The sequence below is a fragment of the Felis catus genome, chromosome X, assembly GCF_018350175.1.
Source record: "Felis catus isolate Fca126 chromosome X, F.catus_Fca126_mat1.0, whole genome shotgun sequence".
Lineage (NCBI taxonomy): Eukaryota > Metazoa > Chordata > Mammalia > Carnivora > Felidae > Felis > Felis catus.
In genome coordinates this window covers 45304888-45376976 of record NC_058386.1, presented here as the reverse complement: position 1 = coordinate 45376976, position 72089 = coordinate 45304888, and the positions used below count along the sequence as shown (strand labels likewise).

The following is a 72089-nucleotide window of genomic DNA, read 5'->3' as shown; positions in this document are numbered from 1 at the left end:
TGCTGCTATAAACATTGGGGTACAAGTGCCCCTATGCATCAGTACTCCTGTATTCCTTGGGTAAATTCCTAGCAGTGCTATTGCTGGGTCATAGGGTAGGTCTATTTTTAATTTTCTGAGGAACCTCCACACTGCTTTCCAGAGCGGCTGCACCAATTTGCATTCCCACCAACAGTGCAAGAGGGTTCCCGTTTCTCCACATCCTCGCCAGCATCTACAGTCTCCTGATTTGTTCATTTTGGCCACTCTGACTGGCGTGAGGTGATACCTGAGTGTGGTTTTGATTTGTATTTCCCTGATAAGGAGCGACGTTGAACATCTTTTCATGTACCTGTTGGCCATCCAGATGTCTTCTTTAGAGAAGTGTCTATTCATGTTTTCTGCCCATTTCTTCACTGGGTTATTTGTTTTTCGGGTGTGGATTTTGGTGACCTCTTTATAGATTTTGGATACTAGCCCTTTGTCCGATATGTCATTTGCAAATATCTTTTCCCATTCCGTTGGTTGCCTTTTAGTTTTCTTGGTTGCTTCCTTTGCTGTGCAGAAACTGTTTATCTTCATAAGGTCCCAGTAATTCATTTTTGCTTTTACTTCCCTTGCCTTTGGGGATGTGTCGAGTAAGAGATTGCTGCGGCTGAGGTCAGAGAGGTCTTTTCCTGCTTTCTCCTCTAGGGTTTTGATGGTTTCCTGTCTCACATTCAGGTCCTTTATCCATTTTGAGTTTATTTTTGTGAATGGTGTGAGAAAGTGGTCTAGTTTCAACCTTCTGCATGTTGCTGTCCAGTTCTCCCAGCACCATTTGTTAAAGAGACTGTCTTTTTTCCATTGGATGTTCTTTCCTGCTTCGTCTGAGTTGGCCATACGTTTGTGGGTGTGGTTCTGGGGTTTCTATTCTATTCCATTGTTCTATGTGTCTGTTTTTGTGCCAATCCCATGCTGTCTTGAGGATTACAGCTTTGTAGTAGACGCTAAATTCTGGGATTGTGATGCCTCCTGCTTTGGTTTTCTTATTCAAAATTCCTTTGGCTATTCGGGGCCTTTTGTGGTTCCATATGAATTTTAGGATTGCTTGTTCTAGTTTCGAGAAGAATGCTGGTGCAATTTTGATTGGGATTGCATTGAATGTGTAGATATCTTTGGGTAGTATTGACATTTTGACAATATTTATTCTTCCAATCCATGAGCAGGGAATGTCTTTCCATTTCTTTATATCTTCTTCAATTACCTTCATAAGCTTTCTATAGTTTTCAGCATACAGATCTTTTACATCTTTGGTTAGATTTATTCCTCGGTATTTTATGCTTCTTGGTGCAATTGTGAATGGGATCAATTTCTTTATCTTTCTGTTGCTTCATTGTTAGTGTATAAGAATGCAACTGATTTCTGTACATTGATTTTGTATCCTGCAACTTTGCTGAATTCATGTATCAGTTCTAGCAGGCTTTTGGTGGAGTCTTTCGGAGTTTCCATGTATAATATCATGTCATCTGCAAAAAGCGAAAGCTTGACTTCATCTTTGCCAATTTTGATGCCTTTCATTTCCTTTTGTTGTCTGATTGCTGATGCTAGACTTCCAACACTTTGTTAAACAACTGCGGTGAGAGTGGGCATCCCTGTCGTGTTCCTGATCTCAGGGAAAAAGCTCTCAGTTTTTCCCCATTGAGGATGATGTTAGCTGTGGGCTTTTCATAAATGGCTTTTATGATCTTTAAGTATGTTCCTTCTATCCCGACTTTCTCAAGGGTTTTTATTAAGAAAGGATGCTGAATTTTGTCAAAGGCCTTTTCTGCATCGATTGACAGGATCATATGGTTCTTCTCTTTTTTTTTATTAATGTGGTGTATCACGTTGTTTGATTTGCGAATGTTGAACCAGCCCCGCATCCCAGGAATGAATCCCACTTGATCATGGTGAATAATTCTTTTTATATGCTGTTGAATTCGAGTTGCTAGTATCTTATTGAGAATTTTTGCATCCATATTCATCAGGGATATTGGCCTGTAGTATGTTGAATAATTCTTTTTATATGCTGTTGAATTCAATTTGCTAGTATCTTATTGAGAATTTTTGCATCCATATTCATCATGGATATTGGCCTGTAGTACTCCTTTTTCGCTGGGTCTCTGTCTGGTTTAGGAATCAAAGTAATATTGGCTTCATAAAATGAGTCTGGAAGTTTTCCTTCCCTTTCTGTTTCTTGGAATAGCTTGAGAAGGATAGGTATTATCTCTGCTTTAAACGTCTGGTAGAACTCCCCTGGGAAGCCATCTGGTCCTGGACTCTTATTTCTTGGGAGATTTTTGATAACCGATTCAATTTCTTTGCTGGTTATGGTCTGTTCAAGCTTTCTATTTCCTCCTGATTGAGTTTTGGAAGAGTGTGGGTGTTCAGAAATTTGTCCATTTCTTCCAGGTTGTCCAATTTGTTGGCATATAATTTTTCATAGTAGTCCCTGATAATTGTTTGTATCTCTGAGGGATTGGTTGTAATAATTCCATTTTCATTCATGATTTTATCTATTTGGGCCATCTCCCTTTTCTTTTTGAGAAGCCTGGCTAGAGGTTTGTCAATTTCGTTTATTTTTTCAAAAAACCAACTCTTGGTTTCGTTGATCTGCTCTACAGTTTTTTTAGATTCTATATTGTTTATTTCTGCTCTGATCTTTATTATTTCTCTTCTTCTGCTGGGTTTAGGCTGCCTTTGCTGTTCTGCTTCTAGTTCCTTTAGGTGTGCTGTTAGATTTTGTATTTGGGATTTTTCTTGTTTCTTGAGATCGGCCTGGATTGCGATGTGTTTTCCTCTCAGGACTGCCTTCGCTGCGTCCCAAAGCGTTTGGATTGTTGTCTTTTCATTTTCGTTTGTTTCTATATATTTTTTAATTTCTTCTCTAATTGCCTGGTTGATCCACTCATTCTTTAGTAGGCTGTTCTTTAACCTCCATGCTTTTGGAAGTTTTCCAGACTTTTTCCTGTGGTTGATTTCAAGCTTCATCGCATTGTGGTCTGAAAGTATGCATGGTATGATCCCAATTCTTTTACACTTACGAAGGGCTGTTTTGTGATTCAGTATGTGATCTATCTTGGAGAATGTTCCATGTGCACTCGAGAAGAAAGTATATTCTGTTGCTTTGGGATGCAGAGTTCTAAATATATCTGTCAAGTCCATCTGATCCAATGTCTCATTCAGGGCCCTTGTTTCTTTATTGACCGTGTGTCTCGATGATCTATCCATTTCTGTAAGTGGAGTGTTAAAGTCCCCTGCAATGACCACATTCTTATCAATAAGGTTGCTTATGTTTATGAGTAATTGTTTTATATATTTGGGGGCTCCGGTATTTGGCGCATATACATTTATAATTGTTAGCTCTTCCTGATGGATAGACCCTGTAATTATTATATAATGCCCTTCTTCATCTCTTGTTACAGCCTTTAATTGAAAGTCTAGTTTGTCTGATATAAGTATGGCTACTCTAGCTTTCTTTTGGCTTCCAGTAGCATGATAAATAGTTCTCCATCCCCTCTCTCTCAATCTAAAGGTGTCCTCAGGTCTAAAATGAGTCTCTTGTAGACAGCAAATAGATGGGTTTTTTAATCCCTAATCCATTGTTTTTTAATCCATTCTGATACCCTATGTCTTTTGGTTGGCGCATTTAATCCATATACATTCAATGTTATTATAGAAAGATATGGGTTTAGATTCATTGTGATGTCTGTATGTTTTGTGCTTGTAGCGATGTCTCTGGTACTTTGTCTCACAGGTTCCCCCTTAGGATCTCTTGTAGGGCTGGTTTAGTGGTGACAAATTCCTTCAGTTTTTGTTTGTTTGGGAAGACCTTTATCTCTCCTTCTATTCTAAAGAACAGACTTGCTGGATAAAGGATTCTCGGCTGCATATTTTTTCTGTTTAGCACACTGAAGATGTCGTGCCAATTCTTTCTGGCCTGCCAAGTTTCAAAAGAGAGATTAGTCATGAGTCTTATAGGTCTCCCTTTATATGTGAGGGCACGCTTACCCCTTGCTGCTTTCAGAATTTTCTCTTTATCCTTGTATTTTGACAGTTTCACTATGATATGTCGTGCCGAAGATCGATTCAAGTTACGTCTGAAGGGAGTTCTCTGTGCCTCTTGGATTTCAATGCCTTTTTCCTTCCCCAGTTCAGGGAAGTTCTCAGCTATGATTTCTTAAAGTACCCCTTCAGCACCTTTCCCTCTCTCTTCCTCCTCTGGGATACCAATTATGCGTATATTATTTCTTTTTAGTGTATCGCTTAGTTCTCTAATTTTCCCCTCATACTCCTGGATTTTTTTATCTCTCTTTTTCTCAGCTTCCTCTTTTTCCATAACTTTATCTACTAGTTCACCTATTCTTTCCTCTGCCTCTTCAATCCGAGCCGTCGTGGTTTCCATTTTGTTTTGCATTTCGTTTAAAGCGTTTTTCAGCTCCTCGTGACTGTTCCTTAGTCCCTTGATCTCTGTAGCAAGAGATTCTCTGCTGTCCTCTATACTGTTTTCAAGCCCAGCGGTTAATTTTATGACTATTATTCTAAATTCACTTTCTGTTATATTATTTAAATCCTTTTTGATCAGTTCATTAGCTGTTGTTATTTCCTGGAGATTCTTCTGAGGGGAATTCTTCCACTTGGTCATTTTGGATAGTCCCTGGAGTGGTGAGGACCTGCAGGGCACTTCCCCTGCGCTGTGGTGTATAACTGGAGTTGGTGGGCGGGGCCACAGTCCGACCTGATGTCTGACCCCAGCCCACCGCTGGGGCCACAGCCAGACTAGTGTGTGCCTTCTCTTCCCCTCTCCTAGGGGTGGGATTCACTGTGGGGTGGCATGGCCTGTCTGGGCTACTTGCACACTGCCAGGCTTGTGGTGCTGGGGATCTGGTGTATTAGCTGGGGTGGGTAGGCAAGGTGCACAGGGGCAGGAGGGGCAGGCTTAGCTCGCTTCTCCTTAGGTGATCCACTTCAGGAGGGGCCCTGTGGCAGCAGGAGGGAGTCAGATCCGCTGCCAGAGGTTTGGCTCCGCAGAAGCACAGAGTTGGGTGTTTGCCCGAAGGGAGCAAGTTCCCTGGCAGGAACTGGTTCCCTTTGGGATTTTGGCTGGGGGATGGGCGAGGGAAATGGCGCTGGCAAGCGCCTTTTTCCCCCACCAAACTGAGCTCTGTCGTCAGGGGGCTCAGCAACTTTCCCTCCCTTTGTCCTCCAGCCTTCCTGCTTTCTGACCAGAGCTGTTAACTTATGACCTCCCAGATGCTAAGTCACGCTTGCTGTCGGAACACACTCTGTCCGGCCCCTCTGCTTTTGCCAGCCAGACTCGGGGGCTCTGCTTGGCCAGCAGGCTGCCCCTCCTCCCCGGCTCCTTCCCGCCAGTCCGTGGAGCGAGCACCGCCTCGCCGCCCTTTCTACCCTCTTCCGTGGGCCTCTCGTCTGCGCTTGGCTCTGGAGACTCCATTCTGCTAATCCTCTGGCGGTTTTCTGGGTTATTTAGGCAGGTGTAGGTGGAATCTAAGCGATCAGCAGGACGCGCAGTGAGTCCAGCGTCCTCCTACGCCGCCATCTTTCCTCTTTTCTTAACTAACTGAAATTTAAATAAAAACTTTAAAAAATGTAGGAGTTTTCTTAGAGCAAAAAAATCTGGTTCTTTGAAAAGAATAAAAACAATAAGCTTCTTGCCAAACTAAGAAAAAGGAGAGAAGACACAATTGCTTATATGTGAAATGAAAGCAGGAACATCACTACAGATCCCACGGAAATTAGAAGAATAATCAAGGAATATTATGAACAATTGTATGCCCACAAATTTGATAACCTAGAAAAAATTGACCAATTCCTTGAAAGATACAATATGCCAATATTCACACAAGTAGTAATAGATGATCTGAATAGGTCTATATCTATTTTAAAAATTGAATCAATTATTAATAACCATCAAAAACAGAAAGCCCCTGGCCCAGATGGGTTCACTGATATTGTGTTAAGCATTTGGAATTATACCAAACATTTAAATAAAAAATTATGTCAACTCTATATAATTACTTTCAGAAGATAGAAACAGAAGGGATATTTTCCTAATTCATTCTATTGTGTTTTAATAAACAATGTCCCTTATTATCACTGCTTTGCAGAAAGCAGTACTGAATGTCATAGCTAATGCAATAAAACAGGAAAGGTGGGGGCACCTGGGTGGCTCAGTCAGCTGAACGTCAGCTCAGGTCATGATCTTATGGTTGGTGAGTTTGAGCCCTGCGTTGGGCTCTGTGCTGAAGACTGGGAGCCTGGACCCTGCTTAGGATTCTCTGTCTCCCTCTCTCTCTGCCCCTCCCCTGTTCATGCTCTGTCTCTCTCAAAAATAAATAAACATTATTTTTTTTAAACAAGGAAGGTAAATAAAGGTATACAGACTGGGAGGGAAGAAATAAAACTGTTTTTGTTTATAGATCACATGATTGATCATCAATCCAGAATGTCTGAAAGAATCAGCAAAAAACTTTCTTGAACTAATAATAATTATAGCAAGATTGTTGGACACAGGGTTAATAATAAAAGCCAATCACTATTCTGTATGCCAGTAATGAAAAAGTGGTATTTGAAATTAAAAACACAATATCATTTACAAACCCCAAAATGAAATACTTAGATATGTCTATATCTATAAGAGGAAGTAAATAAATGGAAAGATATTTCATGTTCATTAATAGAAAGACTTGATATTGTAAAGATGTCAGTTCTTCCCAACTTGTTCTATAGATTCATTGCAATCACAGTCACAATCATAGCAAGTTATTTTGTGAATACTGACAAACTGATGTACAGTTTATATGGAGATGCAAGAAATATAGAACAGTCAACAGAATATTGAGGGACAAGAAGAAAGCTAGATGATTGACTTCAAAGCTGCCTACCTGATTTCAAGACTTACTATAAAGCTACAGTAATCAAGACAGTGTGGTATTGGTGAAAGAATTAACAAATAAATCAGTGAAACAGAGTAGAGAGTTCAAGATATGACCTATAAAATACAGCCAACTGATCATTGACAAAAGAATAAAGACAATACAATAAAGCAAAGCTAGTCTTTTGAACAAATGGTGCTGGAACAACTGGAAAAAATCTAGACACAAACCCTACACCCTTAACAAAAATTAACTCAAAGTGAATCGCAGATTAAATATAAAATGCAAAACTATAAAACTCCCAGAAGATAACATAGAAGAAAATCCTAGATTACCTTGGATTTAGCTATGAGTTTTTAGATGACACCAAAGGCACAATCCATGAAAGCAAGAACTGATAAGCTGGACTTCATTAAATTAAAATTTTCTGCTCTGCAAAAGACATTGTCAAGAAAATGAAAAGATATGTCACAGAATGGGAGAAAATATTTGCAAATGACATATCTGATAAAGGACTGCTATCTAAAATATACAAAGAACTCTTAAAGCTCCACAATAAGGAAAAAAAAGCCCAATTTAAAAATCGGCCAAAGACCCAGCCTCACTTCTGAGGATGGGGGAAGTAGAGAAAAGGGGCCAGAGTCACAGGCAATGGGGATGTCACTTGGTCATTGCTCAGTAATTTGCGGTTAGCTCCCCCTTTGTTCATGGGCTCACTGACTGACTGCAATTAATTTCTTATATCTTGAAGGAAAGTTTGCTCTTCTGTTATGGAGACCTGGGTGCTTGGAACACTTGTTTGGGGATGGTAGTTACCTTGCTCTCTCCCTCCATCCCAAGTATGTTTGAGCTCCCTGCATTCTGTGATGGTATTTGTTCATGCATACTCAAATCACTAGTAGCTCATAATGTGACTCTATTTGTAGGCTGGACATTTAAAAAGGTAATTATTATAAAATGAGGCCCTTAGTGTGGTCCCTAATTCAAACTGACTTCTGTCCTTATAACAGGAGTTGATTAGGACATACAGTCTAAGAGACTTCCAGGGGCACATATTCACAGTGGGATGGTGCTGTGAAGAAGTAGCAAGAGGGTGGTCATCTGCAAGCCAAGAAGATAAGCTTTAGGAGAAACCAACCCCCATGGTACCTTGATCTTGGACTTTCAGCCTCAATAACTGTGAGAAATAAACGTATAGGACTTAAGCCAAGAAGAGAAAGAAGAAGAAAAAGAAAAATGGGGCATAGAATTTAAAAGATACATCACCCAAGAAGATACATAGTTGGCAAGTAAACACATGAAAAAATGTTCAAACATATCTTCAGGGAAATGCCAATGAAAACATCAATGAGATGCCACTGCACAACTATTAGAATCATCAAAATCCATACCAGTAATAACACCAAATCCTGGTGAAGAAGTGGAGCAACAAAAACTCTCATTCATTGCTGGCGAGAATGCACAATGGTACAGTTTGGAAGACAGTTTGGAAGTTTCTTACAAAACTAAATCTACTCTGACCATATGATCCAACAATCATGCTCTTTGGTATTTACCTGAAAGAGTTGAAAACTTATGTCTACACAAAAATCTACACATGGATATTTATAGTAGCTTTATTTATATTTGCCAAAACTCAGAAGCAAATGTCTTTTAGTAGGTGAATTGATAAAATTGGTACATCCAGATAATGGAATGTTATTCAAAGAGTTTTAAAAAGAAATGAGCTATCAAACAATGAAAAGATATAAATAAAACTTAAATGTGGGTGCCTGGGTGGTTCAGTTGGTTGAGCTCCAACTTTGGCTGAGGTCATGATCTCACGGTTCATGGGTTTGAGCCCTGCAAAGGGCTCTGTGCAGGCTCTGTGCCTGGCCCTGCTTCAGATTCTTCCTCTCTCTCTGACCCTCCTCTGCTCACATTCTATCTCTCTCTCAAAAATAAACCTTAAAAAAAATAAAAACAAAAACTTAAATGCATCTTACTAACTGAAAAAAGCCAATCTGAAAAGGCTATATGTTGTATGATTCCAATTGTATGACATTCTGGCAAAGGCAATACTATGGAGAAGATTAAAATATCACTATTTGTCAAGGATTAGGAATGAGGGAAGGACGAACTGGCAGAGCACAGAGGGCTTTTAGGGCAGTAAAGCTACTCTGTATGATGCTATAATGGTGGGTACATGTCATTATACATTTGTCAAAACCTATAGAATGTACGTTACTAAAAGTGAACCCTAATGTGTGAATGTACATACATGGAGTGTAAAAAATGTATCACTCTGGTGTGGGATGTTGATACTGGTGGAGGCTGTGCACATGTGGGGGCAGGGGATTTGGGGGAAATATCTGGACTTTTCATTCAATTTTGCTATTAAACTGCAACTTCTCTGAAATATAAGGTCTATTTTAAAAATCCATATGCGGGGCGCCTGGGTGGCGCAGTCGGTTAAGCGTCCGACTTCAACCAGGTCACGATCTCGCGGTCCGGGAGTTCGAGCCCCGCGTCGGGCTCTGGGCTGATGGCTTGGAGCCTGGAGCCTGTCTCCGATTCTGTGTCTCCCTCTCTCTCTGCCCCTCCCCCGTTCATGCTCTGTCTCTCTCTGTCCCAAAAATAAAATAAACGTTGAAAAAAAATTAAAAAAAAATAAAATAAAAATCCATATGCTAAGGAGTTTTAACTTCATCATGTAGTTGATGATTAAAGGATTTTGATAGAAGTATGTTTTTAGAAAACTACTAATTGAAGCACTATAAGGAACAGACATTTATGAAGGCTTTCCATCTCATGTAGTGAATAGTATAAACTGTTACATTTCTCATTGCTAAAAAGTTTTTCTTAGGAATTATTTAAATATTTCATGATGAAGTTTCTATGTCCCTTTCTGAGACACTGGGATGTTATCCTATCCTCTCTCTTAGCAAAATTACTCAGGCTGGTATTTTTAATTTGTTAGATAAAAACAAACCTACTAAATAGGAAACTTACATTTAGGAGCAATGAAAATGTTACTCCCCTGGCACAAATAAATGCTGTCAACTATATCCATTAAAATTCAAGGTGAGTATTAAAAAATAAGCTGCAAATTATGTTAATGTTTTTAAAGTTGAATGTTGTGTTATAATTTACTATGATCCAGTATTGTTAACATTGTCTATTGCTGAGTCTTTTAGCCAAGATATTCAGTATTTAGATGAACTGATATAAAAGTGTCTCTCAACCAGAAACCACGTTACTGCATTTATTTTAACTTTGTCATGACAACATTCATTTCCATTTCCTGAGCATGTATTAGAGGGAACTTTATGTATGAACATTTTCACTATGGTTCAATTTGAGTGATGGCACCATGTGATATGGGTGTGATCTCAGTAGTGGATTTATTTTGGGATGGTAGAGGAATGTGAGCATGACCAGAGTGTATGGGAACAGAGAATTGATTTTCCAGTGTTAAAGAAACTGTTGTGGAACATACAGATTAGATGGATTATAGAGGCTACAGAGCAGACTCCACCTGCTCATGTGGAGGCATATTTGGAAGCTGATCACTGAGGAGAAATTTCTCTCATCCCATTTTGGCTCTATTCATAGTTGACATGGACATTTAATTGCAAAATTTCTGTGCAATGAAAAAATATACATACTGGTAAGTGGTAGTGGTACTGCTATACATCTGGGGATCCTCTAAGAAAGAAAAGCCTTTCAAAAGAAAAACCTTTTAAGAAAGAGCAATAGTGATATGCATTGCATATTTCAAAGTAATTGTAAAACATGAGTTATATAAAATAACATTGTGAGAAAAGAAAGACAATAATCAGTTACAGACATGGGATTAGTTACTGAAGATGACCTGAGATTCCAATTCCAACTGAGAAATATCAGAAGCTAGTAAGTCAACCATGGGATGTGTTGTCAGTCTGGACAGTCTTAATGTCAAAGACAAAGTGCTGAGAGATAAATGAGGACACCTTGCCTACCTGGGACTAGTTTAAGAATGAGAACACTGGCGTCATGGTACCTGACATTAGTGCATGAGCCCCTGATGGAAAAGCAGATGTGAGGGAACAACTGAAATTCAGAGGGCCTTAACCAGTCCTCCTACCAACAGACATCTTCTCATGAATTGAGTCCACAAACCATGCCTGCAAACACCAAGTGCGAGTCTCTGGATGAGATCATGGCAACATGAGGGCATGTGTATTTGAATGAACATATGTGATGTTTCAATGTGGGTTATGACATTTGGGAACGTGTGTCTACCATTTGCAGTAGGGGGAGAGGCATGTGAGCATGTGGCAGGAATCTGACGGCATGGGACTAGTGTTTGTCCACAGGACAAATAACATCTTCCCCTTACCCTACACTGCCACTCTGCCCTCTCCTGGGAGCTATCTATAAATGAGGCACAGACACGAGGGTGTCGAACATTGTTCACTGGGCTAGTTCCCAACACCCCTCAATTTAGAGCCTTCTGGTGGAGCTGGGTTGAAGCACAGGCTTGGACTCAAGAATGAAGCAGAATCTTTTTGACTACTTCTGCATCTTACCACCACTGACCCTTAATGTGCAAGGATGATGACTCAGCCCCAAATCTCCAGTGAGAAGAAAGAGAGAGTGATGTGGCAGCACCCCAGCCTTCACAGGTTGGCACTGGCTCAGTTTACTGCTTAATATTGCAAGAGAGAGAGAGAACATGCACATGTCCTACTGCATGGGTGCCACCTCACAGCGTGCAGTGGTACTGCACTCAGTGAGTGCTCTGGAATCTGGCCCGTGTAAAGGAGTGGGGAAAGGGCCTGGGAGTGGGGGCTTTCCCTTGCCTGGGGAGACGAAAGAGAAGCGTGACCCTAGTAGATTCCCTGCTAGTTAGAACCACGGATAGGAACTGATCCGATCCTAGGAAAAGGAGGTCATGTGTAAAATCTCAAAGGATTTTGCTGTTAAAATTTCAAATGTACCAGTTCTGGAAAGTGTTAAAATGTGGATCTGTTGAGAAAAACAAATGTGAATTCACAAAAGTGTATTTTCATTAGAAAATGAAGAAGCAATAAAGTCTAGCATGCAATTGATGATGATTTAACCTTTATTTTATTTCATTTTTAGTTTCAAGTGTAGAATTTAGTGGTTCATCGTTTACCTACAACACCCGGTGTTCCTCACAAGTGATGTCCTTAATACACATCACCTATATAATCCATCCACCTGCCCACCTCTTCTATGGTAACCCTCAGTTTGTTCTCTAGTTAGACTTTTTTTTTTCTGGTTTGTGTCTCTCTTTTCTTTTTTCCCCCTTATGTTCATCTGTTTTTTTCCCCTCAAATTCCATATAGGAGTGAAATCATATGGTGTTTGTCTTTCTCTGACTGACCTATTTCACTTAGCATAATACTCTCTAGCTCCACCCATGTCATTGCAAATGGCAAGACGGCATTTTTTATGGCTGAGTAATATTCCATTGTGTATACATACCACACCTTCTTTATCCATTCATCAGTCAATGGACATTTGGGGTCTTCCCATAATTTGGCTATTGTTGCTAATACTGCTATAACATTGGGGTACATGTATCCCTTTGAATCAGCATTTTTGTATCCTTCTGGTAAATATCTAGTAGTGAAATGGCAGGGCCATAGGTGTTTCTATTTTTAACTTTTTGAGGAAGCTTCATACTGTTTTCCAGAGTGGCTGAACCAGTCTGCATTCCTAAAATCAGTCAAAGAAGGTTCCCCTTTCCCCACATCCTCACTAACACCTGTTTTTTTCCTGTGTTGTGAATATAGCCATTCTGACTGATATAAGGTGATATCTGACTGTAGTTTGGATTTTTATTTCCATGATGATGAGTGATGCTCAGCATCTTTTTCATGTGTCTGTTAGCCATCTGTCAGTCTTCTTTGGAAAAATGTCTATTCATGTCTTCTGCTAATTTTTTAACTTGGTTATTTGTTTTTTGGGTGTTGAGTTTTGTAAGTTTTTATATATTTTGGATACTAACACTGTATCAAGCACATCATTTGCAAATTTCTTCTCCAATTGTATAGGTTGCCTTTGTTTTGTTGATTGTTTCCTTTATTGTGCAGAAAATTTTAATTTTGATATACTCCCAATAATTTATTTTTGCTTTGTTTCCTTTATATGTCCTTCTTATATATGTCTCTGGAGACATATATAGAAAAAAAGTTGCTTTAGCCAATGTCAAAGAAGTTATTGCCTGTGTTCTCTTCTAGCATATTTATGGTTTCAGGACTCAGATTTAGGTTTTCAATCCATTTTGAATTTATTGTGTGTATGGTGTAAGAACGTGGTCCAGTTTTGTTGTTTTACATGTTGCTGTCCAGTTTTCCCAACACCATTTTTTGAAGAGACTGTTTTTTTCCCACTAGATATTCTTTCCTACTTTGTTGAAGACTAATTGACCATATAGTTGTGGGTTTATTTCTGGGTTTTCAGTTTTATTCTTCTATGTGTCTATTTTTGTGCAAGTATCATACCATTTTGATTATTACAGCTTTGCAATATAACTTGAAGTCTGGAATTGTGATACCTGCAATTTTGCATTGTTTTTCAAAGTTTGCTTTGGCTATTCAGGGACTTTTGTGGTTTCACAGAAATTTTGGAATTTCTTGTTCTAGTTCTGTGAATAATGCTGTTGGTAAGTTGATTGGGATATATTAAATATGTATATTGATTTGGGTTGTGTAGACATTTTTAAGAACGTTTGGTTTTCCAATCTGAGCACGGAATGTATTTGTGTACCCTTCAATTTCTTTCATCAGTATTTTATAGTTTTTAGAGTACAGGTCTTTCACTTCTTTGGTTAAGTTTATTCTGAGGTACTTTATCATTTTAGGTGCAATTGAAAATGGGATTTTTCTTAAGTGGTCTTTCTGCTGTTTCATTATTAGTGTATAAAAGTGTAACAGATATCTGTACAATGATTTTATGTCCTGCAACTTTACTGAATTCATTTATCAGTTCTAGTATGTATGCCTTAAATTTATACAATAATGTATGTTATGTATTTATTAACAAAATTGAAAAGATTTTAAGTTATTACATAGAAGCCTCTTTCTTTTCTCTTATGAAATAAATAGAGTAGAAAGGGGAACAGCAGGAAAGAGAGATAACTTTAAGGAAATTATTCTACAACAACGACATTTATACCATACATACCTATTCAGATACAAAAGCATTAGTTTTCATTTTCTTAGACAATGATAAAAAAAAGGGAAAGTAAACAAAGAGGTGACTAACAATTTCTGTAACTGAAGAGGTATTAGTTCTTGGGAGATATATTCATCATTTTGGAAAAAGAATTTCCAAACCATACAGATTTAGATTGAAAATTGTTTTTAATGACGAGTTTAAATTTTGGCAGAGTCAAAAATTCCCTGGTCTGGAAGATCACATTTCAGAAGGTTGGTTCTGTTGTTCTTCATGATATACCCTCCATCATGTCCCAATTTTTTTTACATATACATATTTATTTATTATACACATATGAAAAAGACAGAAGTCATAAGTGTACTGTTCTATGAAATTTAACCAAGTTAACATATCTATATAATCCCTACTCTGATCCAAATGGTTGTATTTTATAATCATAGCTCCCTACAAGGCCCTCTTGTGCCACTTCCCAGTCATCCTTATACCTCTTTCCTAAAAGTAACCACAATCCTCACCTCCAGCAGCATGGTCTAGTTTTGTCTGATTTTAAATTTATGTAAATGGAATCATATATCATAGAGTCTTTTTTGTTTAGTTTCTTTTACTTAACATAATTTTCTTGTGTTTTATCCATGCTCTTGGGTCTGGTAGTTATTCACCATTGTGTTTCTGAATTGTATTCCATCATATGGATAGAGCATATTTACTCTATGAACATTTGTGTAGCTTTTCATCTGGTATATTACATATTGTGCTGTGTGAACAACCCTGTACACATTTTTTGGTGATAATTATACTCATGTATGTGGATTTCCCTTAGTATTTACTTAGCAGGGAACTGCTAGGTCACAGGACATTGTTTAGATACAGCTTTATTACATGCTACCAAGGAGATTCCCAAAAGGTCATATCACCTTACACTCTCATCAGTTGTGTAGTATGGTTCATATTTCCTCACATTCTCATCAAAATTTTGCATTTATTTTTTCTTTTGAGCCATCCAAGTTGGCACAGAGGATGTTTCATAAGCATGTCATTATAGGTTTAAGTTCATAAAAAGGATGAAGTTGTGCCATTTGAGACAACATGGATGGATCTAGAGGGTATTATGCTAAGTGAAACAAGTCAGACTGAGAGGGCCAAATACCATATGATTTCCTTCATAAGTGGAATCTAAAAAAATTAATAAACAAACAAATAGGAGAATCTGATCTATGAATACAGAGAACAAAATGATGGTTGCCAGAGGGGAGCAGGATGAAGGGTAGGTCAAGATGGGTGAATGGAAGATACAGGCTTCTATGTATGGAATAAATAAGGCATGGGAGTAAAAAGGCACAGAATAAGGAATATACCCAATGATATTGTAATAGCAATTTATGGGGACATGTGGTAGGTATGTTGCAGTGACCATAGCATAATGTATAAAATTGTTGAATCACTATTATTGTACACCTGAAACCAGGGTAACTTCGTGTGTCAACTACTTTTAATTACTATAGTTTTCTACTAAGTTGTATTATCTGATAATGTGAGTCTTCCAGCTTTGTTATTCTTCAAAATTGTCTTGGTTCTTCTTCCTTTGTATTTCTTTTTTTTTTTATTTAAAAAAATTTTTTTAACATTTATTTATTTTTGAGACAGAGAGAGACAGAGCATGAACGGGGGAGGGTCAGAGGGAGGGAGACACAGAATCTGAAACAGGCTCCAGGCTCTGAGCTGTCAGCACAGAGCCCGACGCGGGGCTCGAACTCACAGACCGAGAGATCATGACCTGAGCTGAAGTCGGCCGCTTAACCGACTGAGCCACCCAGGCGCCCCGTCCTTTGTATTTCTATGTACATTTTAGAATTGTGTTGCCCATTTCCATCAAAATAAACCTGCTATAATTATTGTCAGAATTGTGTAAAATTTGTAGAGAGAATTTGGAGAAATATTTACATATTTACAGTATTGATTTTTCTAATAGGGGAACATGGCATTTATTTGGAATTTTTTTAAGTTTTAATTTAAATTCCAGTTGGTTAAGATAGTAATATTCGTTTCAGGTGTACAATACAGTGATTCAAGAATTCCATACAACACCTAGTGCTCAACAGAAGAGGTGCACTCTTTAATCCCCATCAACTATTTCAGCCATCTCCCCTATGCATTTCCCCTCTGGAAACCATCAGTTTGTTTTCTATAGTTAAGAGTATGTTTCTTGGATTGCCTCTCTCTCTCTCTTTTCCCCCTTTGCTCATTTATTTTGTGTCTTAAATTCCACATATGAGTGAAATCATATGGTGTTTGAATTCTTAAGTTTCTTTGAATAGTATTTTGTGGCTTACAATGCAGAGATGTTCCACTTCTTTCATTTTATTGATTTCTTTGTATTTTATCTTTTTAATGCTATTGTGTATGCTGTGGTTTCAATTTTTTGAAAACATTTGTTGTTTGTTAATATATAGAAAATGATTGGTGTTCATATATTGACTGTATACATTGTGGCCTTGCTAAACTCATATATTCTAAGAGTGTGTAGTTTCTTTTGAATTGTATATATATATATAACTATGTCACCGCCGAATAAAGGCATTTTAATTCCTTCCTTTTCAATTTTATCCATTTATTTATGTATTTATGTATTTATTTTGCTGTATGTCAGTAGCCAGAATTACCAGTATATTTTTGAACAAAAGTGGGGATAATGGCCATCCTTGAATCATTTCCACAATTTCAAGTCTCAGGAAGAGCACTCTCAGTAATATATCATTAATTTAAAAATTTGGTGCAGATTTTTTGGATGTAATCCTTATCAGAACAAATAATTTTCTTCTATTCCTTTGTTTTAAGGGAATTTTTCAAATTAAATCATGAATGGCCGTTGAGTTTGTGAAATTGTTTTTCTCCACTTATTGTGATTATCATATGATTTTTCTGCTTTTCTGAATGCTTTTCTGAATGTAGATTTTCTAATATTAAACCACAATTGCCTTCTGGGAAGTGACTCTCTATTGGCCATTATGTATTATTCCTTTTATCTATTGCTGGATACTATTTTCTAACATGTATTTTTGCATCCATTTTAATGATAGAAATTGAACTGTAATTTTTATTTCTTGCAATGTTCTCATGACTTAAACCTTGTTTGGGAAACATAAATTATGAAGAAACTGAATGCCATGACAGGCCATTGTGACCATTATACCAAGTAAGTTAAAAACTTGATAAAATTAAAAAACATAAAACATTTTTAAAAGACACAAAATATCTATTTAAAAATAAATTAAAAGGAACTAAATTTCATAGCAGAAAATGAGCAAGGGCTTGGTGATCAGAGATTAGCAGACACTAAAGTTCTATGCTGAGTCTGTCTGGACAAAGGATCAGATAAACAACATGCAGAAGGAATCTGCTGAAGTAAGAAAAAGCTAGTAAACTTTCTAAGAATGCATAAGGTGGCTTGACAGATTGGTGTCTTCAGGAAGCCCAAACAATGAACAGTGATAAGTAAGGATGTATATGAAGTTTAATAGCCATCAAGTATCAAACTACCTTTCTTTTTTTAAAAAAAAAATTAATGTTTTTTTTTTTAATTTTGAGAGAGAGAGAGAGAGAGAGAGAGAGAGAGAGAGAGAGAGAGAGAGAGAATGGTCAGGGGAGGGGCAGAGAGAAAGGGAGACACAGAATCTGAAGCAGTCTCCATGCTCTGAGCTGTCAGCACAGAGCTTGATGAGGGGCTCAAACTCGGAAATGGTGAGATCATGACCTGAGCTGAAGTCAGATGCTTAACCAATTGAGCCACTCAGGCGCCCTCAAATTACCTTTCAAATGGATACTCAACTGATCCGGATCCATCTGTTAAAAAGACTTTCCCGAGTACTTCTGGTTTGATCTCAGAGATGCCCAGAACTGGAAGGAGCATCATTCCTGTTCACAAAACAAGAAGAGATGGGAAAACTGCAAATTAATGACTTATTTTGGAACCCCTCAATGAACTGAAGTCTAATGGAAAATATAAATTTTAGTGAAAGACAAGGGTTTGCAGGTAGAAAGAAGACCTGAGCATTTATTTACCTGGGACAGACACTGCCCGAATGCCATGTAAGACATTAAGAACATTAAGAACTAGAAATTTTTGAGAAACTTGTAAAGGTCATGTGTGGGCTACCAGAAGAGTATGAAATCCCTAGAGAAGTTTCACACCATCTTGTGAGCTTTTCTTCAAGGAGCCCCACTTGATGTCCACAAGAAAGATCTGAGAGGATCCTTAGAAAGATCTCTCTTGGTGCTTGCTGGGAAAGAAAAACAATAGTCTCTGCCAAAATCCTAGCAGATACATCTTCCCTATTTCCATTATGGTACAAGAGAAAGGGCATCTATGTTCTCTGTATATCTTTGCAACTTTTCTGCAAATTTAAAATAATTCACCCTGAAAGATTATTTATATATTAAAAAAGGTTTTCCTTGAGAAAGATAAAAAAGGTGGTCCCTAACATCCAGAAGCTGGCCTGGCACTCACAGCTAGGCCGTGTCCTTCTTCTACAAGCATACACATTTTTACTGAATGCAAGTCTCAGACAAGTTTATTCTGAAACCATGATAAAGTGAAACAAAGCATAGCTGCTCCATAATTGTGTCCAAGCACAGGCAAAAGCAAAGTCCCTGTGCCACACATAAAATACCATACCCCCACTCGCTTGGACAAAATGAATGACTGCTGCTTCTTTGCCAATTATAAATTTATGCCCCTTATCGTCTCTCCTCCCTATGGATAAGGTGTCTTGAGATAACTTATGAAAAAATGGCCCAAGCCTTCTGAAAGCTTTCAAACTAGTTTGGATCCTCCCTTTGTTAGTCCCTCCCTAAATCATTCAACCAAAGCTCAAATCCTGTAGTAGATTCTCTAACATCCTCTTACTGACACTCCATGGTGTGTGTTCTCTCTCATTCTAACCTGTTTAATTAATGTTCCTGGAGGTCTTTGGCCCGAGGACATTGAAACCTTAACCTACCAAATTTGCTTGATGCTTTGGATGAAAATCAGTTGACTGAATATGTCGGTCTCTTTCTGGAGTTGATTATCACCCATTTATCTATTTGTCTACTCTTATAGTCTTGATTCCTGTATATTGACATGATTACTGTGGCTCTATAGCAAGTCCTGAAAAGGGATAGTATAGCTGGTCTTTTTAAAGGATGTTTTGAGTATTCCTGATATTTTGTTTTTCTGCATAAGTTTTTAATCAATTTGTAAATTACCTTAAAAAGACTGCTGCTGGGGCACTTGGGTGGCTCAGTCAGTTAAGTGTCTGACTCTTGATTTTGGCTCAGGTTATGATCTCTCAGTTCCATGAGTTGGAGCCCCACGTTGGGCTCTGTGCTGACAGTGCACAGCCAGCTTGGGATTCTGTCTCCCTCTCTAACCCCATGCTGGTCTCTCTCTCTCTCTCTCTCTCTCTGTCCCTGTCTCTCTCTCTCTCTCTCTCTCTCTCTCTCTCTCTCTCAAAAAATACATAAACTTAAAAAAAATCTTATTCAAAAATTTAATCAAAATTAAAAGACTGCTGCAGATTTCATAGGGGTCAAAATGAATCTATAGATCGATTTGGGGAGAAATAACATAAAAATTGAGTTTTTAAAAAAAGAAACCAAAAAACAGACTCTTAACCATAGACAACAGAGGACTACCAGAGGGTAAATGGGTGGGGGTGGGTTAAATAGGGAAGAGGATTAAGAGCACACTTACCTTGATGAGCACTGAGTAATATATGGAACCACTGAATCACTATATTGTACACCTGAAACTCATATAGCACTGGATGTTAACTACACTGGGATTAACCCTTTTTGTTTTTAGTTTTTCTGCATTTAGTTAGGCCTTTTAAAATCTTTCTTTGTGATATTTTGTAGGTTTTGGTGTAGGAATTGTGTACACTTTTGCTAGATTTATTCTTAGATATTTGGGGTTAGTTGATATTATTTTAAACTGCATTATTTTTTACACTGCATTTCCAATTGGTTATTATTAGTGTACAGAGACAGCTGCTGTTTTTTTATTGACCTTCTATTCTGAAGTCTTATTAAACATGCTTGTTATTTGGAGCTAATTTTTATAGATTCAACATGCTTTTCTGTGAACAAAATCATGCATTCTGTAAATAATCACATATTCAATTCTTCCTTGACAATATGTATAAATTTTATTTCATTTCCTTGTTTTATTGCACTGATGAGTACTTCCAATACAGCATTAAATAAGAGAGGCATTCCCGATCCTATGAGGTAAACATTTAGCCTTTTATGATTGAGATTGAGTATAATGTTACACATAGGTTTTTCATTGACATCCTTTATCAGGTTGAGGAAGATTCCTTCTCTTCCTAATTTCCTGAGAGTATTTTTTTTGTCATATATGTGTACTGAATTATGTCAAAACCTTCCTTTTTATCTGTTGAGAACACCATATTATTTTTGTTTTTATTCTATTGAGATACATTTCATTACTTGATTTGTAAATGTTTAAGCAAGTTAACATTTTATCCAGCTCATACCGTCCTCATAAAATGACTTGGGACATTTGCACTTTTAATCAATTTTCTGGAAGAATGTGTGTAGAATTGGCATTCTTTCCTCCCTAAATGTTTAAGAGAATACACTGGTGAAACTGACTGGGGTGGAGTTTGCTATTTGGAAAGTTTTAATTATGAGTTATATACGGGACCATTTACATATTCTATTTTCCCATATGTCAGTTTGGTAAGTTGTGGTTTTTAAAGGAGTTTTGCCCTTTCCATCTAACTGTTCCAAATTGTTGTTGTCTAGACTTTGTGATATATTTTACTTTCTCTTGAATTTCTATAGAGCTTATAGTGATTTCTACTCTTGCATTTCTTGTTATTTTGAGCCTTTCTCTCTTTTTCTTGATCTGTATATATCATGTTATATTATCTTCATTAATATTTTAAAGAATGGCTTCTTTGTTGACTTTCTACAGCTTTTTGTTTTTCTTTGGATGATCTCCACTCTTATTTTAAGCATTTTATTCTCTATTTACTTTGGGTTTAATTTTCTGTTTTTTTTTTTTGTTGTTGTTGTTGTTGTTGTTTCTTAAGGCAGAAGATGATTGCTTTAAGAAGTGCCCCCACAAATTTAACTTTGATTCAGTTAAAGATATTTTACAAATTCCTGTGTGATTTCTTCTCGGGGAGATTTGTTTTTGATTGAACAAACCTGAGCCTTTTTCTTTTTTTTAAGTTTTTAAATTTATTTTGAGAGAGAAAGAGCAAACGAGCGGCAGAGAGGTAGAAGAGAGGGAGAGAGGGGAACCCAAGCAGGCTCCATGTTGTCAGTGCAGAGCCCGATGCGGGGTTTGAACCCACAAGCCATGAGACCAAGACCTGAGCCTAAGAGTCTGATGCTCAACCAACTGAACCACCCATGCACCCTTGAGACTTTTTCTATTATTGTAACCACACACCGATTCGTACAGAGGTTGGCACATGTAAGTGTTATTTACAGTTATAAAGGGAGAATAAAATATTTTATTTTATTTTTATACCCACATTATTGATGTGTGACTGACATACAAATAGCTGTACATATTTAAGGTATAAATTGATTAAAAATTTCTTAGAAAATGTACAAAAGGAAGAAAAGAGAAGCAGCAACCTAGAGCATGTCAACCTGTAAAGATGTTTAGAGGAAGAGGACCCCATAAATAAGTCAAAGGATAGCATCCATGCAGGAAGGGAGAAAACCAGAAGAGAGTGGTTTCATGAAATTCAAAAGATAACAAGGAAGAGGGAGTAGGCAGTATGTCTAATGCTACTAAGAAGTTAAACAGAAGCATAGGAATGATACTATGATTTCACATCATGCTGGTTATTGAAGAGCATGAAAAAAAAAACAAATTTAGAGGGCAGAAGGGGGTGCAAGACTTGTTGGAGGGAGAGGGGAAGAAGTGGAGACAGCCCGTTTAGACAACTTATCATAAAGGCTTTGCTGTAAAAGGGCAGCAGATAAATGGAACAATAATTGGTAGGGAAGTGTAATCAATGTATTTGTTTAAAATGGAGTATAGTGGAGCATGATTGTATGCTGATGGGAATAAGAGTGGTTATCAGCAGGGGCTAAATCTTTTAAATTTTTTTAATGTTTATTTATTTTTGACAGAGAGAGAGAGAGAGAGAGAGAGAGAGAGAGCATGAGCAGGGGAGGGGCAGAGAGAGAGGGAGACACAGAATCTGAAGCAGGCTCCAGGTTCTGAGCTGTCAGCACAGAGCCCAACGCGGGGCTCGAACCCACAGACTGCGAGATCATGACCTGAGCCGAAGTCAGACGCTCAACCGACTGAGCCACCCAGGCGCCCCAGGGCCTAAATCTTTCAAAGGGTCAGAAGAAAGATTTGATCTGCTGGAGATACTGACTTTGTTAAAATTATGACCCACCTGCCCCAGGCTTCATACTCTTGCTTAAGGACATGATGATACTTACATCCTTGTGTAAAGCCAAATTGAGAATGAGGGATTAGCAAACCAGTAATGGCCAGTGGATGAGGGAAAGAGGTTGGAAGCCCATGAGATTCATACTGAGTACTGGAGGTTAATCTGGACTGACAAATTTAAGTGTTGAGAAATGTATTGGTTAGGGATTATTGTGTGCCACTGCTAGTCCTGGGGCATGTGTGTGAGTGTCTTTATGCGCTTGTATGTTCAGAGTTGGGGGGCTGGAGATGTGGAAAGATCCTACTGTTAAGAGAAAAAGAAATCTCTGCAATAGAGGGGAGAATGGAAGGGACTTTCTCTTCCTCAGGAGGAGAAAAGGGCAGTCCTCAAGACAGAGAAGACAAACTAGAAACAGGGATCCACTCAGGGTAGAATCTCCCTAGATGGCCTACCGTTTTTTGGGGGAAGTAGGAGATGGGTGATTTTCCTTGGGCTTTAAGGATGTTGACCTTTAGCCATCGTGTCCTAATAGTTTTCTTCCATATTACAATTGTGTCTAGCTCCTCAAGTTACCTTTCACCTGTCATTAAAATCTGCGCATGCATAAAGTCAAGAGTGGCGTTTGGGGAGATTTCAGGGGAAGGGCTTCAAGCAAAGCATTGTCTTCCTGCATTATGGTTCCACTTTGGTCCTACTCCAAAGGAATCTCCTCCTGGGTATCAAGACAGAGACCGCCACCCAAGCAGATCGGGATCCCCTAAGAGGGGTGTGAGATATAGAGAAGTGGCAGGTAGGTGGAGTTCTGGCAAACTCCTTTAACAAACATAAACTGGATGTCTCAAAAAGACCCCAAGATCAGGAGAATGGGCAAGGCTTTGAGTTCTGTCCAGTGTGGTTTATTCAATAGAAATGGAGATGAGATTCCTTAGATTTTTTCAGACTGAGGGATTCCAAGTGGGCATGGGATATGGTGGGCAGCCAGGACCCATGAAAAGAGAGTGAGGCTGACCAAATGGACTTCCAGAGATAGCTACAATACTGGGAGAGAAGGGAGGGGTAGATGGGACATACCCTCAAGGTTTGTGCTGTCTATCCCCACAAATTTGCCCCAGGAAGTCTCCTGTCCTGCCTGGCACTGTGCTTGCCCAGTCTCCAAAACAAGAGAAAATGTAAAGAAGGAAGCTGGCTACTCTGGATAAGGGGAAAGGGAAAAGGCGCTGTTTTCCAAAATCCAGAGACTGGCAGAGACCTCCCCCCTCTGACTCTCCAAGGCCCTGGTAGAACTGGGGTGGTGGGGCAGGAAGTAGGAGGCTAACTGGTCTTGTGGTCTGGGTAGAGGTTTCCCAGGCCAAAGAGGAGAGGAGGAAGTTGTCCTGAGTGACTACCCTACTGCAGATCATGGATCTTTTCTGGAAGCAGTACTTCTGAAATTGGGCTGGAACTGAGGTTTGTGTCAGAAAATGAGGCTACTGGACACCCAGTCCCCATAATGTGATAGAGGGTACATGGTAGGATGAGGAGAAGTAGGTTGGGGGGCATGAATCCTGGATTTCATGTGTATGGTTCGCAAGTAAAACAAATTGTTGGTAAGAAGCCGGCTAGGGGGCCAGGAAGCCTAGGTCTCCCAACTACGTAGGTGTGTTACGGAGAGGTAGAAATTCTAGGTTTGTATTGAGCGTCTCTCTACAATTTCTGTCCTCCTCCACGCAGCATGGGCTCAGGGCAAGATGGAACTAAATAGATTGTGCCTTTTAATCCCTGAATAGGGGCTTGTGTACCTCAGAGGAACATTCATTTCTCTGCCTTTCTCTGTCTCATTTTTAGTCCTTAGTCATGACAGGAAACAGATACTTTGGTTACCATGGAAACTGAAGCTGAGTGATGCATTGGACTGTAGGAGGAAAGCAGAGGTGGTCCTGACATAAAAGCCCTGGGAGGAAGAGATTTGAGCAAAGCACTCATATTAAATGAATCCAGAAATTTCCACAGGCATTTTGGTCCCTGCAATTACTATCACACAGAAAACACACGGGTGCAAGCGCGCGCGCACACACACACACACACACACACACACACACGCACACACGCACACACACACACACACACACACAAAACAAACACGCCATTCTCTGCATCATGCTGCAGGCCCACAGGATTCTTGTGGGTGAGGCTGTGCTATGACCACTTCAATATACATCATCACTCTCTTTTCTTTCCCCTCTCACTCCTCCCTCTCTCCTACCTGCATTGTCTTTGAGTGTCTCCTCCTTCTGTCTTCCTCTATCCCTGCCTCTTCTCTCCCTCCTTAGTTTTTCATTTTGTTCCTGCGTTGTTTTCCCTCTTTTCCCTTTTTCCTTCCTCCTTATCTCTATACTTTGCTCTTCCTCACACCCTCCCTCCCCTGCCCCTACCCAGCTACTTATGGAGTGACTAAGAATTAAGTCATTCGATTATGAGCGACCTAACATGGGCCATGCATATTGAGCTTCAGCCTGGTAGATCAGTGCGTCATAAAATGAATCACAGGCAAAATTGTTAACATCGCCAATTATAGTGAGTGATGTGGAATTAAATGAACAGTAGGGGAACTAATTTTTGTGGTGGGCTCAGTGCAGGGAATGCCATTAGCATTTGTCCTTCTGCCATCCAGCGTTCTCTTATTGCATCTTTAGGTAACTGTCTTCCCCTTAATGTTGGGGTCAACTACCTCTTCCATCGTTTGCGGCATGATGGGACTCTTATGATGGGACCTAGGTATCCTGTCCTCTGCTACCCAAGGTGTGAACCTGAAGTCCAACTGGATGCCCACTCTTTGGGATCTAACATATGCACCAAAAGAGGGTGAGGAGCTGTTTCATCGTGTTGGTGGATGCTTGTTTCTGTTTCCAAGTGCCCCAGAGGCACCTTTGTTCATGTCCTTCATGTATTCTCTTTCATTCTTTGTTCTTCCATCTATTCCTGCTTCTGCTCTCCAGGCTAGATCCTTTTCATTAGATTCTTAACCTCACAAGGACAAAAAGGGTGGGTGAAGGGACAATTATAAAGTATGAGAAGGTGGGAAGCAGATAGATGAGTGATGTCTGACTTCACTGGTTTAAGACCATTTAATCCTACCCAACCAGTGAGGAAAACTCCAAAGCAGTGGTCTTTAAACCCCCTCACCAGACCTTCAAACTGTTTGCGAGATTGGCAGTGGCATGTTCTCCGGCAAGTTCGGGGTAATGGTGGGGGTTGTAAATTACATGATTGCTCTACAGTATAGTTAAGACACATTTAGACACCCAGAACCCCTCTCAGCAACCTCTATCTGGGCAAATTACTTTCCCCAAACCCTTGGGAGTTTGAGGAAACACTCTCTGGAGGGGATTAAGGGATGATTAATGGACTTTGGGATCTCAGCCTTAGGTGAAGGCAGGCATCCAAACCCAATATAGGGATTTAAGCAAAAATCTACATAAAAGTTTAATTCCTAGCTTCATTCCCAACTTGTGCAAATTGCTGGCATCTTGTCTTTTCCTATAGATGCAGGAGATCTTTCCCCGAGAAATCTATCACAAGTGGAGAGATTTCATAACTATAGCAGGCAAAAGACTCTCAAGTTTTCACATTAGTCTGTTCAAAACATTTTCTAATTTAAACGTGATTTCTTCATAGAGGCCTGGGTATCGGGAGGATATTCTTTACTTACAAATATATGAGGGAGTTTTCAAATGATTTTGGTCATTAATTTATACTTTAATGACATTGTGGCCAGAGAATATTCAAATCAGCAAAGAATCAACTCTTCATGTGTACTCCTGGGATTCTACTTATTAAAACATCTTTCTGTAACTTTTCAGTGGAATACAACACAAAAAGGGAATTGTATGAAACATAAGTGTACCATTCAGTAAATTATTATATCACAAATATCTGAGTAACTATAGTCCAGGTCAAGAGATCTGGCATTGGCAGCAACCTGAAATCACCCTCATGCCTTTACCTACTCACTGCTATGTGCCACCTCAGCGAGTCTAACTAGTATTTTGAATTTTAACACTTGGCTTTTGCTTGTTTGTGAACTTCAGTGCACGTGATAAATAGAGTCATTATAGTACATATTCTTATAATCTAGCTTTCTTCTGGCAGCATTATATTTTTCACTTAGTGCTCTTCATTTTTTTGTAGTTTGTTAGCTGAGTTCATTGATATTCATTACTGAATAATATTTCAATTTGTATAAATATACCACGGTTTTTTGTGCATTCTATTTCTGATGGTGGACATTTCAGTAATTTCCAGTCCCAGAGTGTTAGAAATGTTACTGTGGGAATCATTCACATACGTGTCCTTTGATTCACACGTGTATACATTTGGGGCTGTGTTGCTGGATCCCTTTTACTACTTTTTCTTCCCTTATGGCATTGTTTGTGGTGGCAGTGGGTAACCTGGTCTTTTTCATGGTCTCAGAGGGATGGCTTTCAATATTTCATGATTAAGCGCAATGGTTCTTGTAGGCTTTTAAAGATAATTCTGATTGGTTTAAGAGAGTTCTCTTATTCCTAGTTGGCATAGGGGTTTTACAATAAATGTTTATTTTTATTTAAAAAATTTCTAGCTCTGTTGATATATAATTGACATATAGCATTACATAAATTTAAATAACATGATGATTTCACACACACACACACACACACACACACACATAATTTCAGTGATATGATCATTTCAATGAAATGATTCCTACAATAAAGTTAGTTAACAACGCCACGTCACATAATTAAAATGTTTTGGTAAAAATATTTAAGATCTATTTTCTTAGTAACTTTAAAATGTATGTCACAGTATTGTTAACTATAATCACTGTGCTCAATATAGAACTCCAGGAATTTTTCTTTTTTTTTTAAATATAATTTATTGTCAAATTGGCTAGCATACTGTGTGTGAAGCATGCTCTTGGTTTTGGGGTAGATTCCCATGGTTCATCGCTTACATACAACTCCCAGTGCTCGTCCCAACAAGTGCCCTCCTCAATGCCCATCACCCATTTTCCCCTCTCCCCCACCCGGCCCCCCCTTCAACCCTCAGTTTGTTCTCTGTATTTAAGAGTCTCTTATGGTTTGCCTCCTTCCTTCTCTGTTTGTAACTAGTTTTTCCCCCTTCCCTTCCCCCCATGGTCTTCTGTTAAGTTTCTCAAGATCCACATATGAGTGAAAACATATGATATCTGTCTTTCTGTGACTGACTTATTTCACTTAGCATATACCTTCCAGTTCCATCCACGTGGTTGCAAATTGCATGATTTCATTCTTTATCATTGCCGAGTAGTATTCCATTGTATATATAAACCACATCTTCTTTATCCATTCATCAGCTGATGGACAATTAAGCTCTTTCCATGATTTGGCTATTGTTGAAAGCCCTGCTATAAACATTGGGGTACATGCACCCCTCCAGAACTTTTTCATCTTCTAACTGAGATTCTTCACACTTTGACCAACATCTCCCCACATTCTCCACCCTCCAGCCCTTGGCAAACACCATCCACTGTCTGTTTCTGTGTTGGGCTTTGTTTTAGATTCCACACATAAGTGAGACCATACAGTATTTGTCTTTGCCTGTCTGACTTATTTCCCTTAGCAGAATGCCCTCAACATCCTTCCATGTTGTACAAATGGCAGGGCATCTCTCTGCTTTACGACTGAATAATATCCCATTATAAAATATATTTTATCCATTCATGTCTCGATAGACACTTAGGTTGTTTCCAAGGTTTGGCCATAGGGCACAATGCTGAAATGATCATGGGGATCCAGATATCTCTTCGAGAAAGTGATTTTGTTTCCTTCGGATATAAACTCAGAAGCGGAATTGCTGGATCATATGGCAGTTTTATTTTTAATTTTTTGAGGAACTTCCATTCTGTTTCCCATAGTTCCTATACCAGTTTACACTCCCACCAACAGTGTACAAGTTTCCCTATTCTCCACATCGCTTGATGTTTATTTTTTGAGAATCAAATTCATGAAATACTTTTCTCTGCATCTATAGGGAATATAATAAGTTTTTCTTCTTAACACATTGATTCTGTGGAATACATTTATTTTTCAGGTGCTAAACCACTCCATTTCTAGAATAATCCTGACTTGCTTGTGATATATTATCCTTTTAAAATATACAACTGGATTTGTTTTGCTAGTGTTTTATTCATGATTTTTCCTTCTGTGCTTATATGAAAGATTAGTCTATACATTTCATTTCTTATAACGTTCTTATCATGTTAAGGCCTCGTGGACTGAGATGAGAAATGATTCCTCTTTCTGCTATTTTCTAGCAGGTATGTAAGATTGACATTTTTCCATCCTGAAAGTTTTGTTGCATTAATTGGTGGTATCATCCGAATATGGACATTGTTTTGTGTTGTTGTTGTTTTCTTCAGATTCCACGTGTTTAATATTTAGAGAATAATTTGTTGATTTTGTGTCATTTTGTGTTTTCTTGAAATTTTTACTTTAATTCTTCAATTGCATTTACATAAAGCTGCTTATGATTTTGATTAATGACCTTCCGATATCTTCATTACTCATAGCCATGTCTCTTCAGTCGTTCCAGACATTGGTTTCTAGAGAACTTCTCTCCTTTTTCTTCAGGCCCACAAAGACGATTATCAATTGTATTGTCCTTCTGAAGAACCAACCTTGACTATTTTGTTTTATCTTTAACTTATTAATGCTCTTATCCTTACTTCATTTCTTCTGCCTTCTTGAGTTGAATTTGCCATTCTACTAAATTTTGAAAGAGAAGCACAGGTTATTGTTTTCTTTTTCTTTTTTTTTTTAATTTAAATTCATGTTAGTTAACATAGAGGTTTCAGGCATAGAACCCACGGATTCATCACTTACATATAGCACCCAGTGCTCATCCCAACAAGTGACCTCCTTAATGCCCAACACACATTTAGTCCATTCTCCCACCCACCTCCCTTCCAGCAACCCTCAGTTTGTTCTCTTTATTTATGGGTCACTTATGGTTTGCCTGTCTCACTGGTTTTATCTTATTTTTCCTTCCCTTCCCCTATGTTCATCCATTGTGTTTCTTAAATTCCACACATGAGTGAAATCATATGATATTTGTCTTTCTCTCACTGACTTATTTCGCTTAGCATAATACCCTCTAGTTCCATCCACGTTGTTGCAAATGACAAGGTTTCATCTTTTTCATCGCCAAGTAGTATTCCATCATATAATATATATACCACTTCTTTATCCATTCATGATTTGATAGACATTTGGGCTCTTTCCATAATTTGGCTATTGTTGATAGGGCTGCTATAAACATTGGGGTGCATGTGCCCCTGCAAAACAGCACTCCTGTATCCTTTGGATAAATACGTAGTAGTGCAATTGCTGTGTTGTAGGGTAGTTCTATTTTTAGTTTTTTGAGGAACCTCCATACTGTTTTCCAGAGTGGCTGCACCAGTCTGCGCTCCCACCGACAATGCAGAAGGGTTCCCCTTTCTCTGCATCCTTGCCAATACCTGTTGCTTCCTAAGTTGTTCACTTTAGCCATTCTGACAGGTGTGAGGTGGTACCTTATTGCAGTTTTGATTTGCATTTCTCTTTGTGATGAGTGATGTTGAGCATCTTTTCATGTGTCTGTTAGCCATCTGGATGTCTTCCTTGGAAAAGTATCTAGTCATGTCATCTTCCCATTTCTTCACTGGTTTATTTGTTTTTTGGATGTTGAGGTTGATAAGTTCTTTACAGATTTTGGATACTCACTCTTTATCAGATATGTCATTTGCAAATACCTTCTCCCATTCCATCAGTTTCCTTTTGGTTTTGTTGATTGTTTCCTTTGCTGTGCAGACGGTTTTTATCTTGATAAGTTCCCAATATTTCAATTTTGTTTTTGTTTCCCTTGCCTCTGGAGACATGTCTAGTAAGAAGTTGCTGTGGCCGAGGTAAAAGAAGTTGACCTGTTTCCTCCTCTAGGATTTTTTTTTTAATTTATTGTTTATTTATTTTTGAGAGAGAGAGAGAGACACACACACGGAGTGTGAGTGGGGGAGGGGCAGAGAGAAGGGAGACACAGAATCTAGAGCAGGCTCCAGGCTCTGAGGTGTTAGCACAGAGCCCAACATGGAGCTTGAACCCACGAACCGTGAGATCATGACCTGAGCCGACGTTGGATGCTTAACCGACTGAGCCACCCAGGTGCCCCAAAATCCTCTAGGATTTTGATGGTTTCCTGTCTCATATGTGGGTCTTTCATCCATTTTGAATTTATTTTTGTGTGTGGTGTAAGAAAGTGAAATACTTTCAGTGTCCTAAGACCTCCTTTTGTTCCACTTAGTCTCCCTTCCTTGACTCACCCCAAAGTCCTTGCAAACATTGATCTTTTTAGTGTTTCCATAGTTTTGCGTTTTCCGTAATATCATATGCATTCGTTGGATTCATACAGTAGGTAGCCTTTTCAGATTGTCTTTTTACATGTAGCAACCTGTCTTTATGTTTTTAAATGTCCCTTTGCAACTTGGTAGCACTTTTCCCTATTTCCCTGTGTAACCCTGCATCATATGGATGTACCACAGTTTATGCACTTACCTATTGCAGGATATCTTTTGTTTCAGCTTTGTTGAGGTATGGTTGACAAATAATAATTGTATCTATTTAGGTGGAATAATGTAACATTTTGATATCCATTGTGGAATGACTACCATGATCAAACTAATTAACATAGTTACCCCCTTTTTTTGTGGTGAGAACACTTCATGTGTACTCGCTCAGCAAATTTCAAGTATACAATACACTATTATTAACTATAGTCACCATGCTGTAACGATTGCATCCAAGTTTTAGCAATTATGAATAAAGCTGTTATAAATTTTTGTGTGCAGGTTTTAGAGTGGATAAATGTTTTCAACTCACTTGGGTAAATGCCAAGAAGCATGATTGCTGGATCATATAATAAGAATATGAAACCTTCATTGTTTTGTTTATCTGAAAATGTCTTTATTTCATCTTCATCTTGAAGGATATTATTCCTGGTTATAGAGCCCTAAGTTGGCAGTTATATTGTTTCAACACCTTGAATATGTCATCCTAGAGACTTCTGGTCTTCCCTGTTTATGCTGAAAGTCAATCATCGCTCTCATTGTTCTGTTTTGAAGACCATGGCTTTAGCTTTATCTGCCGTGGTTGGTTCCATGATGTTCTCTCTCTCTCTTGCAGGTTGACAATGTAAGTTTAAAAGATGTTTGCTTTAGAACTTTCTTGCTTGAGATTCTTAGTGTTTCTTGAGTCTTAAGCAACATGTTATTCATCAGTTTTGGAAACAGCATGCCCTTGTCTGTTCAAATATTGCCCAGGCACTTTCCCTGTCTCCTCTTCATTTAACTTCAATTAAAATATGTTCCGCCCATGTTAGCCTCTGCATCCACTGAATCTCTTCCTACTCATTTTGTATTTCCTTCATCTTTTCTCTGTATGTTTTACTCTAGATATTTTTATCTAATCCATCATCTAGTGTACTAGCATCTCTTCACCATGACTTACCTGTTGAAAATGTATATAACACATTTCTTGCTTTCAGGTATTTTATATTTTGTCTGTAAAATATCTTTTATGTTTTTTTTTGTTTTCTTGATACATAATTTACATTCAATAGACTGCGCCTATTTAAGTGTACAGTTTGATGAAGTGTACAAATTGAAACGTGTGTAACCACCACCACTATCAATATTCAGAATATTTCCAGTGCCCTGCCAACTTCCCTCTTGTGCCTTTGAAGTCAAACTTCTTGCTCCATCTCCAGCCCTGGCCAACCACCAAGATCTCTTGTCTCAGTATAGTTTTGTCTTCTCAAGAATTGTATGTCAAATGATTCAGACAGCATGCAATATTCTGTTTCCAGTCGTCCACCACGTAATGCTTTTGATATTCCCAAACATTGTGTGTGTTGGTAGTTTGTTCCTTTGCGATACTTTGAATGGATATTCCAAAGTTTGCTATTCATTCACCAACTGCTGGACATTTGGGACGTTTTCAGTTTGGGGACATCATGAATAAAGCTGCTATCAACATTCACATACAAGATTGGTGTGGACATGTGCTTTTAGTTTTCTGAATTAAATACAAAGAGTGGAATGATTAGATTACATGGTACTTGCATGCCTACCTTAATAAGAAACTGCCAAAAACTGCCAAAGTACCTAGTCTTTACACTAACATGTGAAAACCATAGTGGCTCCACCTTACCAGCCCTTGCCATCATTGTCACCCATTTGAATGTAGCTCTTTCTAGTAGTTGTGGTATGCTGTCTCGGTTCAATTTTAATTTTTATTTTCTTGTTGCCTAATAACTTTGAGCAACTTTACATGTGTTTAATTATTTGACATGCATTTTCTTTGGGGAAATGTCTGTTCAAATATTTTAGCTATTTTTAAAACAAGTTCTGTGTTCCCATTACTGAGTTGTAAGAGATTTTTGTATGTCCAGACATGCAAGTAAGTTCTTTATTATGTAAGTATTCTCCCTCTTTGTGACTGGACTTTATTTTCTTAACAAGATCTTCCAAAAAAGCAAGGTTTAACTTGCCTTTTAAATTGTTTTATAAAGCCAGTTTACCATTTTTTCCCTATTATTGTTCATGCTTTTTGTGTTCTAGGAAGTGTGGTCTAACTCAAGTTAACAAAGGTTTTTCTCCTGTTACTGTGAACAAGTTTCATAATTTTTCCCTTTACATATATGCTTATTGTCTTTTTGGGGTTCCCCTTGTATGTGATTTGAGGTAATGAAAAAGTTCTAATTTTTTCCATATGCATATTCAATGTTTCTTTAATATTTGTTGAGCACATATTTTCCCTCATTGGATCACCTTAGCTCTATTGTTGAAAATCAATTGCCCATATATGCGTACCTCTATTCCTGGACTTTCTATTTGTTTTCTATTTATTTACATGTCTATATTTATGCTAGTATCACACTATCTTGATGACTGTAGCTTTATAGTAACTTAGGAAGTTAGTCAGCATGAGAATTCCAAATATGTGCTTCTCTTTCACAGTTGTTTTGGCTATTTCAAAGATTTTTTTTTAAGTACATTAATTTATTTTGAGAGAGAGAAAGAAAGCATGAGCAGGGGAGGGGCAGAGAGAGAGGAGAGAGTGAAAATCCCAACCAGGATCCACACTGCCGACACGGAGTCTGATGCAGGGCCTGAACTCACCAACCGTGAGATCACGACCGAAGTCGGACACTTAACCAACTGAGCCACCCAGGCGCCCCTCGGCTATTTCAATCCTTTGTATGTCAGTAAAATTTATATAACCACCTTGTTGTTTTTTTAGTGATTTGAATTATTATGAATCAGCAGATAATTTTGGGGAGAGTTTTCATCTTAGCAATATTGAGCCTTAAAGTCTAAACACATCATCTATTCTCCATTCATTTACATCTTTTCAAATTTCTCTCAGCAATGCCGATGTAAATGTTTCATTTACAGCTTCACATATATTTTGTTAAATTCACCCTAAGAAGTTCATGTTTTTCATGTATTGTAAATGATATTTTTATTTTTATTTCCAATTTTTTTGTTTCTAGGATAGATAACTATAATTGATTTTTGGGTATGGACCTCATATCCTGCTACCTTGCTTATCTCACTAGCAGGAGTTCTAGTAATTTTTTAAAGGACTTGTGGAACTTTCTATGTATGTGATCTTCTCAGTTATGAATAAAGACAATTTTACTTCTTTCTTTCCACCTTGTATGCCTTTTCAATTTTTTGCAAATCCTGCCTTAATGCACTAAGTAAGACTGCCAGTCAGGGCTAGGAGTGGTAAGAGACCTGAGAGGGAAAGCTTTCAGATTTTAATGATGAAGTATGTTTCAGACGACCTTTATCAGATTTAAGAAGTTATTCCTATTCCCAGTTTCCAGATAACTTTTAATCTGAATAGGTGTTAAACTTTGTTGAATGTATTTCCAAATGATACTGGTATCGCATTGTAGCTGTCATAAATTGCCACATACTTTCTCCTCCTTTCCAGACGAGGTGCCTTATCTCAGGTGTCCTCTGCACGCAGTGCTCAAACCCACACCTGTGGCTTTTGGTGAGTGTCTGCACCCTCATTCAGGAAAAGGCACATCCTGCTGTGTGCACAGCAGGATCCTGGGAGGTTTCCAGGGTGAGGGTGCCAGAGGAGTCTTGGGTCATCCACCACCCCAGGGCTGGGGCCCAGGCATCATCCATCCCTCTCACATCCCAGGCCAGGCACCAGTAAAGCTAAAGTGAAGGGGAATCCATCTCTGTCAGAATCACAGTGTCCGTGTTGCCGAGCCCAGACCCAGCAGCCAGGAAGACAGAAAGCACAGCAGCGGCCAAGGCAGAAACCCACCTGAAGCCTGACTTTAGGGGTGGAGATCTTACACAGCCAGCTTCCTGGGGGTGTGACCTACACAGCCCCATGGGACCCCGTGCTCGCAGGCGTTGCACACCTGGTTCCATGCTCTGCTGTCACCCTCTTGGAATTCTTCATCATTTTTTCACAGGGAGACCCACGTTTTCATTCTCCACTGGGCCTGTGCAATTAGGTGCCTGGATCTGGGTCAGGAGCCTAGTGTGGGTGAGAGAGAGGAACCTCTTCTCAGGGAAAAGAGGCAATGGGGTGCAGGGGTCCTTAGTACTACTCTCTCCCTCTTCTGAACCTGGGACCTCGTCCCCTCAACTGAGGACGTCACTGAGGGGCCTGAGAAAGTTCCACTGTCCCGCCTGCCACTGAGCCCTCCCAGGTGTCTCACCTTGGTCCACGGGAGGAACTGCAGTCCCCACCCCACTCCCGCAGGAATCACTCAGCCCTTCAAGACACCAGGGCTTAGGCCTTGCTTTGGCTTCACTGGGAGTGCCCTGTTTCCAGTGAAGAAGAGCTCCAGAGCCCACCAACAGGCCTCAGGTCATGGTCACAGGCAATGGGCTGGTGAGCTCTACTTTCATTAAACCTACTCTGTCGGGAATAATGGCTCTTCCTTCCACCTGCTGGAGGGCGGAGAATGTTGCTGAGGCCTATCTCCTTGCCCTGAAGCCTCCATCTGAGGGAGGGATGAGGTGCTGAGGTTGTGTGGAGGATGGCGCCTCCAAAGATGGGGTGGAAGAGGTGGGGATTGGTGAATGTCTGTGGACCTTGTTGTGTGGTGGGAGGGACCGTGGCACCAACCCACAGCCTTCCACTCCACCCTTTTTCCCGCCACCTCCCCCACCATTGGCATCTAACTGGGGTTGTACCACGTGGGAAATCATGTAACTCTGTGGACTGGAGCCTCTCGAAACTCACGGTCTAGGCACTCAGGGGGCACCTCCGCATCTCCCAGCACTGTACCCACACCTACTGCCTTCCATGCAGAGGCAGGGCGTGGCCATCTCAGAGCACCCAACCACGTGCTCCTCAGAGCACCACGTGCACAGGTAAAGGAAGAAACTTCCCAAGTAATTTTGCAACTTTAATGTAACACCGATACCAAAAACATGAAAACACGACAGAAGCGCACAACAACAGCACATAACCAAAGCAGGAAGGGCAGAGAGAGCTTCATCTGGCATGCCATCTCAGATGGGCAGGGAGAAGCTGCCTAGAGTGCTGTGTGAGGGAGGGATCTGAGGAGGCACTCTGGCCTGGTGCGTGACGGCCGCAGTCCATCAGCGCTGCCTGCAAAGCAAGACACAAAAGCTGACGCAGAAATACAAATATATGTGAAACGGGGAGGGACGCAAGGACAGAACAAATGTCTTTCACACTCTCTTGGTTCCCCCACTGCTCCCAGGCCCTCCCCCGACTTCTCACAGCCCCCTCCCACGCCCTCCTGCAGAGTTTCATTTAGCGACTGAAAACCTTACTGGATCCAGGAGAAGAAGTTGGCACTCGTTCTGGCAGCATTTCTGGTCCGGATGGTGGAGCTGGTGCTGGGCCCATCGAGAATGCTGGTGCTGGCCCCACCGTTGGTGCCACTGCTGACACCAGCCCTCCAAGTGGCTCTCCTGTTGGCACGGTTGCTATTCAGAATGTACTGATGGTATCTGGCCCAGAAAGCGAAGGGAATCCTGGCCCAGGCATCGCCAAAATCTCCGTCCTCATCCCAGGTCAGGAGCTCCACCTGTATGTCGTCCCAGCTCCACCGTCCAATCAGAGCTTCGTCCCCGATATTCATCTGGGCCCTCATCTGGGCCCTGGCATGCTCCTCAGCCATATCCACATCCATCGTCTTGAATGCATCATCCACAGCCTCCAGGAAATGAGCCTTCCACTCCCGGGGGTCTCGGTTCTGATTCTGCAGTAGAGTGACAGCAACCATCCAAACAGCTAGCCCACCTCCACTGAGCACCTGCTTCCTGCCATACACCCTCCTGGGAGCTGTGCATAATCATTACACAAATAAAGACCGCTGGAGTCTGACTCTCCCGTTATTCCAGGCCAGTCCAGGGGCTTCACCCCATCCCTCCTGCTTACTAAGTCTGTGAACTTGTGTCAGTGACCTACTTAGGAACCTGTCAGTATCCTCACTGGACAGACAGTGGGAGGAGGCCGTGACCAAGAAACAAAGAAGGTACAGCAAGGACCAGACCCAGACCCCATCGCCTGGCCCCAAACAGAGGCTCTCTGTTACCTGGGCAATGAATCGCAGCACCCTCATCTTGCTGGTCTCGTGGCGGGCTCGCAGGCCCCAGAGGAACTCATACTCGGGTGGGCTGCTATTGGGGACCTTCTTGTATTCCAGGTACCTCAGGGCAAGAGGAAGAGAAACGTTTGCTTCCAGCCAGGCAGACCTGTTGTTGCACCAGTGGCTCCCAGGTGGCCCCTTTCCGGCCCTGATGCTGCAGCTCAGCTCCTGGGGGAGGATGATCCTGACCTCCAGCCCATGCCTCACTCCCACGCTCACTCCTAGGGTTTCTGCCTCCACGATTGAGGCCTACAAAGCCTTAGGCCGCCAGTCCTGCCCAGAAGCCACGTGGAGGTGCAGGGTGGGACACGTGTAGGGTATCTGTTCATAGGAAGGCCACAAGTTTGTGCCCCTTGTCACAATGCACCCAGAGTCCCGTTGGGTGTGTTGTAAACAGAGGAGCCATTTCATCAGGTGGCCTGCTCTGAGCTCACCCCAGTGCAGGGTGTCGTCCATGGCCTGGAGGAACCCCGGGACGGCCCACTGCAGAGAACGACTCTAAACGGAAGAAGAGCAGCACACTCCGCCCATATCCCCGACGGTGTGCGCGTGCGCGTGTCCGTGTGCCTGTGTGGGTGCGCGCGTGTTCTCCAAGGACCAAGGATTGGGTGGGCCCTAACCAGAAAGCCAGGAGGGCTGGGCTCTAGGGCCAAATGGGGCGCTTACCTGTGGGGGCCACGCTCAGACTTCCACCCTCTGAGTCCCCTGTTCCCGGGATGGAAAGCAAGGGAAATTCTACTACAGCCTATGGGACAGGTGCCAAAGGGCATGGGGGTTGTAACACATCCTGCACCGTGTTCTCTGTCAGCTTGTACTCCCTTTCCCCAAGACCAAGCTGGATCTCTACTCCTCGCCAACACTCCAAACACCACCCACACTCACACCAGGGACACCTATCCCTCTGGTGCTAAGATATGGGATGGAGAACGGCTGCTCGGCCAGATCGGCACACGAGGAATGCACAAGCGTGAGACAAAGTTAACCTGGCCAATACTTACTTCTGCTTCACAAAGTCCTCTGTAATGAGCTTCCTCAGATCGCCAAGGAATGGGTGCCTCACCCTGAGGGCAAGGAAAGGAATCCATAACAAGAACAGTGGCAGTGAGGGACACGTGGGCGGGAGCACTCCCTGGCAGGATTGAGAGCTGCCCAGCCTGTGGGGCATCCCCATGGAGGCCTGGGGTGGCACCAGGGGCCGCACGTCAAGGATGTCAAGGATACCCTAGGCAAGGGTTTGGTGGAATCCCTAAATCTGATGGTTTCTCTTACGTCTCATCTGGGGACAGAGAGGGGACATGGAGCAGCGAGGGGCTGAGAGTTCAGGACCATTTCCCCATGCACCGTGACGAGACCCTTTGCCTCTACCCAGTCCAGGACGTCCACTCCCCTGGCACCAGGCCACCAGGCTACTGCAACCCTGGTGCCACTGGTGCCCAAGGACAACACTGAGGGGTGGGAGTCGAGAGCCCAACCATACCCAGGGCGCAGTCCCATCTTGCGTAGTGCCTCCCAGAGGACAGCTGTGAGGGGAGATGAGATACAAGAATTTCACACACAAAGCTGAGACTCTGGGCAACCCCCTCCCCCCACCCCCCCGGCGGCAGGTCCAGCCACTCACCCTCGCTGGCACGGTTGCCATTCATGAAAATGACTCCCAGAATCACCAAGAGGAGGCTCAGCCTGGGGGTGTCCTTGGTCCTAAAGGTGGAGAAAGACGTATTCTATCCGGCAGGCATCTGCCCGAGGGACTAGGGTTGGTTCACCTGACTAGCCTTTCCCAGATGGCTGGGCTACAGAGCGGTTCTTCCCACTCTGCGCATGGCTTGTTCTCTGACCCAGACCATCTTTTCCTCTGTCTGAGACTGAATCGCTTCACGCATCGAACGTAGATGCGAAGAGCCCCTCCCAGAGTCGTGTCCACAACGGGGTCAGGGCAGGGAGCAAATGCTTGGCAACAGTGTGTCCACAGGAGGCATATCCAGACCTTCCCCGCCCTTCGAGCACCGGGAGTTAGACTGGACGGGAAGCTTCCTTCTCCCCGGACCACTCTGCCAAGCCCAGGCCAGGCACATAGCAGGAAGGGACAGGCAACAAGGAGCCTGCTTTCCCAGAAGATGGGGTGAGGAGGTGGCCAGGGTGGGGGTGAAGCCCTGAGAGCAGCCAAGGCTTGACCCCAGGCTCCTGCCCTTTCATCCCCTAATCACTGGGCACCACTAACTGTGGGTAGGAGCTGTGCCAAGCACCAAAGCCTTGTTTTCCCGTTTCTCCGAGAGGAAAGGGAGAGGCACCAGCAAGGAGCCCACAATCCTCCTGCCCGCCCTTTCTTACTTTCCCAGGAGACGAGCTGAGGAATCACGTGTGCACACGAGAATGTACAGGTGTTCTTCCTTGTCAATTTCCTTCAGGTGGATCCCAAACTTCTACGTGGGAGAGAAACCAGAACAGGACATGAGAAACCCACGCTGCCTGTCCCACAGGCAGTCCTTTCGTTTCCCGTCAGAACTCTCTCTCAGCTGGGACCCCAAAGTCACGCGGAAGACTGAAGAAGAGAGGCCGAAGAGGAACTGCCCTGTGGGAGCTCTGACACCGGCCAAAGCAACAGGACCCACTTCAGGGGACAAGAGACACTCAAAAGAGCATGAGGGAGAGGACCCTGCGGGGGATGGAAGCATAAGGTGGACGCTCCCAGGTGGAGAAGCTAGGGAGGGCTTCCAGAGCAGGTAGTGCCGGAGGTGGGCCTCAAGGGGCTGCAGGGTGCAAGGCCTGCCTGCAGCTCTTGTACTACAGGGAGCTGCCCCTGTCCCTTTGCCCACCTTTTCCAGAGTGTACGTTGCTCGTTCAATGATCTCAGGGAAATGTTCGTCGTATTCTCGGATGACATCCTTCATCATGTCTGCGGGAGATGAGAGGTGGAGAGAGCACCAGGGCTGAGCAGGGGCCAAAGAGCTGCACCCCCTCAGTCAGCCTCACTGAGGGGAGCACAGTTGGGACCCCCGTACTGTGCAAATGGGAGCGATCAGCTGGGCACACTGGGTGGGGACATGTGATGCGAGGCCCCGCAGGGTAGGGATGGGGACGGGGGAAGGGCAGAGCTCAGGGAGGGGGCACAGGTTGCCCACCTGAGCGCTTGATGGGAATCTTCTTGTAGTCCTTAATCATCAGATATTTCACCAGTTTATTTGCCTGGAGGAGGAGGAGCACACGGGGAGATCAAGGCATGGCTGACCTCCAAGAACTGGCCCATAGGAGAGGAGAGGAGGAAGACGGGGAAAAGGCAGATTTCTTACCCTCTCTTGCAGAAGGGTCACGTTGCGGGGTGGCAAGCACAGGACATGTCTTGAGGGTACCTGGGACCTCAGGGCCATCGGTGGCCGGGGAACCATATGAGCCCGCACTGTCATCGGAGGCTGCGATGGTCTCCAGGTCGGTGGGACCGCAGGAGGCTCTCTCTCCTCCTCGCTGCTCTCATATTCGTCATCCAGGTGCTTGGACTGTAGCATTAGAGAGAGAAGAGACCCAGGGCTACCAGACTCACCGTGCAAAAGTGCTCAGCACACGTCTTAACCAGAGGAGATACTTGGAAATGAGGGTAGTACAAACAGTGGATGACATGTGCTGAGTGCTTACTACGTGCCCGGCACCGAGCCAACCTCTTCTCCCGTCAGGCCTGAGGGAAGAGACTTCGTGGGGTCAAAGCATGCTAGCAAACTTGTGTTGGACCAACGTGCACAAGCTGACAGAAAAGAGGAGGGGAGGGGAGTGGAGAGGAGAAGATAGAGCAGAGAAAGGAGGGGAGCAAGTGGGGGGTGCAGACAGCAGGGAGGTCTCACCTTCTTGGTCCTCTTGCCTCCCATCCTGACCCAGGGCTCAGCACTGTGCTGGGCAGGGGCAGCTGCACCCTCAGGCTCAGGGATGCTTGTGGCCATCTTGGTCTTGGCAGCAGCTGCTGTCACAGCATTCTGAGGCTCCACCCACCGGGTCTTGGCGAGAGCCTTTCCAGATTTGGTCGTCTTGGGCCGGGTGGCTGCCCCCTCCCTGGCAGGTGCTGCCTGGAGCACCCCGGAAGCAGCACTGGGGCCCTCTGTGGCAGCCTCTTGGGCCGGGGCGGGCCTCTTGGAGCGGGAGAAGGCCATGCCACTGACACCTGCCGGCTGGGTGAAATCAAAGAGATCGTTCTGACCCAGGAAGGCTGTCTTGGGCCGGGTGGCATCCATCTCACTGGCACACGGAGCCTGAGAGAAACCACAGGCAGCACTAGGACCCTCAGTAGCAGCCTCCTGGGCCTGGGAGCCTGTCTGGGGCTGTGTGGACTTTGCTGGAGCCCCTGGGGTGGCCATCTCACTGGTGACTAGCATCTGGGAGATGTGTGGAGCAGCAAGGGTGGCCTCAGGGGTGGCTGCCTGAGCCTGGGCCGCATAGGTCATGGGCTGGGTATCTTCTCCTGAAGCCTGGTCTGTGGCCACTGGGCGGTTAGTGACCACCTGATTGTAGGTGGCACGGGCAGCAGCAGCAGCGGCCCTAGCAGCACGATTGGAGGCGGCTGCGCGGGCTACGTTGACAGCATGGGCAGCAGCCTCATTGGCAAGTGTTTCTGGATCCAGCTGAAATGCCTCCATCAGAGTCCTAGCTAGCATAGGGTTTTCCAGTTCCCAGGGCTCATTCTGCAAGGCCAGACAGAAGGGTAGGGGAAAGCAGACAGTTCTACAAGCTCACATCATGCTTCCCACCCAGCCTCCTCCCTGCAGCCAGCTCCCAACCCCCACCCCCCCGTCTGCCCCCCACCCCGGACTTCCCAAACCCCCTTTCTCTGAGCAGGAGAGGGAATGCTCGGGAAGCTGGGCAGTCCTTCCCCATTCAACCCTCCCATTCACGACCCCCCCCCCAAAGCAGCTTCACAAGGGAGAAGGCCCAGGGCCAGCAGGTGGCCAACAAGGAGCCTCACCGATAAGATGCGAAGGCCTGGACCCAAGCTCCCAAAGGCTCTGAGGATACGGATGTCAAAGCTGGTGAGGGTGCCATAGCCTCCAAAAGCACCAAATTCTTCATAGTCATTTCCTTCAACCATCTCTTCCTCCCCGACTTCATCGCTACCCTCATCCATGTCTTCAACGTTGTAGGTTTCTGATTCCATGCGGTAGCTTCCCTCAGCCATGCTGGGGGGGGGGTGGGGGGGAGGGTGGTCCCAAGGAGAAGAGAGCTTAGCCAGGGAGGGAGGGTGAGGCTTTTTCAAGGGGGAAGGGGCGGGATCCAGTGGGAGGTGGGATCCCTCAGGAGGAGGGAGGCTGCAATCATCAGGTTACTAGGCAGTACAAGGCAGACAGAGGGGGGAGGGGTAGGAGGGAGAAGGGAGGGAGGGGGTGTCTGTTGGGTTAGATTCTGTCAGAGACGCAGCACTAGGAGAGGGATAGCGATGGTCTCCCTGCACTTAAAGGGGAGTTCAAGAGGGGCACGCTCCCCGTCCCAGCCTCTAGATTTGAATAGGGGGTGGACTGGTGGGCTTGGGTCTGAAGAGTCCCAAAGGGGGATGCATTGAGAGAGGGAGAAACAAAGGGCTTGGATTTAACGACGAAGGGGGAGAGCAGATGACATGAGAGGGCTGAGACTACAGGGACCCCGGAAAGCTATGGGAAACTGAATCCAGAGACCCTCTGGCTAGGTCCAGGCGGGGGCATTCAGCTGATGATTCAGGTCTGGGTTGGGCTCATACAGGAGCGGAGCGCTAGGGGTGAGAAGGGTGGGGGTAGGGGCTCGGATTAGGTGAGGCATGAATTAGAGCGCTGGAGGTCTCAAACCCCAGGATCGCAACTCCAGGAAGGGGCTCACGGGGTCAGCTTGGTTGGAGTGATCTAGGAGTGGTTGGGGTGGGGGTAGGGCCTCTGCTCTAAGATAGCTCAGCAGGGTGCACACGGGTCTGCTAAAGGGGTTCGGAATGTGGGCTCCAGTGTAAGTGGGGATCAGAGAGCCTGAGTCTCCTGTTGGAAGACTCTCCTCTCCTGTTGGAAGAGGTCGGTGCGGAGGTGGGGGGGGGGGGGGGCGGAGTGTCCTACCTAGACCGTGGGTCTAAGCCGGCTCAGGTTCTGAGTGCCTGGGCTTTGTTCAGATCCGGCTATTGGGGGCGGGGAGGGCGCACCGTGCCGGGTTCCACTCGTCCTCTCCCGGTCCAGTCCGGGGCTGGATTCTTACCTTCCCTGGGGCTCCAATGGCGTCCGTCCTCAGCACCAGGAACCCCGCAGCCGCGCCCTCGCCTACTGCTGCCAGCACAGCAGCTCCGACCACCCCGCCCCTTTTCTCCGCGCACCCCCCGCGTCTGGGCAGCCTGCGCATGCGCGGACCCCTCCAGCCCGCCCGCTTTCCCAACAAAAGCCCTCTCCACCAGGTTCCCAGTGCGCATGCGACTCCAAGAGTGTGGTGGGCGGGGTGGGGGGCGTTTTCTCCTTCCCGCCCGAGACCCCTCACCCCTCCTCTGACCGCAGGGTCGCGCACTCATAGCTCTGGGTGCAGTTCGACCACCCAATCATCTACCCTCGGTGCCCGCACTCCTGCACAATGCTTCTCGTCCCTGCCCTCCCCGTTCCCGCTAAACTCCTCTGGTGTGGTCTGGAATACACGATGTCTGGCTTCCCCAGCATGACCCCTAGGTCACAAACACAAAGGTCTCTAGCTGTGTCTCTAACTCTAACAAGGGGAATGGAAATGGCCAGAGGATGCCAGTTGCCTTTGTGTTGCCCAGCACTACCCATCTCTATGGCCCCCAGACACACTGGGAACATCTGCTTCCCCAGCTACTCTGTATGCAGCGTGTGCATCACAGCGCTGTCTGTACTGGGGCTTGTCTTCCTCTCACAGCAACCCTGGGAGGTGGCTGTCAGCATCCCCATTTTACAGATCAGAAAGCTGAAGCGCAGTCACACCGCATGAACTAGACAAGGCCACAGAGCCAGTAAACAGAAAATGCAATATGTGGGCCTGGGTCTTCCTGACTCCAGACCCCATGTCCCTGTAGGGCTGGCCTGGGGACTGAGGTGCGCCCCCCCCCCTTCAGTTGGAGCGACAGATCCACCCCTCAGCTCTCCTGCCCTGCCAACACCTGTCCCAAACAAGCAAAGTTTGTGCTCTCTGAGACGCAAGCTCATGCTCTGTATCCGGGACACAAGTAGAGACCCCCAGTCTCCAGCCCTCACCTACTGCACGCGTGGGTCCATCCAGGTGTGGGAATTGCTCCTTGGGGTCCACTCCCTGACCTAACCTCAGGCCTCTTCGCTGTGAGTGGCACAAACACGCTGCCCCTGAGGCCTTCCTGGTGCCCGCTGGAGCGGCCAGGACAATCAGGCATTTTGTGTGTCTGAGCCATGGCAAGCCCTGCTTCAGAGTAAATGTTTGCCCGGGGTTCCTTGCAGGGCAGGGACCTGGGGCCGCTGTGGTCTTGTGGAAAGAAACCGGGCTGGTCTTCAGAATTCCAGGGATGGGGTGCCGGGCCAGTCTGTTGCTACTAGCTGTGTGAGCCTGCTCGGGTCCCTGGACATCTGTGAGCCCGGTTTCTCAATATGCAACATGGAGAGCACAGGAAGCACATCCCGGGGTCCTACCCGACCCAACACATGCTGCTGTGCTTCCAGAATGACTGGAGAAACTGCTTTGGAGGCAGACAATGCTATGTTTCCAACTCAAATCGAACCTGTGCTTTTTACAAAAACCATAGCGGACTTTTAGATTTGTTTTTATGTCAGCCTCTCTGGGACTCCTGTGTGGGAATGGAAGCTATTGCTAGGACCACAGCTTTTACTCTCCAGTGACCAGTATCAATTCTGACTGGCTGGATGACTTTCCTCAGCTGTTGCATAGCAACCTCCCCCTTCAGCAGCCTGTGTCTCTTCAGCCCTTCCTGTATAACACGTTTCTGTGGGAGGTGACCAGACCCTAGAAATGAAAGCCTTGGCAAGCTGCTCAGTGCTAATAGAAAATACTGTGTTCCCATCTCAAACTGAACCTGTGCTTTTTACAAAAGCCATAGTGGACTCTCGTACTCATTTTGTTTGCTTGTTTTTGCTTTCTTTCTCCTTTCTGAAATTGAGCTATAATTGGCATATGACTTTATGTTAGTTTCAGGTGTGCAACGTAGTGATTCAATATTTTTATGTATTGTGAAATGATCACCACAATAAGTCTACTTAACGTCCATCCCCATATATAGCTACGACTTTTTTTCTTATGATGCGAGCTTTTGTCACATTCGTTTTTGTATCAGCCTCTCCCTATATAAGCTATATAACTATATATCTATGCTAACATCCTAGTAACTCCAAAATCTACAGCTCCAGTTTGAACCTCGCCTTTGAGATCCAAACCCATATATTCATTCCCCTACGTGACATCTCCATTTGGATGTCTCAAGGGCTCCTCACAGTGAGTTTGTCTAGAACTGGTCACTTGGTATACTACCCCTCCCAAAGGCTCAGACTCCCCATCTCTCTTGTTTCTAAAACTCCCATCTTCACCATCTCAGTAAATGGCACCATTATCCACACTCACTCCAGAAAACGGAAGTCAGCTACCACCACTCCCCTTTGCTCATACACTGCACCCTGATGGGAAGCCTCTGCAGCTCTCCAGAACTATCTCTCTGTGTGGCTCTCCCCTCCCTTATTTCCAGCAAATTCTAGTCACGTTGGCCTCTCAGAACTCTCAACTCTGTCTCCTTCACTCAGGCTCTCCACTGGGCTCTGTTTGTGTTCAGTCTCCCTGTGCTGCAGCCTGTAAACTCCATCCAGGCAAGAAATTGGGGGAGTTGGGTAATCTGAGAGCTCACCATATTAGTTTCCTTTCTCTCAGGGATCGCTGTCTGCTGTTGCCTGTGGTGCCATGACGTAAAAGCTTTAGAATTTTTTTGGTTTGCAGCTATTCAGGTGGGAGAGTAAATCGGGTTCCTGTTAAACCATCATGCCTCCATGATGTATTTCTTAAATTTGAATTTTTTCTTAAATTTGAATTTTTTTCACTGAGCCATAGGGTTTTAAGATGTGTTTCCTTGCTACACATGCATCTAAGATCTACCTAAGTGACTCTGCACAGATATCGTATGGCGTGTATTCATGACATTTTTCTTTCCAATCTGCTCCCCCAGGGCTTTACCCTGACTCCTAAGGAAGTGGAAAACTGGAAAAAATATACAACCATTCAACACCAAAGGTAAGAATTACAGGGAACTTCTCATCAGAAACAATGCAAGTTATAAGATGGTGGCATATCATCCTTATAATAGTGAAATAATTAATAACTGCCAACTCAGAATTTTTATATTCAACGAATATCTTTTTTTTTAATGTTTATTTGGGGGGGTGGGGCAGGGAGGAACAGAGAGAGAGGGAGACACAGAATCTGAAGCAGGCTCCAGGCTCCGAGCTGTCAGCACAGAGCCCGACGTGGGGCTTGAACTCACGAACCGCGAGATCATGACCTGAGCCGAAGTCAGAGGCTTAACTGACTGAGCCACCCAGGTGCCCCAACGAATATCTTTTTAAAGCGAAGTTGAATTAAAAGTTCTTTTCATACATACCAGTGTTGAAATAATTCATCATCATTGGATTTGCACTACAAGAAATAGTAAAGGATGTCTTTCAGGAATGAGAAAAATGACAGTAAATATAAATGTATTCTACACAAATGAATAAACAATACTGGAGATGTTAAATATGATGATAGCGATAAAATAATCTTTTTTTTATTTTTGGAACTTTCTTTATAAATTAATTGAGAGCGTAAACAGAAATTCATAGCAATGCATTGTGGAGTATAAATTCTGTGGAATTAATTTCTTGGACAATAATAGCACAGGGCCTAGTGGGAATATAAGTATACTGTTGGTGGGTTCTAATTCTACATGTGAAGTAGTACAATATTACTTGAAGGTAGACTGTCGTAAGTTAAAAGAAGCATCAAATGTAAAACCTATCCAAAAAATTATGGCTAATAAGTCTATTTGGAAGATAAATGGTATTATCATGAAATACTTTAAAATAAGTCCTAAAAGGAAAAACAAAATAAGACAACAGATGAGCAAGTAGAAAACAAATAGCATGATAGTTTTAAATCCAACCATATCGACAATGGTATTGAATACAAATTGAATTCACCAATTAAAATGTAGAGATTGACAAATTGGATTCCTTTTTCTTAAATAGGCTTTATTTTTAGAGCACTTTTTAAGTTCAGAGCAAAATTGAGCAGAAAGTACAGAGCCATCCCATAAACCCCTTGCCCAAAACAGACACAGCCTCTCCCACTACCAACATCCTGCACCAGACTGGAATACCTCCTCCTACAATCAATGAATCTATACTGACACGTCATTATCATGCAAAGTCCACGGTTCACATCGGTGTTCACTGTTGGTTTTGTGCATTCCATGGGTTTGGACAAATATATAATGACATGTATCCACCATTATCGTGCCACACAGAATTGTTTCACTGCCCTCCAAATCCTCTGTGCTCCACATACAAACCCCTCTCTCTTTCCTAACCACAGGCAACCACTGAGTTTTTTGTTTGTTTGTTTGTTGTTTGTTTTGTTTTGTTATGTTTTTGTATTTTTAACTGTTTCCATAGTTTTGCCTTTTCTGAAATGTCATATAGTTGGAATCATACACTATGTGACCTTTTTAGATTGGCTTCTTTTAGTGGGTAATGTGCATTTAAGTAAGGTTCCTCTGTGTCTTTTCATGGCTTGATGGCTCATTTCTTTTTAATGCTGAATAATATTCCATTGCTTGGATGTGCCACAGTTTATTTATTCATTACCCTATGAAGGACGTCTTGGTTGTTTCCAGGTTTTAGCAATTATGAATGAAGCTGCTATAAACATATATGTGAGATTTTTGTGTGGACCTAAATGTTCAGCTCATTTGGGTAAATACCAAGGAGCACACTTGCTGGATTGTATGGTCAGAGCAGATTTAGTTTGGTAAGAAACTGTGCAACTGTCTTCCAAAGTGGTTGTACAATTTTGCATTCCCACCGGCAATGAATGAGAGTTCCTATTGCTCCACATTCCCACCAGCATTTGGCATTGCCACTGATCTGGATTTGGGCCATTTTAATAAGTGTGTAGTGTCATCTCATCGTTGTAATTTGCTTTTGCCTGATGACATATGACGTGGAGCATGACAAATGGATTTTAAAAATAAGATCCAGCTATATGGTGTGTACATGAATTCCACTTTAAATGTAAAGGTACACAGAGGTTAAAAGTAAAAGGATGGGAAAAGATATAGCATGCTAGCAGTAATCAAAATCAAGCTGTAAACCAGACAAAGCAGATTTCAGAACAAAATACATTACCAGAGATAGTAATTGGTTATATTTATATTTACAATTATATTTGTATTTAAAATTGGTTAAAACGGTCAAGTGGACATAAAAATTCTAAACAGAGTTTGGAAATAAATGAAAGAAAGAAAAATTCACAATTAAGGTCAGAGATTTTAAGTCTTTTCTCTCAAGAGTTGAACAAGTTGACAAAAAACAAAACAAAACAAACAAAAAAAAGCACCAACCAAAACCAGTAAGTGTATAGACTGAAAAACACTATCACCCAAATTAATCTAATTAACATTTTCGCACACTCTCCCCAACGGCAAAAAACACACACTCTTTTCATATATACATGAAAATTTACCACGATAGACAATATTCTGGGCCATAAAAAAGTGTTACTAAATTTGACAGGATTAGCATCACCCAAAGGATTTTCCTAGAGGACAGTGGGATTAAATTAGAAGTAGATAACACAAATGTATCTGTAATATTTTAAAAGCATTTGGAAAGTATATAATACACTCTTCAGTAACATATGGGTGAAAGAGGGAATCAAAAAGAAATTTAGAAAGTAATTTGAACTGAATGAAAAGAAAGTACAACTTACTAAAATTAGTAGGATGTTTCTAAAGCAGTCCTTACAAAGAAATTTATAGAGCACAAATGCCTACATATAAAAATAAGAATTCAAATCAATGACCTAAACTTCAGTACTTAGAAACAAAAATGCAGACACAGTGAAGACCAAAATAGCAGAAGAAAGGAAATAAGGGAAAGTGCAGAAGTCACTGAAGTAGATGATAGGGAAAATAAAATACATTAAATCTGATCTTTAAGAATATGAATACAATTGGGGTGCCTGGGTAGCTCAGTTGGTTAAGTATCCGACTTCGGCTCAGGTCATGATCTCGAGGTTCGTGAATTCCAGCCCCACGTGGGGCTCTGTGCTGACAGCTCAGAGCCTGGAGCGTGCTTCAGATTCTGTATCTCCCTCTCCCTCTGCCCCTCCCCTGCTTGCTCTCTGTCTTTCTCTCTCTCTCTCTCTCTCTCTCTCTCTCTCTCTCTCTCTGTCTCTCTCTCTCGAAAATAAATGGACATAAAAAAAATTTAAAAAAGAATATCGGTACAACTGATAAGCCTTTATCTAGAATGGTTAGGGGAATAAAAGAGAGAAGACACAGGGCACCTGCGTGGCTCAGTGGGTTAAGCATCCGGCTCTTGACTTCGGCTCAGGTCATGATATCATGGTTTGTGTGTTCAAGACCCACATCGGGCTCTGCACTGGTGGTGCAGACGCTGCTTGGGATTCTCTCTCTCTCCCTCTCTCTCTGTCCCTCCCCAGCTCATGTGCTCTCTCTCTCTTTCTCCCTCTCTCTCTCTCTCTCTGTCTCTCAAAATAAATTTAAAAATATTTTAAAAAAGGAAAATATTATAAAAAATGAGAGAGAGAAGACACGAGTTACCAATATCAGGAATGAGAGAACTGTTGTCATCAATGATCTTACATTAAAATATTATAAATGAATATTATCAATAACTTTATTGTAATCAATGAAATTTTATACCACAAAAATATTCAAGAAAATGAAATTTAAAATGTCATTTGCAATAGCAAAAATTCCATTTACAATAGCCTAAAAATATAAATTGTTTTCATATAGATGTGGTAGAAGAATGTGCAACATTTTACCTGAAAACATTAAAATATTGCCAAAAACAATTAAAGAAAACTTAAATAAATGCAGAGATATACTATGTTCATACTATCTCAAATACCAAACGTTGTTAAAGACTTAATTCGCCACAAATTCATCAATAGACTCAGCACAATCTCTGTAATAATCCCATCAGGGTTTTTGTAGGAATTGATAAACTGATTCTAAAATTTATAAAGAAATACAAAACACCTAGAGTATCTAAGACAATTTTGGAAAAGGAAACCCAGTTTGAAAGATTTATGCCATCAGAATTCAACACTGTTTTTTTCAGGTGTTGAGGATTAAGAAGGGCACTTGTGATGAGGACCGGATGTCGTACAGAAGTGTTGACTCCATACACTGTACATCTGAAACTAATATTACATTGCATATTAACTAACTGAAATTTAAATTGAAACTTAAAAAAATAGAAAAGAAACCAACAGTTATTACGAAGCTACAATAATCAAGAGAGTTTGCAGTTGACATAAAGAGAGACAATAGAACAATTTAGCATGATAGAAATTCCAGACACAAATACATGCAAGTATATAGCCAATTTGCTTTTTCAAAAAGATGTCAAGGAAATTCAATGGGGAAAAATTAATCTTTTCAAAACATAGTGCTGCTTTTTTTTGCCATATATTAAGAGAAAGAAAGAAAGACAAAGACAGAAAGAGAAAGAAAGAAAGAAAGAAAGAAAGAAAGAAAGAAAGAGAAAGAAGGAAGGAAGGAGAAACCTCAATCCTTACTTGACACCATAAACCAAAACAAACTTAAAATGGATCAAAAACCTAAACGTGAGCTAAAATTGTAAAATTTCTACAAGGAAACATAGGAAATTACGACCATCACAGTGTCTTTGGTTTGGGCAAAGTTTTTCAAACTAGGATGTCTAAAGCACAAAGTATGCAAGACAAAAATTAGTAAGTATGACTTCAAAATTAAAAATGTTTTGGTCTTCAAATGTCACTGTTTTGAAAATGAAAGGGAAAGCCACAGACTGGGATAAAGTATTTAGAAAAAATATATATCCAACACAGTACACTTTTCAACTATATAAAGAACTCTTGCAACTCAGTCATAAGAAGACAAATACCCAACTAAAAAACTGGAAACATGGACAAAATATTTCAACAGACTACCTCAACAAAGAAGTAATACAGATGGCAAATAAACACATGAAAACACGCTCACCATCATTTATTATTAGGGAAATGCAGATTAAAGACACAATAAAAAAAAAAAACTGTGTCGACACCCTCGTATGACTAAAATAAAATAACTGACCCTAACAAATAGTAGCAATGATATGGAGCAACTAGGATACTCATACACTAATGGTGGAAATGTAAAATAATGCAAACACTTTGGAAAACAGTTTGGTAGTTATCTAGTTAGATATACATCTCGCATACAACCCAGTCATTCCACTCCAAGGTGAATGCAGAAAAAGGAAAACGTAAATCTAAAAAAAAAAAAAAAAAATGTGTTTATGATTGTTCTGTGCAATTGTACTTGCAATAGACAAAATCCTGGAGACAAACCAAATGTTCATCAACAGGGACATGATCTAACTGTGGTATATCCATATAATGTCATAAACCATTAAAAAGGAATGAATTATTGCTACATACAGCAACAAGAGTAAATGTGAAAATACAATACTTGAAAAAAGTCAGAAGTATCCCCCCCCAAAAAGAACACAGATGGTATAATTACATTTATTAACACTAGAAAATGAACACTAACTTATAGTAATAGACATCAGTTCAATGTTTGCCCGGCAATGAGAGCATGAGGAGGGCAGGATGGATTTCAAAGGCATACAAGGTTATTTTTCATTGTTGTGTATATATATATACATCATATACATATACATATACATATACATATACATATGTATGTATACATAAGTATATATATGCATATATATATACACACATACATATGTACATACACACACACGCCTATACATATGTATATATACACATTATCTTGAGTATGATGACTATTTCACAGGTACATATGTCAAAACCTATCAGACTGTGCACTTTAAATCTGTTCAGTCTACAGTGTGTCGATTAAAACTCAATACAGTGTAAAAGAACAAAAACAAAAAGCGGATGGAGAGGCACCTGTTTGGCTCAGTCAGTTAAGCATCGACTCCTGATTTCAGCTCAGGTCATGATGTCATGGTTCCTGAGACTGAGCCCCGTGTAGGGCTCTGCACTGACAGCATGGAATCTGCTTGGGATTCTCCCTCTCCCTTTCTCTCTGCCCCACCCCCACTTCGTGCGCACGTGTCCTCTCTCTCTCTCTCTCTCTCTCAAAATAAAAAAAATAAACTTTTTTAAAAAAAGACAGAGGATGGGGAGATATATATTGCAAACTTTATAAATTTATAAGATATAAATATCAAATATTATGTAAACCAAGGGCAGATGCCTCACGGTATGCATTTTTCAGTTGCATAAAAAGAATGGTATGTATTAAATGCAATAGAATTTGTTGTCTCTGTGAGAGGCATAGCGTGGGAGTGGAAAATGCCAACAAAAAGGATCAAACGAATGAATGACAAGTGAGGGGTCTGGCCTGAAAGAATCATGAGAATAGTGACATGAGCTGGAAAGAAGATTTTGTCAACCTCTGACCCTAAATATCCCCACTGTCCCTTTGCTTAAACTATTCTGACCTTCTCTTAGGCCCGTGAGAGTCACACTTGTGACTGCCTTAGGGGCTTTATAGTGCTGCTCCTGGGGTCCCTGCTGTGGTAACCCATTTTCCTCTCGTGCTCAACTGTCTACCTCAGGCTTACTTTTGAGGTCTCAACTTTCACATCAGTTTTTCATGAAGGCCTTTTCTGGCCACAAACCGCTTTATCCCCAATTTAAATTACTCATCCTCTTTTCCTTTCTCTGAGCACCCTGAAAACTTTCTCCATTTCAGTATTTGTCCTAAGGGGATATAGTGGTTAGAGAGAACCTTGCTGAAACATCTGTCTCCCTGTTCCAGCCCCAGCCCCATGGTGAAAGTTGCCATTGTCTGTTTGGTTCTCCACTGTATATTCTGAGGGCCTATTCCAATGCCTGTTACATAATAGACTCTCCAGGATGTTTGTGGGAGGAATAATTGAAACTGAATGGAAAGGAAGGAAGAATAAGAATCAGTAGAGGGATTGGTATGTGAATGTATATATTCATGCTCTCCCGCAGATGTGGTTCCCTGGGGCCCTGACAGTGGGGACACAGACAGGGATATGTGAGGGAGAGCAAAGGGATGAAAGATACCCAGATATGGAATATGTGGAACGGGGTGGAAGGGAGAAAGAGAAACTCAGCAGAAGAACCAGCTGGAGGACTGAAACGATCTAGGAAGGAGAGAGAGAGAAGTGGCGGCAAAGAGCGAGGGAGGACTCAGCAGAGACGAGGGAGAGGTGGGGGGAGAGGGACAGGAAGTAGGACTGCAAGGTGACAAGCAGAAAGCCAGGGGCAGGAGGAAAGTTAAGGAGCGCCTCTCCCCAGAGGCACACCTTACTGGGTGGTGATCAAAATAATGAATTCCACAAGTTCCCCCTTTTCTTTCTTTCACTGTCATCTCTTAACATTGGCCATGAAAATTTAGAGCTGTCTGTAAAAATCAAGACAACAAAGGTCCCACCTCACTCATTGCTTTTGGTGAAAAGCTGGTGGCTGCGCTCTCACCAGTGATAAGGCTACAGGCAGGAAACACGAAGAGCACACTCCTCATTCTGAAGCAGCTGCATTCAGGTGGCTATGTGGGAAGCACACACCGCGAAGGTAATAGACTGATCTCTGCATTGTATTTGTAGAAAGGAAAAAAAAAAAGGAAATATTTTATCAAGTCTTTCATGTAATATGCCATGGAGAATTCCCCATTGTGGGGCACTGGAAAAGAACTGAGTCCTCTCAGGGACAAAACAAGGAATTCCGGATGGAAGTTGTCCTGCGGCTGGTATTGGGAATTCCCTATATCAAACCTCTAAAATGGAGTAGGGTGAGGGGCATGTGAGCATGTGGAGTTGTTGGCAGGAATCTGACGGTATGGGACTAGTGTTTGTCCACAGGGCAAAACAACATCTTCCCCTTACCCTACACTGCCACTCTGCCCTCTCCTGGGAGCTATCTCTAAATGAGGCACAGACATGAGGGCGTCGAACATTGTTCACTGGGCTAGTTCCCAGCACCCCTCAATTTAGAGCCTTCTGGTGGAGTTGGGTTGAAGCACAGGCTTGGACTCAAGAATGAAGCAGAATCTCTTTGACTACTTCTGCATCTTACCACCACTGACCCCTAATGTGCAAGGATGATGACTCAGCCCCAAACCTCCAGTGAGAAGAAAGGAAGAGAGAGTGATGTGGCAGCACCCCAGCCTTCACAGGTTGGCACTGGCTCAGTTTACTGCTTAATATTGCAAGAGAGAGAGAACATGCACATGTCCTACTGCATGGGTGCCACCTCACAGCGTGCAGTGGTACTGCACTCAGTGAGTGCTCTGGAATCTGGCCCGTGTAAAGGAGTGGGGAAAGGGCCTGGGAGTGGGGGCTTTCCCTTGCCTGGGGAGACGAAAGAGAAGCGTGACCCTAGTAGATTCCCTGCTAGTTAGAACCACGGATGGGAACTGATCTGATCCTAGGAAAAGGAGGTCACGTGTAAAATCTCAAGGGATTTTGCTGTTAAAATCTCAAATGTGCCAGTTCTGGAAAGTGTTAAAATGTGGACCTGTTGAGAAAAACAAATGTGAATTCACAAAAGTGTATTTTCATTAGAAAATGAAGAAGCAATAAAATCTGGCATATAATCGCTGATGCTTTTAAAACTTTTATCATGTTGGAAATCAATCACGTGCTTTGGTTGACAACATACAACTATATTTATAAAATATAACAGGGTGAGGTTTATATAAATTACAAAACAAGGATATTTGCTTTATACATTTATTATAACATGTTGATTACTTTCAAAAAGCAAGCACTACAAGAAAATATGAAGGTGGATACAGTAAAGTAAATATATCAAATTGCAATGTTCAGAATTAGCTAGTTCTAACACTGGTTCAAAATCATTGCATACAAACATTTATTTTTTCACATGTGAGATAAACTGATAGGCTAGAAGGTGGTTGGCAAGAAAGGGAGATGGCTTTACGGAAATGATTTTTACAGTGATCAGCGTTTACCATACATGCTATTCAAATAAAAGGTATTAGATTTTATTTTATTGGACGATGATAAAATAAAGGCCAGAAAATAAGAAAGAGGCAAATCTTTGGTTAATGATTTCTTTACCTGAAGAGATATTTAATTCCTGGAAGATTACTCCAAGGTTAAGGAAGAAGACTTCTGGAAACCGATAAAATGTGGATCTACTGACAAAAATAAATGTAAGTTCACACACAAAAAATCACCCCTGAAACTAATATTACGCTGTATGTGAGCTGACTGGAATTTAGATAAAAACACAAAAAAATAAAAAAAAAAAAGAAAAACAAAGCAACAAAATCTAGCATATAGATGCTATTTTAAAACTTTAAATGGTGGGTATAAATTGAACACATGTAGCTACCTGTACAAAATGTAAGAGGGTGAAGTATACATAAATTTAAAAACATAGGAGTGTGATTTCATAAACCTATTATAACACGTTGATTGTTAAAAATAATCTAGGACTATGAGAAAAAAATAAGTGCAAAACTACTAATTATAGCAATTTTAAACTCCAGAAGTTTCTATTTCTAACACTGGATCAAAATCACTCCAGATACCTTATTGTTCATCTATTAAATAAAAGGGTAGGTTAGCAGGCGGAAAGCAAGAAAGAGGGATAACTTGAAATAAATGAACATCCTAAAAATTGGCTTACACCAATATACGCTATTCAAAAAAATATATTACATTTTACCACTATGCTAAAATAAAGATAAAGGGAACAAGAAAGAGATGAATCATGGTTTTGGGATATATGTTTCTGGAAGATTCCTCCAAAGTTAGGAAAATAGAGTCTCCATAACATTATATGTTTGGGACCTTTATTAGTTTCATGGCTCATTTAAATTTTGTTGGGATCAGGAACATCCCTGCCTTGGAAGATAATGTACAAGGAGGATACTTTACTTGCACTTCCTACCACAACCCCTCCCCATCTCCCTTTGTTGTTTTCTTTTTTCTTTTTTTCTTTTTTTTCTTTTTTGCCTAAGGAACTGATTATTTATTTATTTATTTATGTTATTTTTAATTTTTAATCATTTTTATATATGAAATTTATTGTCAAATTGGTTTCCATAGGACACCCAGTGCTCATCCTAAAAGGTGCCCTCCTCAATACCCATCACCCACCCTCCCCTCCCTCCCACCCCCATCAACCCTCAGTTTGTTCTCAGTTTGTAAGAGTCTCTTATGCTTTGGCTCCCTCCCTCTCTAACCTCTTTTTTTTTTCCTTCCCCTCCCCCATGGACTTTTGTTAAGTTTCTCAGGATCCACATAAGAGTGAAAACATATGGTATCTGTCTTTCTCTGTATGGCTTATTTCACCTAGCATAACACTCTCCAGTTCCATCCACGTTGCTACAAAAGGCCATATTTCATTCTTTCTCATTGCCACATAGTATTCCATTGTGTATATAAACCACAATTTCTTTATCCATTCGTCAGTTGATGCACATTTAGGCTCTTTCCATAATTTGGCTATTGTTGACAGTGCTGCTATAAACACTGGGGTACAAGTGCCCCGATGCATCAGCATTCCTGTATCCCTTGGGTAAATTCCTAGTAGTGCTATTGCTGGGTCATAAGGTAGATCTATTTTTAATTTTTTGAGGAACCTCCACACTGATTTCCAGAGTGGCTGTACCAGTTTGCATTCCCACCAACAGTGCAAGAAGTTTCCCGTTCCTCCACATCCTTGCCAGTATCTATAGTCTCCTGATTTGTTCATTTTGGCCACTCTGACTGGCGTGACATGATATCTGAGTGTGGTTTTGATTTGTATTTCCCTGATGAGGAGCGACGTTGAGCATCTTTTCATGTGCCTGTTGGCCATCCGGATGTCTTCTTTACAGAAGTGTCTATTCATGTTTTCTGCCCATTTCTTCACTGGGTTATTTGTTTTTCGGGTGTGGAGTTTGGTGAGCTCTTTATAGATTTTGGATACTCGCCTTTTGTCCGATATGTCATTTGCAAATATCTTTTCCCATTTCGTTGCTTGCCTTTTAGTTTTTCTGATTGTTTCTTTTGCTGTGCAGAAGGTTTTTATCTTCATGAGGGCCCAACAGTTCATTTTTGCTTTTAATTCCCTTGCCTTTGGGGATGTGTCAAGTAAGAAATTGCTGCGGCTGAGGTCAGAGAGGTTTTTTCCTGCTTTCTCCTCTAGGGTTTTGATGTTCTCCAGTCGCACATTCAGGTCCTTTATCCATTTTGAGTTTATTTTTGTGAATGGTGTAAGGAAGTGGTCTAGTTTCATCCTTCTGCATGTTGCTGTCCAGTTCTCCCAGCACCGTTTGTTAAGGAGACTGTCTTTTTTTCCATTGGATATTCTTTCCTGCTTTGGCAAAGATTAGTTGGCCATACTTTTGTCGGTCTAGTTCTGGGGCTTCTGTTCTATTCCATTGGTCTATGTGTCTGTTTTTTGTGCCAATACCATGCTGTCTTGAGGATTACAGCTTTGTAGTAGAGGCTAACGTCTGGGATTGTGATGCCTCTTGCTTTGGTCTCCTTCTTCAAAATTACTTTGGCTATTCGGGCCTTTTGTGGTTCCATACAAATTTTAGGATTGCTTGTTCTAGCTTCGAGAAGAATGCTGGTGCGATTTTGATTGGGATTGCATTGAATGTGTAGATAGCTTTGGGTAGTGTTGACATTTTAACAATACTTATTCTTCCAATCTATGACCATGGAATGTTTTCCCATTTCTTTACATCTTCTTCAGTTTCCTTCATAAGCTTTCTATACTTTTCAGCATAAACATCTTTTACAGCTTTGGTTAGGTTTATTCCTAAGTATTTTATGATTCCTGGTACAATTGTGAATGGGATCAGTTTCTTTATCTGTCTTTCTGTTGCTTCATTATCAGTGTATAAGAATGCAACTGATTTCTGTACATTGATTTTGTATCCTGCGATTTTGCTGAATTCATGTATCAGTTCTAGTAGACTTTTGGTGGAGTCTATCGGGTTTTCCGTGTATAATACCATGTCATCTGCAAAAAGTGAAAGCTTGACTTCATCTTTGCCAATTTTGATGCCTTTGATTTGATTTTGATGTCTGATTGCTGATGCTAGCACTTCCAACACTATGTGAAACAACAACGGTGAGAGTGGACATCCCTGTCATGTTCCTGATCTCAGGGGGAAAGCTCTCAGTTTTTCCCCATTGAGGATGATGTTAGCTGTGGGCTTTTCATAAGTGGCTTTTTAAAATTTTTAAGTATCTTCCTTCTATCTTGACTTTCTCGAGGGTTTCTTTTTTTTTTTAATTTTTTTTCAACGTTTTTATTTATTTTTGGGACAGAGAGAGACAGAGCATGAACGGGGGAGGGGCAGAGAGAGAGGGAGACACAGAATCGGAAACAGGCTCCAGGCTCCGAGCCATCAGCCCAGAGCCTGACGCGGGGCTCGAACTCACGGACCGTGAGATCGTGACCTGGCTGAAGTCGGACGCTTAACCGACTGCGCCACCCAGGCGCCCCTCTCGAGGGTTTCTTTTAAGAAAGGATGCTGAATTTTGTCAGATGCTTTTTCTGCATCGATTGACAGGATCATACGGTTCTTATCTTTTCTTTTATTAATGTGATGTATCACATTGATTGATTTGTGAATGTTGGACTAGCCCTGCAGCCCAGGAATGAATCCTACTCGATCATGGTGTATAATTCTTTTTACATGCTGTTGAATTTGATTTGCGAGTATCTTATTGAGAATTTTTGCATCCATATTCATCAGGGATATTGGCCTCTGGTTCTCTTTTTTACTGGGTCTCTGTCTGGTTTAGGAATCAAAGTAATGCTGGCTTCATAGAATGAGTCTGGAAGTTTTCCTTCCCTTTCTATGTTTTGGAACAGCTTGAGAAGGATAGGTATTATCTCTGCTTTAAATGTCTGGTAGAATTCCCCTGGGAAGCCATGTGGTCCTGGACTCTTATTTGTTGGGAGATATTTGATAACTGATTCAATTTCTTCGCTGGTTATGGGTCTGTTCAAGCTTTCTAATTTCTTCCTGTTTGAGCTTTGGAAGTGTGTGGGTGCTTAGGAATTTGCCCACTTCTTCCAGGTTGTCCAGTTTGTTGGCATATACTTTTTCATAGCATTCCCTGATAACTGCTTGTATTTCTGAGGGATTGGTTGTAATAATTCCATTTTCATTCATGATTTTATCTATTTGGGTCATCTCCCTTTTCTTTTTGAGAAGCCGGTCTAGACGTTGATAAATTTTGTTTGTTTGTTTTTTATTTTTTTTTAATTTTTTTTAACGTTTATTTATTTTTGAGACAGAGAGAGACAGAGCATGAACAGGGGAGGAGCAGAGAGAGAGGGAGACACAGAATCTGAAACAGGCTCCAGGCTCTGAGCTGTCAGCACAGAGCCTGACACGGGGCTCGAACTCACGGACCGTGAGATCATGACCTGAGCCGAAGTCGGACGATTAACGGACCAAGCCACCCAGGCGCCCCTATTTATTTTTTCAAAAAACCAACTCTTGGTTTCATCGATCTGCTCTAAAGATGTTTTTTTTTTGTTTTTTGTTTTTTTTAGATTCTCTATTGTTTATTTCTGCTCTGATCTTTATTATTTCTCTTCTTCTGCTTGGTTTAGGCTGCCTTTGCTGTTCTGCTTCTAGTTCCTTTAGGTGTGCTGTTAGATTTTGTATTTGGGATTTTTCTTGTTTCTTGAGATAGGCCTGGATTGCAACATATTTTCCTCATAGGACTGCCTTCGCTGCATCCCAAAACGTTTGGATTGTTGTATTTTCATTTTCATTTGTTTCCATATATTTTTTAAATTTCTTCTCTGATTACCTGGTTGACCCATTCATTCTTTAGTAGGGAGTTCTTTAACCTCCATGCTTTTGGAGGTTTCCCAGACTTTTTCCTGTGGTTGATTTCAAGCTTCATCGCATTGTGGTCTGAAAGTATGCATGGTATGATCCCAATTCTTTTACACTTACGAAGGGCTGTTTTGTGATTCAGTATGTGATCTATCTTGGAGAATGTTCCATGTGCACTTGAGAAGAAAGTATATTCTGTTGCTTTGGGATGCAGAGTTCTGAATATATCTGTCAAGTCTATCTGATCCAATGTATCATTCAGGGCCCTTGTTTCTTTATTGATCCTGTGTCTCGATGATCTATCCATTGTTGTAAGTGGGGTATTAAAGTCCCTTGCAATTACCACATTCTTATCAATAAGGTTGCTTATGTTTGTAGTTAATTGTTTTATATATTCGGGGGCTCCGGTATTCGGTGCATAGACATTCATAATTGTTAGCTCTTCCTGATGGATAGATCCTGTAATTATTATATAATGCCCTTCTTCATCTCTTGTTACAGCCTTCAATTTAAAGTCTAGTTTGTCTGATATAAGTATGGCTACTCCAGCTTTCTTTTGACTTCCAGTAGCATGATAGATAGTTCTCCATCCCCTCACTTTCAATCTGCAGGTGTCCTCAGGTCTAAAATGAGTCTCTTGTAGACAGCAAGTAGTTGGGTCTTGGTTTTTTTATCCATTCTGATACCCTATGCCTTTTGGTTGGTGCATTTAGTCCATTTATATTCAGTGTTATCATAGAAAGATATGGGTTTAGAGTCCTTGTGATGTCTGTAGGTTTAATTCTTGTAGTGATGTCTCTGGTACTTTGTGGTCCTTATAACATTTCACTCACAGAATCCCCCTTAGGATCTCTTGTAGGGCTGGTTTAGTGGTGATGAATTCCTTCAGTTTTTGTTTGTTTGGGAAGACCTTTATCTCTCCTTCTATTCTGAATGACAGACTTGCTGGATAAAGCATTCTCAGCTGCATATTTTTTCTGTTCATCACATTGACGATTTCCTGCCATTCCTTTCTGGCCTGCCAAGTTTCAGTAGATAGATCCGTGACTAGTCTTATCGGTCTCCCTTTATATGTTAGAGCGTGTTTGTCCCTAGCTGCTTTCAGAATTTTCTCTTTATCCTTGTATTTTGCCAGTTTCACTATGCTATGTCATGCAGAAGATCGATTCAAGTGACGTGTGAAGGGAGTTCTCTGTGCCTCTTGGATTTCAATGCCTTTCTCCTTCCCCAGATCAGGGAAGTTCTCAGCTATGATTTGTTCAAGTCGACCTTCAGCCCCTTTTTCTCTCTCTTCCTCCTCTGGAATCCCTATTATACGGATATTGTTACGTTTCATTGCACCACTTAGTTCTCTAAGTCTCCCCTCATACTCCTGGATTTTTTAATCTCTCTTTTTCTCAGCTTCCTCTTTTTCCATAATTTTATCTTCTAACTCACCTATTCTGTCCTCTGCCTCTTCAATCCGAGCTGTGGTTGCCTCTATTTCATTTTGCACCTCATTTATTGCATTTTTTAGCTCCTCCTGACTGTTTCTTAGTCCCTTGATCTCTGTAGTAATAGATTCTCTGCTGTCCTCTATGCTTTTTTCAAGCCCAGCGATTAATTTTATGACTATTATTCTAAATTCTTGTTCCGTTATGTTGCTTAAATCGGTTTTGATCAGTTCGTTAGCCATCGCTACTTCCTGGAGTTTCTTTTGAGGAGAATTCTTCCATTTCGTCATTTTGGATAGTCCCTGGAGTGGCACGGAACTGCAGGGCTCTTCCTCTGTGCTGTCTGGAGTAACTTGCGTTGGTGGGCGGGGCCGCAATCAGACCTGATGTCTGTCCTCAGCCCACCGCTGGGGCCACAGTCAGACTGGTGTGTAGCTTATCTTCCCCTCTCCCAGGGGCAGGACTCACTGTGGAGTGGTGTGGCCCCTGTCTGGGCTACTTGCACCCTGCCAGGCTTGTGGTGCTACTTCTATGGGATCTGGTGTATTAGCCAGGGTGGTTCTGCAAGGTGCACAGTGGCAGGAGGGGCAGGCTCAGCTCGCTTTGCCTTCAGTGGTCCGCTACGGGAGGGGCCCTGTGGCACCGGGTGGGAGGCCGACAGACCCGTCAGAGGGATGGATCCACAGAAGGACAGCGTTGGGTGTTTGCGTGGTGCAAGCAAGTTCGGTGACAGAAAGTGGTTCCCTTTGGGATTTCGGTTGGGGGATGGGCGAGGGAGATGGCACTGGCCAGTGCCCTTGTTCCCAGCCGAGCTGAGCTCTGTCTTCTGGGGCTCAACACCTCTCCCTCCCGGTGTCCTCTCGCTCTCCCGCTCTCCGAGCAGAGCTGTTGACTTATAACATTCCATATGTTGAGTCCTGCTGGCTGTCAGTACTCACGCAATCCGGCCCCTCCGCTTTTGCAAGTCAGACTCGGGGGCTCTGCTTTGCTGGGCAGGCTGCCCCTCCACTGCTCCAGCTCCCTCCCACCAGTCCGTGTAGCGGGCACTGCCTCTCTGCCCTTCCTACCCTCTTCCGTGGGCCTCTTGCCTACACTTGGCTCCAGAGAGTCCGTTCTGCTAGTCTTCTGGCGGTTTTCTGGGTTCTTTAGGCAGATGTGGGTGGAATCTAAGTGATCAGCAGGACGCGGTGAGCCCAGTGTCCTCTTACGCCACCATCTTCCTCCAGTCTCCTCTCCCTTTGTTGTTTTCAAATACACCTATTTATTAAAGTGTAACTTACAAAATATTATACAAGTAAACACACCACACCTATGCAATCACCACTCAATCTGAAATGTAGAATATCATGTAGCTCCCTACCAAGGCCCTCTTGTGCCCCTTCCCAGTTACCCCCATCCCTCGTCTGCAAAGTAACCACAGCTCTCACCTCCAGCAGCAAGGTGTACATTTGTCTGATTTTAAATGTATGTAAATGGAATCATATAGTATAGAGTCTTCTGTGTGTGGCTTCTTTTCACTCAACATCATTTTCCTGCGTTTTATCCATGCTCTTGGGTATGGTAGTTATCCAATCATTTAATTGTTACATTTTATTCTATCATGGGAATGGGTATGATTTATTCATTAATTTTACTTGTTATAAATATTTGGGTAGTTTTTTTTTTTTTTGGTCTGGGATAGTACATATTTTGTGATATGAACAATACTGTACATATTTTAGAGATAATTGTACTTACAGATGTGCATTTGTAGAGTTACTTACAAGCTGAACAGCTAGGTCATAGCTGTACACTCAGCCTTATTAAACAGTACCAAAGAAATTTCCAAAATGATCGTACCACTTAAAAAAAATGTTGTGTGGTAAAACGTATATAACATAATAGTTATCATTTCAACCATTCATAAGTGTAGAATTCTGTGGTATTAAATAACATTCACAATGTATCCATCACCATCACCACTAACTATACTTAAAACTTTGTCATCATCCCCAACATAAACTATGTACTTCTTAAAGAAATAACTCCCCATTTCTTACTCCCACCAGCCCCTAACAATCTCTTATTCTACTTTTTGCCTGTATGAATTTGCCTATTCTAGGTAACTCATGTAAGTGAAATATGTTATATGATACGAATATAAATATAGTATTTGTTTTACTGCGTCTGGCTTGTTTTAGGTAGCATAACATTTTCAAGGTCCACCAATGTTGAGGTGTATGTCAAAATTTCATTTTTTATGTCTGAATAATATTCCGTTGTGTGTATATACCTTATTTTGCCTACCCGTTCATCCGTTGATGGACACATGGCTGTTTACACCTCATGGCTATTGTCAATAATGCTGCTATGAACATGGGTACACACATTTCTGTTCAAGTCTGTGTTTTCAATTTTTTCTGGATATATACCTTTGAGTAGAATTGCTAGGTCATATGGTAGTTCTGTGTTTAACTTTTTAAGAAGCTGCCAGCACCTCAGCCATGAAAAGCTGTGATCAGCAATCAGAACACAGAACCTCGACATTTAGAGAGCAAGGTCCTTATTGCCCACACTGGCTCCAGCAAGCCACACCAGCTGCCTGCCTGTATTTTCTTCTAAACACTTTATTATTTAACATTTATTATTTAGATGTGAAATACATCTCAAATGTATTATTTCACATTTTGTGAGGATGGGGGAATATTCTTTATAGAGATTCTATATATAGAGATATACAATTGATACCACACAAGCTATTAAAAAGACCATCTTCTCCCCCACCTCACTGCAATGGCATTTACATCATCAATGACCATAGTGTGCATGCATGTTTCCGGATTCTTTAGTGTATTCCATCTGTCTGTTTATCCTTGCACCAACAATATAATGTCTTCATTATAACTTTCTATTAACTCTTCTTACAGAGTCCTTCAGCTATGCTTTTCTTCTTCAAGATTACTTTGGTTCTTTCTCCCCATTTACATTTCCATATACATTTTAGACAATTTCCAAAAATCCTGCTGTGTTTTTTAAATTTAATTAAATTTAAATTGGTTCAAATTCCAGTATAGTTAACATGTACTGTCATATAAGTTTCAGGTGTACAATATACTGATTCAACAATTCCATTCATCACCCAGTGCTCATCACAACAAGTGCACTCCTTAATCTCCATCGCCTATTTCACCTCACCCACCTACCTATAGAGTTTGTTCTCTATAGTAAGAGTCCGTTTCTTGGCTTCTCTCTCTTTCTCTCTCCCTCTCCTTCTCCTTCTCCCTCTCCCTCTCCTTCTCTCTTCCTTTACTCTTGTAGTTGCTGTTGTTTCTTAAGTTCCACACATGAGCGAAATCATATAATATTTGTCTTTCTCTGACTGACTTATTTCACTTAGCATTATACTCTCCAGCTCCATCCATGCCACTGCAAATGGCAATATTTCTTTGTTTTTTTTTTTATGGCTGAATAATATTCTTTGTATATTTTGGATGTTTACCTTTTATCGGATATGTCATTTGCAAATATCTTCTCCCATCCCATAGGATGCCTTTTAGTTTTGTTGATTGTTTCCTTCACCGTGCAGTAGCTTTTTATTTTGATGTAGTCCCAATAGTTTATTTTTGCTTTTATTTCCCTTGTCTCAGGAGACATAGCTAGAAAAATGTTGCTCTGGCCAATGTCAGAGACCTTACTGCCTGTGCTCTCTTTCAAGGATTTTTATGTTTTTAGGACTCACACTTAGGTCTTTAATCCATTGTGAGTTTATTTTTGTGTGTGGTGTAAGACAGCAGTCCAGTTTCATTCTTTTGAATGTTGCTGTCCGTTTTTCCTGACAGCATTTGTTGAAGAGACTGTATTTTTTTTTCCCATTGGATATTCTTTCCTGCTTTGTCGAAGATCAATTGCCCATATAGTTGTGGGTTCTTTTCTGGGTTTTCTATTCTGTTCTATTGATCTATGTGTCTACTTTTGTGCCATACCATGCTGTTTTGATTATTACAGCTTTGTACTGTAACTTGAAGTCTGGAATTGTGATGCCTCCAGCTCTGCCTTTTTTTTTTTTTTTTTCGAAATTGCTTTGGCCATTCAGGGTCTTTTGTGGTTCCATCTAAATTTTGGGATTTTGTTGTTCTAGTTTTGTGAAAACTGATGTTGGTTATTTTGATAGGGATTGAATTAAATGTGTAGATTGCTTTGGGTAGTAGAGCCATTTAAAGAATGTTTGTTCTTCCAATCTGTGAGCATGGAATGTCTTTCCATTTCTTTGCGTCCTCTTCAATTTCTTTCATTAGTGTTTTATAGTTTTCAGAGTACAGGTCTTTCACCTCATCGGTTAAGGTTATTTCTAGGTATCTTATTGGTTTTGGTGCAATTGTAAGTGGGATTGATTCCTTAATTTCTCTTTCTGCTGCTTCATTATTGGTGTATAGAAATGAAACAGATTTCTGCACATTGATTTTGCATCCTGCAACTTTACCAAATTCATTTTTCAGTTCTAATAGTTTTATTTTTTGTGAAGTCATTAGGGTTTTCTCTATAGAGTATCATGTCATCTGCAAATAGTGAAAGTTTTACTTCTTCCTTACCAGTTTCGGTGCCTTTTATTTCCTATTGTTTAATTGATGTGTCTAGCTAGGACTTCCAGTACTATGTGGAATAAAACTGGTGAGAGTGGACACCCCTGTCTTGTTCCTGACCTTAGGAGGAAAGCTCTCAGTTTTTCTTTAAAAAATCTGTTGTGTTTAAAAAATTTTATGACATCACCATTTGTTAAAGAGACTGTCTTTTTTCCATTGGATATTCTTTCATGCTTTGTCAAAGATTAGTTGGCCATACGTTTGTGGGTCTAGTTCTGGGGTTTCTATTCTATTCCATTGGTCTATGTGTCTGTTTTTGTGCCAATCCCATGCTGTCTTGAGGATGACAGCTTTGTAGTAGAGGCTGATGTCTGGGATTGTGATGCCTCCTGCTTTGGTCTTCTTCTTCAAAATTCCTTTGGCTATTCGGGGCCTTTTGTGGTTCCATATGAATTTTAGGATTGCTTGTTCTAGTTTTGAGAAGAATGCTGGTGCAATTTTGATTGGGATTGCATTGAATGTGTAGATAGCTTTGGGTAGTATTGACATTTTGACAATATTTATTCTTCCAATCCATGAGCAGGGAATGTCTTTCCATTTCTCTAAATCTTCTTCAATTTCCTTCATAAGCTTTCTATAGTTTTCAGCATACAGATGCTTTACATCTTTGGTGAGATTTATTCCTAGGTATTTTATGCTTCTTGGTGCAATTGTGAATGGGATCAGTTTCTTTATTTGTCTTTCTGTTGCTTCATTGTTAGTGTATAAGAATGCAACTGATTTCTGAACATTGATTTTGTATCCTGCAACTTTGCTGAATTCATGTATCAGTTCTAGCAGACTTTTGGTGGAGTCTATCGGATTTTCCATGTATAATATCATGTCATCTGCAAAAAGCGAAAGCTTGACTAAATCTTTGCCAATTTTGATGCCTTTGATTTCCTTTTGTTGTCTGATTGCTGATGCTAGAACTTCCAGCACTATGTTAAACAGCAGCGGTGAGAGTGGGCATCCCTGTCGTGTTCCTGATCTCAGGGAGAAAGCTCTCAGTTTTTCCCCGTTGAGGATGATGTTAGCTGTGGGCTTTTCATAAATGGCTTTTATGATCTTTAAGTATGTTCCTTCTATCCCGACTTTCTCAAGGGTTTTTATTAAGAAAGGGTGCTGGATTTTGTCAAAGGCCTTTTCTGCATCGATTGACAGGATCATATGGTTCTTCTCTTTTTTTTTTGTTAATGTGATGTATCACGTTGATTGATTTGCGAATGTTGAACCAGCCCTGCATCCCAGGAATGAATCCCACTTGATCATGGTGAATAATTCTTTTTATATGCCGTTGAATTCGATTTGCTAGTATCTTATTGAGAATTTTTGCATCCATATTCATCAGGGATATTGGCCTGTAGTTCTCTTTTTTTACTGGGTCTCTGTCTGGTTTAGGAATCAAAGTAATACTGGCTTCATAGAATGAGTCTGGAAGTTTTCCTTCCCTTTCTATTTCTTGGAATAGCTTGAGAAGGATAGGTATTATCTCTGCTTTAAACGTCTGGTAGAACTCCCCTGGGAAGCCATCTGGTCCTGGACTCTTATTTGTTGGGAGATTTTTGATAACCGATTCAGTTTCTTCGCTGGTTATGGGTCTGTTCAAGCTTTCTATTTCCTCATGATTGAGTTTTGGAAGAGTGTGGGTGTTCAGGAATTTGTCCATTTCTTCCAGGTTGTCCAATTTGTTGGCATATAATTTTTCATAGTATTCCCTGATAATTGTTTGTATCTCTGAGGGATTGGTTGTAATAATTCCATTTTCATTCATGATTTTATCTATTTGGGTCATCTCCATTTTCTTTTTGAGAAGCCTGGCTAGAGGTTTGTCAATTTTGTTTATTTTTTCAAAAAACCAACTCTGGGTTTCGTTGATCTGCTCTACAGTTTTTTTAGATTCTATATTGTTTATTTCTGCTCTGATCTTTATTATTTCTCTTCTTCTGCTGGGTTTAGGCTGCCTTTGCTGTTCTGCTTCTAGTTCCTTTAGGTGTGCTGTTAGATTTTGTATTTGGGATTTTTCTTGTTTCTTGAGATAGGCCTGGATGGCAATGTATTTTCCTCTCAGGACTGCCTTCGCTGCGTCCCAAAGCGTTTGGATTGTTGTATTTTCATTTTTGTTTGTTTCCATGTATATTTTTAATTTCTTCTCTAATTGCCTGGTTGACCCACTCATTCGTTAGTAGGGTGTTCTTTAACCTCCATGCTTTTGGAGGTTTTCCAGACTTTTTTCTGTGGTTGATTTTAAGCTTCATAGCATTGTGGTCTGAAAGTATGCATGGTATAATTTCAATTCTTGTAAACTTATGAAGGGCTGCTTTGTGACCCAGTATATGATCTATCTTGGAGAATGTTCCATGTGCACTCGAGAAGAAAGTATATTCTGTTGCTTTGGGATGCAGAGTTCTAAATATATCTGTCAAGTCCATCTGATCCAATGTATCCTTCAGGGCCCTTGTTTCTTTATTGACCGTGTGTCTAGATGATCTATCCATTTCTGTAAGTGGGGTGTTAAAGTCCCCTGCAATGACCACATTCTTATCAATAAGGTTGCTTATGTTTATGAGTAATTGTTTTATATATTTGGGGGCTCCGGTATTCGGCGCATAGACATTTATAATTGTTAGCTCTTCCTGATGGATAGACCCTGTAACTATTATATAATGTCCTTCTTCATCTCTTGTTACAGCCTTCAATTTAAAGTCTAGTTTGTCTGATATAAGTATGGCTACTCCAGCTTTCTTTTGGCTTCCAGTAGCATGATAAATAGTTCTCCATCCCCTCACTCTCAATCTAAAGGTGTCCTCAGGTCTAAAATGAGTCTCTTGTAGACCGCAAATAGATGGGTCTTGTTTTTTTTATCCATTCTGATACCCTATGTCTTTTGGTTGGTGCATTTAATCCATTTACATTCAGTGTTATTATAGAAAGATACGGGTTTAGAGTCATTGTGATGTCTGTATGTTTTATGCTTGTAGTGATGTCTCTGGGACTTTGTCTCACAGGGTCCCCCTTAGGATCTCTTGTAGGGCTGGTTTAGTGGTGACAAATTCCTTCAGTTTTTGTTTGTTTGGGAAGACCTTTATCTCTCCTTCTGTTCTAAATGACAGACTTGCTGGATAAAGGATTCTCGGCTGCATATTTTTTCTGTCTAGCACCCTGAAAATCTCGTGCCAATTCTTTCTGGCCTGCCAAGTTTCAAAAGAGAGGTCAGTCACGAGTCTTATAGGTCTCCCTTTATATGTGAGGGCACGTTTACCCCTTGCTGCTTTCAGAATTTTCTCTTTATCCTTGCATTTTGCCAGTTTCACTATGATATGTCGTGCAGAAGATCGATTCAAGTTACGTCTGAAGGGAGTTCTCTGTGCCTCTTGGATTTCAATGCCTTTTTCCTTCCCCAGTTCAGGGAAGTTCTCAGCTATTATTTCTTCAAGTACCCCTTCAGCACCTTTCCCTCTCTCTTCCTCCTCTGGGATACCAATTATGCGTATATTATTTCTTTTTAGTGTATCGCTTAGTTCTCTAATTTTCCCCTCATACTCCTGGATTTTTTTATCTCTCTTTTTCTCAGCTTCCTCTTTTTCCATAACTGTATCTTCTAGTTCACCTATTCTCTCCTCTGCCTCTTCAATCCGAGCCGTGGTGGTTTCCATTTTGTTATGCATTTCGTTTAAAGCGTTTTTCAGCTCCTCGTGACTGTTCCTTAGTCCCTTGATCTCTGTAGCAAGAGATTCTCTGCTGTCCTCTATAGTGTTTTCAAGCCCAGCGATTAATTTTATGACTATTATTCTAAATTCACTTTCTGTTATATTATTTAAATCCTTTTTGATCAGCTCATTAGCTGTTGTTATTTCCTGGAGATTCTTCTGAGGGGAGTTCTTCCGCTTGGTCATTTTGGATAGTCCCTGGCGTGGTGAGGACCTGCAGGGCACTTCCCCTGTGCTGTGGTGTATAACTGGAGTTGGTGGGCGGGGCCGCAGTCAGACCTGATGTCTGCCCACAGCCCACCGCTGGGGCCACAGTCAGACTGGTGTGTGCCTTCTCTTCCCCTCTCCTAGGGGCGGGATTCACTGTGGGGTGGTGTGGCCCGTCTGGGCTACTTGCACACTGCCAGGCTTGTGATGCTGGGGATCTGGCGTATTAGCTGGGGTGGGTAGGCAAGGTGCACGGGGGCAGGAGGGGTAGGCTTAGATCGCTTCTCCTTAGGTGATCCACTTCAGGAGGGGCCCTGTGGCAGCAGGAGGGACTCAGATCTGCTGCCGGAGGTTTGGCTCCGCAGAAGCACAGAGTTGGGTGTTTGCGCGCAGCGAGCAAGTTCCCTGGCAGGAACTGGTTCTCTTTGGGATTTTGGCTGGGGGATGGGCGGGGGAGATGGTGCTGGCGAGCGCCTTTGTTCCCCACCAAACTGAGCTCTGTCGTCAGGGGGCTCAGCAGCTCTCCCTCCCTTTGTCCTCCAGCCTTCCCGCTTTCCGAGCAGAGCTGTTAACTTATGACCTCCCAGACGCTAAGTCGCGCTTGTTGTCGGAACACAGTCCGTCAGGCCCCTCCGCTTTTGCCAGCCAGACTCGGGGGCTCTGCTTGGCCGGCGAGCCGCCCCTCCGCCCCGGCTCCCTCCCGCCAGTCTGTGGAGCGCGCACCGCCTCGCTGCCCTTCCTACCCTCTTCCGTGGGCCTCTCGTCTGTGTTTGGCTCCGGCGACTCCGTTCTGCTAATCCTCTGGCGGTTTTCTGGTTTCAATCTGTTATGTTTTTAATTTCATTTATTTTATTTTCATTTCTAAATTTTTTATTGTGTTATTTTTATATATTTAAGTTTTCTGGTTAAATTCTTCTTGTCATCTAGTTTCTTGAATTCCAAATGCTGGATTATTTATGGATCTGTTCATTTTATTTCTTTTTCTTTTTCTTCTTTTTTAACCTGGGGTTCCTTCCATTTAGTCCTATCTTGTTCATGCCTGCTACTTTTTTTCTTTTTAGTTGTTTACTATACTTTGCATATAAAACATGTAGAGATCACTTAAGATTTTGGTCTCCAGAGAGGAATCATTTTGCCCTCTGGCATAAAGTTAGAATAGGAGACTGGACTAATGAATCCCCTTCCCAATTCTTATTTTTGATATTTGTATTATTTTTCACTTTGTCCATTTTCATAACTTTTACATTCTGTTCTGTGCCCATAACCCCTTGACTGTTTAGTCTTCGTTCTAGTTATAAATGGGATCATTGTTCAGCATCATTCATTATACTCACACTTTTCTATTCCTGGTTTATGTATTATTGTTCATCCATGAGCTAAATAGACTTCATCATTAAGCACTGTAATTATTCTTTTAATAGGGCCATTCTATACATTCTTTCATGTTTGAAAATGTACACAAATCACCTTTATATTCAACTGTTATCTTTGCTGTGTATGACACTTTTGAGTGATAGTCTGCTCACAGTTTTGTGCACATTGCTGCATTGCCTTCTGGAATGAAATGCTGGCGCCGCTAAATCTGAGCTCAAACTGATTTTTCCTCCTTGTAGGTGATTTGTCTTCTCTAGTTGACTATACGAATAATTACGTTTTTATACTTCCTTTAAATAACTTACCCTGGATTCATCTTTGTCATTATTTTCTACACATTTTTCCAATATGTGGTGTTTTTTTGTTTTTTGTTTTTTTGTTTGTTTTGTTTTGTTTTGAGCCAGAGCTTCAGCATTTTCTCTCTCTCTCTCTCTCTCTCTCTCTCTCTCTGTGTGTGTGTGTGTGTGTGTGTGTGTGTGTTTTACTTCAAGGGAAATTTCCTACACTGTTGAA

General features: G+C 41.6%; 1 protein-coding gene and 1 non-coding gene across 4 annotated transcripts; both read right to left on the bottom strand.

Moving 5' to 3' along the window:
• Nucleotides 1-35961: 35961 nt before the first annotated feature.
• On the bottom strand, nucleotides 35962-43509 carry LOC111558733 (melanoma-associated antigen D4). 3 transcript variants are annotated; one of them, XM_045051282.1, is made up of 13 exons: nucleotides 43373-43509; nucleotides 42132-42342; nucleotides 41020-41850; nucleotides 40477-40680; nucleotides 40309-40372; nucleotides 40003-40082; nucleotides 39518-39609; nucleotides 38808-38887; nucleotides 38667-38709; nucleotides 38188-38250; nucleotides 37136-37250; nucleotides 36369-36799; nucleotides 35962-36180 (listed from the first exon to the last, which is right to left on the bottom strand). In XM_045051282.1, exons 2-13 carry the CDS (start codon nucleotides 42339-42341, stop codon nucleotides 36171-36173), a joined length of 2223 nt encoding a protein of 740 aa, XP_044907217.1. In that variant the 5' UTR covers nucleotide 42342; nucleotides 43373-43509; the 3' UTR covers nucleotides 35962-36170. The 3 variants fall into 3 exon arrangements, with proteins under 3 accessions (XP_044907217.1, XP_044907218.1, XP_044907219.1); XM_045051283.1 differs by lacking the exon at nucleotides 43373-43509 and adding an exon at nucleotides 43237-43362; XM_045051284.1 differs by lacking the exon at nucleotides 35962-36180 and having other exon boundaries at nucleotides 36365-36799.
• LOC111558868 lies at nucleotides 37498-37626 on the bottom strand. The gene has a single exon (XR_002739994.1). It is a non-coding gene; the product is annotated as a small nucleolar RNA SNORA11 (small nucleolar RNA).
• Nucleotides 43510-72089: the final 28580 nt, after the last annotated feature.

Excerpts from the sequence above, each read along its gene's own strand:
- LOC111558733 (XM_045051282.1), bottom strand. The coding sequence starts at position 42,341 with ATGGCTGAGGGAAGCTACCGCATGGAATCAGAAACCTACAACGTTGAA. Across the intron at positions 38,710-38,807 it reads TGGCAACCGTGCCAGCGAGG|CTGTCCTCTGGGAGGCACTA; the intron begins GTGAGTGGCTGG and ends CTCCCCTCACAG. Across the intron at positions 36,800-37,135 it reads TGCTGCGATTCATTGCCCAG|AATCAGAACCGAGACCCCCG; the intron begins GTAACAGAGAGC and ends ACTCTACTGCAG.